At 39.0% G+C, this 67,391-nt stretch overlaps 1 long non-coding RNA gene and 1 pseudogene across 2 annotated transcripts; one reads left to right on the top strand and one right to left on the bottom strand.

The window, feature by feature from the left end:
* Positions 1–29,184: 29,184 nt before the first annotated feature.
* LOC105311344 lies at positions 29,185–30,658 on the bottom strand (annotated as a pseudogene).
* Positions 30,659–50,029: 19,371 nt separating this feature from the next.
* Positions 50,030–65,839, top strand: LOC111735559. Of its 2 annotated transcripts, none has more exons than XR_002778841.1 (3): positions 50,030–50,256; positions 60,275–60,362; positions 63,311–64,255. It is a non-coding gene; the product is annotated as an uncharacterized LOC111735559 (long non-coding RNA). The 2 variants fall into 2 exon arrangements; XR_002778840.1 differs by lacking the exon at positions 63,311–64,255 and adding an exon at positions 65,637–65,839 and having other exon boundaries at positions 50,032–50,256.
* The last annotated feature ends 1,552 nt before the right edge of the window (positions 65,840–67,391 follow it).

Below are 67,391 nucleotides of genomic sequence, written 5' to 3'. Positions count from 1 at the left end.
TGGGGTAAGTGGAGGTCATGAGTGTTTTTTTGAGAGTGGGTGGGATGGAGTTTATTTAGACCATTCCAGACGTAAGTCTGATACACTCGAGGTGTTAGGATTATGTATTTGTAATTTAGAATATTGGGAATGTGTGTTTGTGTGTGCACACGTGTTTTCTGAATGTTGGAAATTTGTGTGTCTAGTGGTGGGTTTGGAAGGTTTAGTTGCATGTGTATATTGGCATGTTGGAAAAAGTGCCTATATTATTTTCGAAGTAAGGCCATTTTTTGGCACATTTTTGAAATCAAAGGGATCCTGTATACGTGTTTTGGGTGTGCAGTGTGATTGCGTCTGTTTTTGGTGATTTTCAGGAATTGTGAGTATATACTTGTGTGTGTGAAGGCAGGTCTGTGACTATTTTATGGGATAGTGCTATATCAAAATGTGCAGTTGATTGGTGGTGTGTGGTTTACATGAATCTGTATTCTGGATGATAGCGGGGCTTTTTAGTGTGAGTATTTGAGAGCATTGTATTTTGTAGATGCAGGTAGTTTGAAGTTTTACATGTATTTGAGGGTATGGAGTTTTATGTTTGCATACCTGTAGTGTGCTAGGTAATCGTGTTGCCAGAGCCACTAATGCCAGTTTCTTGGATCCCAATGTCATAGAAAGAACACTGTATGCGATAGGGAGTTCGGCAAGCTAAGCTTGAGAGCTAGCTAGTGCATCAGGGAACCAGCAGGAAGAAAGAAGCCGGGTGGCTCTCCAATAGGACTGTGTGACAGTTTTTTTTAGGGGATATTGGGAAGACAAGGTGGCCAGGGAGGGAAAGTTGGAGGACTGTGCCATGATTTTTATTGCTGTGGTCGGCAAACAATATCTCCATCTCATGGTCAGCAGATGCATGCTCAATGTTGTTTCATGGTGGGATTTTCTTTCAGGTTCTGTAAAAACAGACTGCAGAGGAATTTAATTGTAATTTTGATATGGTCATGAAAGGAGGCTAGCACACTGCTTACCTACTCCAACATCTTAATTGGAAAACCTTAGTTGTTTTAATTTTATTAAGAATTGTTTTGGAGGTTAACATATGTGGTCTATCTTGGAAATGTTTCATATACCCTTCAGAAAAAAACATGTAATTTGTTATTGTTTGATGGAGAGCTGTAGATATATATATAAAATCTCCTTTAGATCCATTTAATGTGTGTACTGTTGTTTAAGTCTTCTATCTCTTTATGGATCTTGTGTCTGGTTGTGCTCTTTATTCCTAAATAAGGAATAGCAGTCTCCAACTATTCTTCTTTCTTCTGTCAGTGTTTGCTTCATTTGTTGAGGAGCTCTGATACTTGGTGTGAATATATTTATAATTTTTATTTTTTCTTGGAGAATTGACCCTTTTCTCATATCAATTCCTTCTTTGTCTCTTGAGGGAGATTTAACTGAAAGTCTGCTTTGTCTGATGTTAGTATAGGCAACCCTGCTCTCTTTGGTTATTATTTTTATGGAATATTTTCCCATTCTCATTTAATCTATGTGTTTCCATAAGTCTAAACTGAGTCTCTTGTAGACAGCTTTATAGCTGGATTCTGTTTTTTATCCATTCCATCAATCTTTTGATTGGTGAGTTTAATCAATCATCTTTAAAGTAATTACTGATAGGGAAAGAATTCCTTTTGACATTTTGTATTTGCTTTCTATATGATTCATAAAAATTTTGTCCCTCATTTACGTTCTTATTGCCTGCCTTTCTGTTATTTGAATTTTTGTAGTGACACATTTGAATTCCCTTCTCACTTCCTTTTCTGTATATTTCATAAATATATATAGTTTTTGGTTATCACGGGGATTACATATAACATCCTAAAGTCATAATAATCTATTTTAAACTGATAACAACTTAACTTCAATAACATGCAAAATTTCTACTCATTCCTGCCTCTGCCCTTTGGTTATGTCATTGCTGTTAAAAAATACATCTATATATTGTGTACCCATTAACATAGATTTATAATTTTTTTCTTTAATCATATTGAATATAAAAAGTGGAGTTACAAACCCAAATGATTATATGCTCTTTTTTTTTCATATTTCTTTGTGTATTTACCTTAACCACTTCTTTTCCCTGCATTCTTTTGTGTATTTGCTTTATCCAAAGAACTTTACCTTTTCTTCTGGCTTAAAGTTACTGTCTAGTACTCTCATTTCAACTTGAAGGACTCCCTTTAGCCTTTTTGTTGGGAAGGTTAGTGGTAATGAACTCCCTCAAGTTCTGTTTATCCAAAATGCCTTAATTTCTCCTTTATTAGAAGTACAGTTTTGCTGTATATAGAATTCTCAATTTATAGGTTTTTCTTTTCTTTCAGCACCTTAAATATATCATCCCAGTGCCTTCTGGCCTGAAAGAGTTCTGCCGAGAACCCATTAATAATGTTATTTGGCATCATTCGTACATGACGAGTCACTTTTCTATTACTGCTTTCAAGATTTTTTGTTTTTTACTTTTGTCAGCTTGATTACAATGTGTCTCAATGTGGGTCTCTTTGATTTTGTCCTCCTTAGAGTTTGCTTAGCTTGTATTTTTATATCCATGTTTTCCAAAACATTTGGGAAGTATTTGTCCATTATTTCTTCAGATAAGCTCTCTGCCTCTGTCTCACCCTTTTTTTTTTTCTTGCTGGTCTCCCATCATGCATGTATTGGTCGGTTTCATGGATTCCCATAATTCCCTTAGACTCTATTCATGTTTGTTCATTCTTTTTCCTTTTGAGAACCGATCATTTCAATGACTTGTCTTCAATTGTGCTGATGCCTTATGCCTTTTTAAATCTGCTCTCAAACCCCTCTTATGAATTTTTCAATTTAGTTATATATAGTTTAGCTCCCGATTTCAAGTTTTTTATTTTAATAAATTCTCTCTGTTATATTCTCATTTTGTTCATGTATCATCTTCCTGATTTTCTTTAGTTAATTATTTGTGTCTTCTTTTTTCTTTATGAGCATATTTAAGACAGCTGTTTTGAAGTATTCATCTAGGAAGTCTGAAGCCTATGTTTCTTTAGTGTCAATTTCTGAAGATTCATGATGTTCCTTTGAGTGGGCCGTGTTTCTTTGTTTCTTTCTATGCTTTGTGGGCTTTTATCAAAAAATTCACATTTGGAAAAACAGCCACCTCATCTAGTTTTGCAGACTGGGTATGTTCCGAGGAAGACCAACACTGTTCAGTCCAGTATAAAGTTTTCTCAGGTCTTTTCTGATGCTGCATGTTCCCTGGGTCTGTGTGCCTCTACCTCCCGACTCCCCGCCCCATTCTCCCACATAGACAGCTGCTTTCTCCTACATAGACAGCTGCTTTAAATTTCTTAATTTCCATAAGAGTCTCTCCTCTGGATTCTTGAGCCTTAAATATTCTGTTGTGTTCCTCTGCTGAAATCTCTGATCTCCCGGTGCAGGTAAGTCTGCAATTGCCATAAAGTTTTTGTGTGCCATGGCATCCATCACTGCTTTCATAACCACCAGTCTGATATACAAAATATCCCTCCATTCCGATCTCAACTCTGAGTCATGTGAGACAGAAATCAGTCTCTCAGACTCAGGCAAGCCAAATACTACAATCAATTTACTTTTCTTGCAAGGAGAACCAGTAATTGGGTGGCTTTCACCCTACTGAGCCAAGATGGGTTAAGATAGAGTGAGTAAAAGTGACATGAAATGTCCTGCCATTTTGAATGTGGCTCTTTCTTTTATTGGACATTCTCTTAGTTGCTTCGGACCACCGACTGACTTCTAGAGCTCTCACGAAGATTTTTTTACTCTGTCCATTGTTCACTTGATGTTTTCATGGGGATACAAGGCCAGAAGCCTCCTACTCTGCCATTGTGCTTACGTCACTACTCTCCCTTCATTTTTGAAAGATGGTTTTGCCAGATATACAATTCTTGGTTACCAATTCTTTCAGCACTTGAAAATGGAACCCACTTGCCTTTTCTCTTGATTGTTTCAAGTTTCTCTGTTTTTAGTTTAGTTTTGATGCTTTTACTATGTTGTCTTTGTGTAGATCTCATAAAGCTTATCTTGTTGGGGTTCATTGAGTTGATTGGATATGTAGATACATGTATTTCACCATATTTGAGGAGTATGAGGCAATTATTTTTTCAAATAGTTCCCTCGACTCTCTATCTCCTCTTTTATTCTGAGATTCCTATTATGTGTATATATTCATGTGCCACATAATGATGTTTTCATCAGTGATTGACCACATACACAAAGGTTGCCCCATAAGATTATAATTGAGTAGAAAAATTCTTATCACCTATAATGCTCTTGCAACATGACAGCTATCCTGATACCCTAGCCATTGTAACGTCATAGTGCGACACGTTACTCATGTGTTTGTGATGATACTGGTGTAACACCTATTGCGCTGCCAATAGTATAAAAATATGGCATGCATGATTACAGTAGTAGGCTATACCACCTAGGTTTGTGTAAGTACACTCTATGATGTTCGCACAATAACAAAATCGCATACTGATGCATTTCTCAGAACGTATCACCGTCGTTAAGTGACACATGACTGTATTGGTATACTTGGTGGTGTCCTATAGGTCTCTTAGGTTCTACTGATTATTCCTCAGTATTTTCTTTTTCTGCCCCTCAGAGTGGATATTCTCTACCAGTTCTTCCACATCGCCAGTTCTTTATTATGCCTACTGAAATCTGCTGTTCAACCCTGCTAGTGATTTTGCACTAGTTATTTTATTTTTAAAGTCCAGAATACGTATTTCATTCATTTTTGTAATTTCTACCTGTTTATTGATATGCTTCATTCGGTGAGATACCATTCCCCTGATTTCCTTTAGTTCTTTGTCCAAAATTGCATTTCCTACTATGGGAATATATGAGAGTGATTTAAGGTGTTTGTAATGTCTGCGTTACCTCATAGGCAATATCTATATTTTTCCTCATGCACGGGTCATACTTTCTTGTTTATTTCCATGCCTCCTATCTTTTTGTTGAAAACTTTTGTTAAGTAATATAAAGTAGAAATTTTAGAAATCAGATTCTCCTTTCTAAGCAGGGTTTGCTATTGTAGCTCTTTGGTGTTGGCATTAGTGTTGGTCATGTTTGTGTCACTTTAGCTTAGGGAAGATGCAATGGTTTTTACAGTTGGACAGGACCTTTCCTGGTGTGATAAGCGTATACTCCTTTTGTGATTTTTATTTCAAGTTAATATAAAACAATGTTGCTTTTCTGGATGTATTCTTCTGTTCCAGGCTACTAACATTTAAGATTCAAACATTTGAGAAAGTAATGTTAAACATGGTCCCCTAGAACTTTGCTTTTTGTAAGTATACTGAAAGTATTCAGTGGTAATATTTTGAAAAATAGAGAGAGAGAAAGAGAGAGCCACATCATATCATGAACTGAAAAAAAACCATCTTTAGTGCCTTTGAACCCAATGGGATTAGAGAACCAATTATAGAAACTCCAGAACCGATTCAGATTGACCTTTTGTTAAGCTAAGGAATAAAATAAAGTTGAATGGTTGCTGCTTACTGTACTGGATAAAGTGAAGATAATAAAAGCATGAGCTCAAAGCTTCAAGTTCCCCACTAGAAATACACATAAATGACCTGAAAGAATGTATGTATGCTCTGAAAGGTAGCTTTTTCTCCTGTAGCCACAGAGTTAACATTTTTGAAAACAAAACCCAGAGACTCATTTTTAATTACAATGCAAGGTGAATTTCCAACTTTGCAGAGTATGTTCTGTTAAAAGTGAGGAAATTTATTGGGAAGGAATAGATTCTTGACAATTGAAATGAAAACACATGTAAAGGTTCTGATGAAGCTGAGAGCACTGATCTCCTAAATTCCACTGATTATTTCTTGCTTGTAGAAACAGCCATTCCATGGCCATCTGGGATTAACCCTGCTTTGCTTGAGTAAAATTACGCTATCTGCCTCTAGGGAAGTTGCCTTGCAAGACAATGCTGATTGTCCTCAAGACCCACCTTCACTACCACCCCTTCTTGTTTCTGGATGTATAACTAGACTTAAGTCTCAACAAGCCACAAAGAGTGAGTTAAAATTGTGACCCGGGAAGTGGGGCACTGCACTCCAAAAGAACTGCATGATTTTTCCAATTTCTATAGATATAAATCCAGGGAATATGTTTGGAAATTGACAATAAGGGTGTAGGGTAATGGTGGACAGAATATAAAGTTTTATCAGGCCTAATTTAGTGATACGAGCCCACTAAGCAGAGATTGTAGACTGAGTTTGGAAGCTTGGGTGGATAGACAGGGCTCTAACAATTTGGTTGTTTGGTTAGCAGTGACAGAATAAAAAGGTGGCCTATATTAAATTAGGTTGAAATGCCAGACTTTCTTGGTATATTATAAAGGAAGATATCCAAAGGCTTAGGGAGATTGGAATGTTAGTGGGTATTTACTATTGTTTCAGCACAGGAAGGACCAAAGGGCACAACTTTCACCATGACTGTAAGAAGTAAATTTATGAGCATAGCCTTAGAACCTTTAGAATGAATGCTATGGCCACTCTTCCACATAGTCAGGAATTACAGTGGGAACTGCTGCCACTGAATTGGGGTCCTTTAATTTTGGTGTAAAATGTGCTAAGATTATAAGATTACCCTCTTCATATATTTAAGATTACCCTCTTCATGTATTTTCAAGTGTATAGTACAGTAGTAACTAAAAGCACACTGTTTTACAGCACATCTCTAGAACTTTCTCATCTTGCATAAGTGAGATGTCATATGTTTTGATCAGCAACTCTGAGTGTTCCTCCTGTTCAGACACTAGCAAAGAACATTCTACTTTCTGCTTTCATAAGTTTCGCTATTTTATATACCTCACGTAAGTGGAATCACGAAGTATGTGTCCTTCTGTGACTGGCTTCCTTTATTTAGCGTAAAGTCCTCAAAGTTCATTCTTGTTTTTGCTTATAGCAGAATTTGCTTCTTTTTAAGGCTAAATAATATTACTTTGTATATTTTTTCTTTATCTATTCATCTGTCAATGGACATTTAAATTTTTGCCACAACAGGCTATTGTGAATAATGTTGCATTGGACATGGAAGTGCAAAATATCTCTTTGTAATCCTGATTTTAATTCTTTTGGATAAATACTCAAAAGTGAGGTTGCTGGATCATATGGTAATGTTTTATTTTTAATTATTTGAGGTGTCTCCATGTTTTCTTTAGTGGCAGAACCACTTTACATTTCTGTAGTGGCAGAACTGCTTTACCAACACAGACAGGGCACAAAAGTTCCAGTTGCTCCACGTTCTAGCCAAGAACTATTGTCTTTGGATATTTTTTTAATGGCTATTCTAATGTGGATGAAGTAATCTCATTGTGGTTTTGATTTGCATTTTCCTGTTGATTAGTGATGTCAGACACCTTTTCATACACCTGTTAGCCACTCTTCGGAGGATTATCTATTCAGTCCTTTGCCCATTTTTTTTTTATGATCACTTAGAGCATTTATGTATGTATGTGTGTATGTATGTATGTATGAATGATGATGAATTTGGTTAACCAAATCCAGTAAGTTTCAGGTGTACAATTCAACAGTAAGGCATATATTACATTGCATTGTGTGTTCATCACCCATAGTTAGATTTTTTTCTGTCATTACGTATTTGACCTCTTTTACCCCATTTACCTCCCCGCTCCACCCCACTTCTGGTAACCACTAGTCTATTGTCCATGTCCATGAGTCTTTACTTGTTTGTCCTGTTCATTTGTTCCTTTTAGGTTTATATCCCACATGCAAGCGATATCATGTGGTGGTCAACTTTTTCTGTCTGGCTTATTTCGCTTAGCATGATTATCTCAAGGTCCATCCATATTATCACAAATGGCAATATTTCATGTCTTCTTATGACAGAGTAATACCCCATTGTATATATATACCACAGCTTCTTTATCCAATCATCTATCGTAGGACACTTTGGTTGCTTCCATGTCCTGGCCACCGTGAATAATGCTGCTATGAATATTAGTGTGCAAATATCTTTTTGGATATGGGTTTTCAGTTCTTTAGGGTAAATACGCAATAGAGGGATTGCTGGATCATATGGTAGATCAAGTCTTAGTTTTTTGAGGAACCTTCATACTGTTTTCCATAGTGGCTGTACCAATTTGCTGTCCCACCAGCAGTGTATGAGGGTTCCTTTTTCTCCACATCCTCTCCAACAATTGTTATTGTCTTATTGATAGCAGCTACTCTAACAGGTGTGAGATGGTATCTCATTGTGGTTTTGATTTACATTTCCCCCATAGCTAGCGATGTTGAGCATCTTTTCATATGTTTGTTGGCCATTTGTATGTCTTCTTGGGAGAAGTGTCTGTTCTGGTCTTCTGCCCATTTTTTAGTTGGATCATTTGTTTTTTATTGTCATTGAGTTGTATGAGTTCTTTGTATCTTTTGCATATAGGCTCTTATGAGAGGCTTTGCTTGCAAATGTATTTTCACATTCGAATGGTTTCTCTTTACCTTGTTGCCAGTTTCTTTTGCTGTGCAGAAGCTTTTTACTTTGATATAGTCTCATTCATTTATTTTTGCTTTTACACTCTTGCCTTTGAGGTCAAATTCATAAAATCCTCTGTAAGTCCAAGGTCCATGAGTTTAATTCCTATATTTTCTTCTATGCATTTTATTGTTTCAGGTCTTATATTCAGGTCCTTAATCTATTTCGAGTTAATTTTGGTGTATGGTGATAGACAACAGTCTAGTTTCATTCTTTTGTAGGTGGCTTTCCCAGTTTTCCCAGCACCATTTGTCAAAGAGGCTTTCCTTTCTCCACTGTATGCTTTGGTTCTTTTGTCAAAAATTATTTGCCTATATGAACGTGGATTTACTTCTGGACTCTCGATTCTGTTCCACTAGTCTGTTTGTCTGTTTTGCTGCCAATACCATGCCGTTTTGATTATTGTCGCTTTGTAGAACAGTTTGAAGTCAGGCAGAGTGATGCCTCCAGCCTCGTTCTTTTTTCTCACGATGGCTTTGGCGATTCTGAGTCTTTTGTGCTTCCATACAAATCTGATGTTTTTTTGTTTTTATTTCTTTAAAAAAACGCCTATTTGAATTTAATGGAGATTGCATTAAATCTGTATAATGCTTTAGGTAATAAGGTCATTTTAACTATGTCAATTCTTCTAATCCAAGAACACGGAATATCTTTCCATTTCTTTGTATCTTCTTCGATTTCTTTTAATAGGGTCTTGTAGTTTTTACTATATAGGTCCTTCCCATGTTTCGTTAAATTAATTCCTCAGTATTTTATTCTTTATGATGCAATTGCAAAAGGAATTATTTTTCCATTTCTTTTTCTGACACTTCATTATTAGAGTATAGAAATGCTATGGATTTTTGAATGTTGATTTTGAATGTAAATACTTTACCGTATTTGCTTATTGTTTCTAGTAGTATTCTTGTGGAGTCTTTAGTGTTTTCTATATAGACAATTGTGTCATCCACAAATAGTGACAGTTTGACTTCTTCGTTTCCTATTTGGATGCCTTTTATATCTCTCTCTTGTCTGATTGCACTCACTAGGACCTCTAATGTTAAATTGAATAACAGTGGCGATATTGGACAGCCTTGCCTTGTTTTAGTCTTTCACCATTAAGTATAATGTTAGCTGAGGGTTTGTCATAGATGGCCTTTATTATGTTAAGGTACTTTCCTTCTATACTGATTTTGTTAAGTGTTTTGGTCATAAATGGATGCTATATCTTGTCAATGGCTTTTTCTGCATCTGTTGATATGATCATATGATTCTTATTCTTTAATTTGTTTATGTGGTGTATCACATTAATTGATTTCCGTATATTGAACCATCCCTGTGCGTCTGGGATGAAGCCCAATCAATCGTGGTGTATAATCTTTTTAATACGTTGCTGTATTCGGTTTGCTAGTATCTTATTTAGGATTTTTGCATCTGTGTTCAAGAGAGATATTGGTCTGTAATTTTCTTTTTTTGTGTTATACCAAGTTTTGGTATCAGAGTAATATTGGCCTCATAAAATGAGTTGGGAAGTATCACCTCTTTTTTGATTTTTTGAAAGAGTTTGAGGAGAATAGGTATTAAATCTTCTTTGAATGTTTGGTAGAATGCACTGGTGAAGCCATCTGGTCCTGGACTTTGACTTTTTGGTAGGTTTCTGATGACCGTTTCAATTTCTATACTGCTCATTGGTCTATTTAGATTTTCCAGTTCTTCTTGATTCAGTTAGGAAGGTTATATTTTTCTAAGTACTGGTCCATTTCTTCTAGGTTATTAAATTTGGTGTTATGTACTTTTTAGTATTCTTGTATGATACTTTGTATTTCTGCGACGTCAGTCATAATTTCCCCTCTTTCATCCCTGATTTTGCTTATTTGTGTCTTTTCTCTTTTTTCTTTAGTGAGTCTAGCCAGGGGTTGGTTAATTTTCAATTTTTAAAGAACCGGCATTTTGTTGCATTTATTTTTTCTACTGATTTTTTTTTTCAATTTCATTTATTTCTGCATGAATTTTGATTATTTTTTTTTCCATCTACTGACTTTAGGCTTCATTTGTTCTTCTTTTTCTAGTTTTTTAAGATGAAGCATTAGGTTGTTTATTTGGGCTCATTCCTGTTTTTGGAGATGGGCCTGTAATGATACGAACTTTCCTCTTATGACTGCTTTTGCTATGTCCCAAAAGTTTTGATATGTTGTACTATCATTATCATTCGTTTCTATGTATCTCTTAATCTCTCTTTTTATTTCTTCTCTGACCCAATCATTCTTCAGTAGCATGTTGTTTCATCTCCATGTATTTGTGGTATTTCCGGATTTCTTTTTACAGTTGATGTCTGGTTTCAAAGCATTATGATCAGAAAATATGGTTGGTATGATTTCAACCCTCTTATATTGTTGCAGGAAGCAACACTCAACAGAGGAAATTAGACACTCAGACAACTTTGTTAGAGGAAGGAGAATTTATTGCCAGCAGAGAGCATGGGGCATTCAACAGACCCAGAGCACGATCTCTCTCTCATTAGATTTCTTTCAGCTTATATACCCTTGCAGTGTCCATGCAAGGGATGTGTGATTCCTTTGTCTGAGATTTCACGTGCGCTTCATGACTCAGGATGGGAGAGGGAGCTTCGGGTGGGGGGCTACAAGCGGGGAGGATTTCCAGACCACTGATCTTACTGGTCGTTTGTTTTGTAGAATCCCCGACCTTGGCATTACCAACACCATTATAGGATTCTTGAACAGAGAGACGGAACCTGCTCAGCGGATTCCTATCCAAAGGCTGAGCTCTAATTGTAACATAACAAGCAATTTTACACAGTCTTGTTATTCCTACACAGCTACAGAGATAAGAACATTAGTTGGATAGCAAGCTATGAATCAACAGATGTGAGCTGGAGAGTCCTTGAGGTGGGGGAGGTAGCTATGGGAAAACATGTTAGCTGAAGAGCACTGGGCAGTAGGTGGGGAGAGAGCAGTTTTAACCGGTTAAGTCGGTTCTTCTGCAGGCCCTTTCCTTTGCATTTTTTCAGATGCCTCCTCTCCTCTCATTCCCCACTTTGAGACTCTAGACATTCTATTTTTGTTGGAGTCTCACATTTTCTATCTAAACTATCTTAATGGATTGGATCTCCTGATAGTGGCAGGTATAGTATATGTGGGCTGCAGTTCACTGCTGTACTGTGGCTTCTACCATGCTTTTTAAGCTTTTGATTAGCAGGGGCATCAGACACGACCCTATGAGGTAGATTCCTAAGAGTAGTAAAACTGCTTCTATTAAGGTTTTAAATCTACCAATGGCCAAAAACCATCCCCCCAAAAGGCTATTGGGGTTTCATTCATGCCATGCTTGCACGGGCACATGCGCCAGTTTTGTCATCTTCTTGGCAGGGTCTTCAACTGTTTGGCCCCGGTCATCTATTTTAGGCAACAGTTGGCAAGATTGAATTTCCACACATCTAATAAAGCCCGTGTAGGGCAATCCAGTTTTGGACCCTGCCTGAGTCCTGCCAGGCTCTAGTTAGCTCTGGGAATCTGGCTAATGGATTTCTCTCTATCCTGTTTCCCCACTACACGCTTTGTTTGGAAGTGGTATTATAATATCATTGGCCTAGGCAAATTAAGCTTCCGACTAACTCTGAGATTTCCTTTACCTCTAGCCAGGCAGTATTGTCCTATAATAGTATGTTTTAAAATCTATTGACTATCATCAGAGGTGCATGGGGCCATTATATTTGGCATTGTCTTGGTGGGAACTAGTTCTGTAGCTTTCCATGGCTACTTATCCCTGTGTCTATTAGAGTCCCCCACCCCTCAACAGACACATGTAAGCAGGAAGTGATATTTAGGGAGTGAGCTATTCCTTCAGTTAACCTTTCTTTGTTCTGTAGGTGTCCTCCTGGCCTGGCTGCAGGGCTGATTAGCACATTGTAGTCTCCGACTGTGGCTAGACTAACACCTCAATTTTCCTGCCTCTTCCCTACATTATTTCCCTTCAGAGATTTTTATCCCCTTAATCTTAAGCGGATGTTGAGGGAGGAAGGTCTGTCTTCTGTAACTTCTTCAAAGCTGAGATAGGGCTGTAGTCCCTGCCTATTGGGAATAAAAATCTCTGAAAGCCTATTTTAAGGACCCCGGAGGCAGACAACGTGAGGTCGTTCCATTATGTAGAAGTGGTAGGAAGCCTTGCAACCTAGAAGATATAAACAGCAAAAAGATAGAAGAAGCAAATCAAAATTAATAGTAGAGATAATTGACAATGAAGTTACTTTTTATGGCATTTTGTTAATTCAAGGTACCCAAAAGTTCCCCAATTCCCTGGGACATGTGGACTTATCTAGTTTCTGGAACAAAAGTGTAGGTCTTCCACAGGTTCACAGGAATAGGCTGCACTTTCCAGTTTATTTTCTGGAGGAAGCTGTGAGGACTCATAAGAAACTTGGTTAATTCAAGATAAATGTACCTAGTTGTTGATTCCTTTGACAGCAATTGGGAACTTAACAAAACTTGATAGGGCCCTTTCTGTTTGCCTTGAGGGCTGACTATTTATTCTTGTCATTGTGCAGTTAGCATTGGAGAGAGGTCCATGGGATGGGTCAGGACAGAGTAGGTAGCTCTAGTATCTAGTAAAAATTCAGTTTTTCCCTCTTGTCATGTCAAGGGTGACTTGAGGTTCCACTGTTTTGATCATGGTGGATTTTTCTAGGACTGGAGTTTGCAAGCGCTTGAGCCTCCGTTGTTGGAGGAGAGAGCAGTTCCTTCATGAGAGACTTGCTATGTAGGGCGAGGGCTTATGAGGTTTACCCCTCCCCAGCTTCCCAGGGCTGGATGAACATTTGCCCTTTTAGTGCCCTTCGTTCTGCAGTTTGCACATTGATTATGTCTCAGTCCCAACAGTGCCACTCATGGCCAACCAAGATTGAAGCCCTCCAGGCCTGCAAGGTTTTTATTGCCTAGGGTTACCTCGACATGGTCCCTGTATTATGGCAGCTAAAATTTGCACCCTTTTTGTACTTTGCTTCCTTCTCTTTCCAGTCCCAGTTATTGGACAACTTAAAGACCTCTGGCACCAAGACTGCCTGTGGAGTTGGGGTTTAGGCCCCAACTTTTGGAGCTTCTTTTGAATATTAGGCACAGACCAAGTTAAGAAATGTATAGCTAGCAGTGTCTGGCCCTCAGACTTTGGGCTAATGTTAGTATATTCTCTAAAAGCCTCAGAAAACTGGTTGAGGCAACATAAAACAGAGAAATTACTTTGATTAAACACGGAATCCTTGTTTTCTACTCAGAAAACTTTTCTGTAACATCAGTAGCAGACTAATAGTCTAAGAAACATTAAAATGCAACTTTAATTTTGCCTTAGCTTACTTTTGGCATTTAGATTTCCAACCTCATTTAGCTTTATCACATAAAATTTTCTGAGGATTTCTTTTTACAAACCTTCTACTACTTTCCTCATTCAGAAATAACCAACTTTAAGACAAACACCTTTTCTTTAATTTCCTTCAAAATAAATTTTTATACTTTATACCTTCTGTTACCAAAAACATACATTTTCCTTTCCATCATAATTACAATTCTTAATTCAACCATTATATTACATATAACACAGACAAAGATCAGAGGTCATGTACATATTCATATTTCCCCATCATCAGTATTTGTAACTTTCCTGGGGGTGCATATCTAGTTTCCTCAGGGAGTGATGAAATAAATGGGATCCCTAGAGAACTTGGACCCCTTCAGAGTCTGAGGGTGAAGGGAGAGGAGAAAACTCCTGATGATTTTGAGATCTCCGGGAAGGTGCTCTTATCATTGGGCCATCTAATAAGTCTGGGTCTTGATAAAGGAGCATAGAAGCTTGTATGTAGGAGACTTCCTCCTATTTTCCAGCTTCTTGCAAAAGAGATCTAATTGGAGGATAGTATTGTAGTTTAGTGAACCGTTTACAGGCTAAACTTTTGGATTCCCCTTCCTATTGTTAGTTTGGAAGGAGGAAGGTTCCCTCTGCGTCCCCTCTGTGAGGAATTGCTGCTGCAGTATTTCATGCACAGTCAGGCTGTGGGGCTGTGGTTTTTACCTTCCCTCCAAGGCACAAGCTGGGAAGTGTTTGTGCCACTGGTGAGGAAGGAGGAAAAATATTTTTTTCACTCACCGTAAGTTGAACCTGGACTGCCTGGGCAAAAGAATTGAACTTTAACCCCTAAGATACCAAGAAACACAATCCTTGCTGTCTGAATCTGAAAGCATGTAATTCACCTGGAGAGGATTGTGTATGCATCCTGTGGTGTAGTGCTGGTGCCACCTGGAAATGCAGAAGGGGAATGGGAGACAGCAGCATGGATCTGGGAGTTCTAGTCCAGGGGCGTTAGCGAGTGCCCGTTTGATTTTTTTTTTTCCTTTTCTTTTCAAGGCCATCTGTTGTGTAGATTCCTAGAGTAGGGGCTCCTGTTCTCTCCCCTTTGCGGCTTCATAGAGGGGTTTGGTCACGTGTGTCAAAGGTAATTTGAGCCTGTAGTTTTCCTGGGGTCAGCTTGACCCCATAATCCTTTGAGAAGCCTTTCTTAAAATTTTTCAACATACAATTTAAGACAGTTGGCTTAGAGGAACCTCCCCACATATTTGCCTTAGGGAGCTTCTTAATGGAGGGGAAAATAGACCTTAAAGTTTCAAGAAAATAATTTGACAGAGGGCCCCATATCAAAAGGGCCATTTGGAGGTAGACAGTTCTTAAGCCGAATTAGTAATTAATTGCCCTCCCCACCCCCATGTATCTCACCTTGTGTTGGTGATGCAAAGACAAGGGTGGGTACCTCCTCAAAGAGGAGACCACTCAGGTGCTCATCTGGCCGTGTCCCGAAGGAGCTTGGGTGATGCTTGGCTGTAGTTGACTCAGCTTTATGACCTACGATCAGACACTAGTCCAGTGCTGCCATAGACCGTATGCCATACATCATGGAGCTGCAGATGAGCCCACTCGAACTCTGTGGACTCTAGGGGACTTTAAGAATGCCTAGGCATGGAGCTACAAATTTGTACCTGACCAAGTCAAGCCGACTGGGCCACTCATTCATTCACTCATTCACACACCAGGTTAAAACATTGCCTCCTTCCCTTTTGGAAGGCCCTGACCTTTGTCTTTCCCCCCTCGGAAGGCCGTGACCTGTGGAGAGTAAGCAGTCGCTCCTCTTAACCTGTGGAGGGTGCTTGGTTACTCTCTGGAGGGGCACTGGGCTTTCCTTTTGCCCAGTGTTAACCTATCACATTCTACCCTCCACCCTGTGAAGTCATGGTTTCCCCTAACAAATGTAGAGTACTCGGGTGACCTCAGGAGGTGATCAGGCTTCCCTTCTCAGGGGCAGGACCTGAGCTAGCTACCCTGTGCTTGTTTTTTCCTTATCATGGCCCTGACGTGTCTTAGTTTTCTTGATCCTCCATTGCCTGATCCTTGCAGGGACCAGCAGTTAGGGCTTCTCTTTCCGTATTGTGAGGTGTCCACACAGGGTAATCCCCAGTGCGCACTCAGTGGGTGTGTCTACAGGGCGGGTTGGGGTCCCCCAATGGGGTACCCGAAGTCCGCCAAATGCAGGCGCTGTTTCTCCTTGCTTCCCGACCAATGCACCAGAAATCTGTTGTAGGAAATGACATCCGACAGAGGAAATCAGATGCTCAGACAACTTTGTTAGAGGAAGGAGAATTTATTGCCGGCAGAGAGCATGGGGCATTCAACAGACCCAAAGCACGATCTCTCTTTGGTTAGATTTCTAACAGTTTATATGCCCTTGCAGTCTCCATGCAAGGGACGCGTCATTCCTTTGTCTGAGGTTTCACGTGCGCTTCATGACTCAGGATGGGAGAGGGAGCTTCGGGTGGGGGGCTACAAGCGGGGAGGATTTCCAGACCACTGATCTTACAGGTCGTTTGTTTTGTAGAATCCCCGACCTTGGCATTACCAACACCATTATAGGATTCTTGAACAGAGAGACGGGACCTCCTCAGCAGATTCCTATCCAAAGGCTGAGCTCTAATTGTAACATAACAAGCAATTTTACACAGTCTTGTTATTCCTACACAGCTACAGAGATAAGAACATTAGTTGGATAGCAAGCTATGAATCAACAGATGTGAGCCGGAGAGTCCTTGAGGTGGGGAAGGTAGCTATGGGAAAACATGTTAGCTGAAGAGCACTGGGCAGTAGGTGGGGAGAGAGCAGTTTTAACCAGTTAAGTCGGTTACTTCCGCAGGCTCTTCCCTTTGCATTTTTTTCAGATGCCTCCTCTTCGCTTCTACTATTTCTGGAGGCTATCTCTGTGTCTCAGTATGTGGTCTATTCTTGAGAATGTTCCATGTGCACTAGAGAAGATGTATAAGCAGCTGTTTTGGGATGGAAGGCTCTGTAAATGTCAGTTATGTCTAGTTGGTCTACTGTGTCATTTAAGGATGTTATTTCCTTATTGATTTTCTCTTTGGATGATCTGTTCATATCCAACAGTGGGGTATTTAGGTCCTCTACTATGATAGTGTTTTGGTCTGTTTCTTCCTTTAGTTCTGTGAGTAATTGCTTTACATATTTTGGGGCTCCCTGATTGGGAACATAGATATTAATAAGTGGTATGTCTTCTTGGCGCATGATTCCCTTTGTCATTATGAAGTGTCCCTCAGTATCTTTCTTTGCCTTTTTATTTTGAAGTGTATTTCATCCGATATTAGTGCCACTACTCCCACTTTTCTCTGAATGCCATTTGCTCGAAATATCATTTTCACTTTGAGTCTGTATTTGCCTTTGGAACTGAGATGTGTCTCCTGGAGGCAGCATATGGTTGTTTTGTTTTTTGATCCATTCTGCAGCTCTGTGCCTTTTTATTGGTGAGTTCAGTCCATTACATTTAGGGTGGTTATTGAAACATGAGGTCTTCTTATAGCCATTTTATCTTTTGCTTTCTGGCAGCTCGGTGTTTCCATTGCTTCCTTGTCCTTGTGCTTCTGTTTTCTTTATTTTGGTTGGCTTTTGTGGTTTTTCCTCTGGTCCTTCTTGTTTTATGTTATATATAATGGTTCTGAATCTTTGGCATGTGGTTACCATTATGAATATGTAAAGGATAGATATATATATATATATATATAAAGGATAGTTATATATATATACATATATATATGTATATATATATATAGTCGATATATATATGTATATATATATAGTCGTCCATTTTTTTCTGTGCATGCTTTATCTCCATTCTCCTTTGCAAATTTGGATCTTTGAATTGTTATCTCAATTTGTTCCTATGTATGCTGAACAGTTATTACTATCTTGTTATAACAATTCTCTTCTTATTATTTAAGCTTATAATGCCCTGTTCTTAGTAAGGGTTGTACTCCTCTGCTTCTATTTGCCTGATAGTCACTTTACTCCTATTTATGTTTTTTTTTTCTTTTTGTCAATTTGTTTTAGATGAGCTGACACCTTTCAGTATTTCCTGTAGAGCAGGCCTCATAGTGGAGAATTCCCTCAATTTATATATGTCTGGAAAGGTCTTATTTTCTCCTTCATATCTAAAAGAGAGCTTTGCTGGATACATTATTCTAGGCTGGTAGTTCCTTTCACTTAATAATTTAAATATTTGATTCCATTCCTTTCTGGCTTGTAAAGTTTGCGCTGAGAAGTCCGAGGAGAATCTGATGGGTTTACCTGTATATATTACCGTCTTCTTTCCCCTGGCTGTCCTGAGAATTCTGTCTTTGTCGTTAATTTTTGATAATTTTAATACAATGTGTCTTGGTGAAGGCCTTTTTGGGTTGAGATAATTGGGTGTTCTCTTGACTTTTTGAATTCCAAGCTCCAGCTCATTCCTTAGATTTGAGAAATTCTCGTCAACTATTTGTCTGAAAATGCTTTCTAGTCCCTGCTCCTTTTCCTCTCCTTCGAGAATGCCCATTATTTTTATGTTTCCTCTCCTGATGGTATCAATTAGTTCTTGAATTTCTCTTTCAACATTTTTCATTCTTTGGTTTCTCTCTTCTTCCTTCTGATTCATTTCTAGATTTCTGTCTTTGATATCACTGTTCCTTTCCTCCATTTGGTCGACTCTATTTCTCAAGCTTGTTATTTCATCTTTCAACTCTTGCAGTGTGTTCTTTATCTCCAGAAGTTCGATTTAGTTCTTTTCGAGGGTTTCAGTCTCCTTGCTCTGTTCATCTAGTTGTTTTTTCAATTCCTGAAATTGTTGACATGAGTTATTTTGGATCTCGTTGAGTTTTTTCAGAAGTACCATCCTGAATTCTGTCACTTAAGTTGCATATGTCTGTAAGCTTATTTTCTGGAGATTTTTCTCTTTCTTTCTGAGATGCCTTGTTACCTTGGTTGTTCATGGTGTTTAATAGACTATTTCTCTGCCTGGGCATTCATGGAAGCGTATTCTACTATTTTTCCAGAAAGAAGATTTATTATATAAAGGTCTCTGTTTAGCCTGTTGCAAAGAAGGCGCTTTTCTTTTGGTTTCCAGTAGGTGACGATTAAGCCTCTTCGATCCCTGCTTTATATAAAGTCTTAACGGTTTTTAAATTTTCTTGTAGATATTTAATCATGCTTACTACCCTGTTTCAGTCCCTGTCAGTGTCGACAGTCTCAGCAGCATTTGCTCGGATTCTCCTGGGGCTCTCCGGTGATCGGTCTCAGAGGGTATGGGGCAAGGGGCCCTCTGGGTTGGGGGTTAGTGGCTACGGCTTAGCATCGGTCTTGCAACCACGGCCAGCAAAAATCAGCTGTTGTTCCTCTGCGGTCCCATCGCACTTCTCTGCTTTCTTCCCTGATGACTGGGCCCTGCAGCTTTCCCAGGCAGGCTGTTCGGGGAACTCGCCACAGGAACTCAGTGTTCTTTCTCCCCTCCCCCTCCTCCTGCAGGGATCTCCGGTGGCTGTGAGAGGCAGCTTCTTTATTTCTCCGGTCCACTGCCCGACACCAAGGTAGCCCTTATGCACAGATCCCATGCTCAGACATGCTGGTGTGCAGTTTGGGTGTTTTTTGTTGAGTTTTAGATGTACAGCTTATTGTCGTTTCAAGGAGAGAGATCTGGGGATGTCTCTCACTCCTCCATTTTTCCAAAGATCAAGTATCTCTTTCTTTCTGAGATGCCTTGTCACCTTGGTTGTTCATGGTGTTTAATGGACTATTTCTCCGCCCAGGCATTAATAGAAGTGTATTCTGCTTTTTTTTTTTTTCCCCCAGAAAGAAGATTTATTATATAAAGATCTCTCTAGGTTGTTGCAAAGAAGGTGATTTTCTCTTGGTTCCAGTAGGTGATGTCTAAGCCTCTTGGATCCTTGCTTTATATAAAGCCCTAATAGTGCCTTTTTTTTTCTTATAGATGTTTAATCACGCTCGCTACCGTCCGTTGCAGTCCCTGTCAGTGTCAGAGACAGTTTTGGTAGCGTTCACTTAGATTCCCCTGGGGCTCCGCAGTGTTCGGTCTTGGATGATATGGGGGGAGGGGCCCGCTAGGTTGGAGAATGGGGGCTGTGGCTCAGCCTTGGTTTTGCAACCGCGGCTAGTAAAAATCAACTGTTGTTTCTCTGCCATCCCTGCTTCTCTGCCATCTTGACTTCTCTGCTTTCTGCCCTGATCCCTCGACAGTGCCGGTGCGTGGATCTCACAGCTCTCCCAGGCAGGGTAGTTGAGGGAACCCGCCACTCCTACTCCCCTCCCCCTCCTCCTACAGGGAGCTCTGGCCGCGAGAAGCGGCTTCTTTGTTTCTCCCAGTCTGCCTCCCGACTGCAGGGTTTCTGACCTGTGGTAGCTCTTACGTGCAGATCCCACACTCAGACATGCTAATGTGCAGTTTGGGTGTTTTTTGTTGAGTTTTAGATGTTCAGTTTATTGTTGTGTCAAGGGGAGAGATCTGGGGATGTCTTTCACTCCACTGACATCTAGTTCTTTATATTCTTGACAACACATAATTTTAACCATTTCAGCAGGTGTGTGATGATATCCCATTGTGGTTTTCATTTGCATTTCCCTAATGACTAATGCTGTACTTTTGTCCATTTTTTAAAAATGAGTTGTTTGAGTTCTTGTTACTAAGTTTTGAGCACTTTTTCTACATTTGGAGACAAGTCCTTTATCAGATATTTGATTTGCAAAGATTTTTTCCCAGCTAGTGGTTTGTCTTTTTCATTCTCCTAACGATGTCTTTTGAAGATCAGAAGTTTTCAGTTTTTATGAAGACCTATTTATTAATTGGTTCTTTTGTGGATTTTGTTTTCAATGCTTTATCTAAGAAATCTTTGCTTAACCAAAGGTCATACAGAATTTATCTGTGTTTTATTCTATGTTTTTTGCTGTTTTGTAAGCTTTTAATTTTGAGATTATTGTAGATTTACATACAGCCATAAGACATAACACAGAGGAATCACATATACCCTTCACCCATTTTCCCCAACAGTAACATCTTGCGTAATTGTAGTACAATATCACAATTAGAAAATTGACATTGGTACAATCCACCAGCAAGCTTACTTAGATTTTACAAGTTTTACATGCTCTTGTGTGCATGTGCGTGTGTAGTTTTATGTAAGTTTATCACATGTAAATTCAAATGGCCAACACCACAATCAAGATATAAAATAGTTCCATCACAGGGATCACTGATGCTAACCTTTTATAGTCACAGTTACCTTCTTTCCTCCCACATCCCTATTCCTTAGTAACTAGTGATATGATCTCCATTTCTATAATTTTAAAATTTCAAGAATATATAAATATAGAATCATATAGTACATAACTTTTTGAGATTGAATTTTTCCACTTGGCTCCATACAAGTTGTTGTGTTCCTTTACATGGCTGAGTAACATTCACCCATTGAGGGATAGTAGGTTGTCTCTGATTTTTAGCTATTAGGAATAAAGCTGCTATGAACAATTATGTACAGGTTTTTGTGTGCATATAAATTTTTGGTTTTCTGTGATAAATGCTATAGAATACAATTGCTTGGCCATAGAATAGGCTTAAATTTAGTTTTGTAAGGAACTGCCATATCCTTTCCCAGAGTAACTGTATCATTTTACATTCCCATAAAATCCAGTTACTTTACATCCTCACCAGCATTTTGTGTTACTACTACTATTATTTTGCTGATTCTGTAAAGTGTTCAGTGCTTTTAATTTGTATTTTCCTAATGGCTAATGATGTGCTATTTGCCATCTGTATATACTTTTTATATCCTCTTTAGTGAAATGTCTGTTCATGATTTTTGACCTTTCAAAAAGTTGATTTATTTATTTTTACTTTCGAGTATTCACAGTTCATTATATATTCTAGATGCAAGTCCTTTGTTGAATACGTGATTTGAAATTATTTTCTCCCAGCTTGTAACTTGTCTTTTCATTCTCTTTACAGGGTCTTTTACAAAGTAAAAGTTTAAATTTTTGATTTATGTTTAATTTATCAATTTTTCCATTTATAAATCATGCCTTTTGTGTCAAGATTAAGAATTCTGTGCTTAAGTCCTGCCTCATCTTAGGTCCTGAAGGCTTTCTCCTGATTTTTTGTTTTGTTTTGTTTTTGTTTTTGTCTTTGCAAAAGTTTTATGTATTACATTTAAGTCTATGATCCATTTTGAGTTAATTTCTATATAAATGTAATACTGTTTAGGTTAAGGTTGATTCCTCCCCCCACCCCCGCCCCCATGGATGTCTAATTGCTTCGGCACCATTTGCCAAAAAAGGCTGTCCTTCTTCAGTTACAGTGCTTTTGCACCTTTGTCAAAAATCAGTTCTGTATATTTGGGATCTATCTGGGTTCTCTATTCTGTTCTGTTGATGTATGTATCTGTTCCTCTATCAACACTGCACTGTCTTGATTACTGTAACTATATAGTAAGGTCTCACTTCTTTTTATTGAAATTGTTTTAGCTATTCTAGATCTTATGCCTTTCCATTTAAACTTTAGAATAAATTTACAAAACCTTGCTAGGATTTTAAATACTAAAATATAGTTGTCATATGTTGCTGAGATTTTGATAGGAATTACATTAAACCTACAGATCAATTTCAGTGTAATTGAAATCTTTAAAATATTATGCTGAGTTTTTCAGTCCATAGTCATGGTATGTCTATTTATTTAGGTATTCTTTGATTCTTTTTGTCAGCCTTTTGTCATTTTCATCATACAGATTCTGTTCTGTTAGATTTATATGGAATTTTTTCTTTGGAAGAATTGTAAAGGTATTGTGTTTTTAATTTTAAAAAGTTTTGTTAGTATGTAGAAATGCAATTGATTTTATGTTTGATCTTGTTTCCTATGACTGCTGAATTTCTACTCTAAGTTTTATAGTTTTAGGTTTTTCAATTAGGTCTATTATATATTTTGTGTTAATTTTTAATATGATGTAAGGCATGGATTGATCTTTTTATTTGCATATGGGTATATAATTATTATAGCACTATTTGCTGAAAAGATCATCCTTTATCCACTAAATTGCCTTTGCATCCTTGTCAAAATTCAGTTTTCTCTCTGTGTGTGTACCTCTTTCTATACTCTGAATTCTAGTCTGTTAACTAATTGTCTCTCTTGATGTCAACATCACATTGTCTTGTTATAGCCTTATAGTAAGTCTTGAAATTAGATTGCCTTAGACTTACAACTTTGTTCTATTTTTAAAAAGCTGTGTAGACTCCTAAATTTCTGCATTTCCATATGGATTTTAGACTCAGCTTGTCAGTTTCTACAAAAATGCCTTTCAGTATTTTGATTGGACTTTTATTGAATCTGTAGGTCATTTTGGGGAGAATTGACATCTTAAAACTTTGAGTCTTTCTATGCATGAACAAGGTCTTTTTTAATCCCTCTCAGTGATGTTTTGTAATTTTCAAGTCTTCAAATATCTTTTGTTGTATTTATCCCTCAGAATTGTATACTTTTGACGATATTGTAAATATTATTGTCTTTCAAATTTCAGTTTCTGGATTTCTTTATAAAAATGTTCTTTATTTAAAATAGGATTTTTTTTCTTGTTTCCTGCAAGTTGCTAAATTTATTCATTTCATCAGAATTAATCATTGGATTTTCTACATAGATGATTGCATCGTTTGTGAATAAAGATGTTTTTACTTTCCATTCTTTATGCTTTTTATTAATCTTTTTACATTTAGTCTACTGGGCTCCAATTTAATTTTGAATCAAAATGGTAAAAGTGGACATCTTTGTCTTGTTTCTGGTGTTTGAGGGAAAGCTTTCATTCAGTGTGATATCAACTGTAGGTATCACAAGTCGAGGAGTTTCCTTCTATTTATAGTTTGAAGAGAATTTTTACAAATCAGGAATGAATTGGATTTTGTCACATGCTTTTCTGCGTCTATTGAAATGATCTTTTTTTCTCTTCTAGCTTGTTAATATGAGGTTTATATTGATTTTCAAGTGTTAAATGAATTTTGCATTTCTGGGATAGACCCACTTGGTTATGATGTATTGTTCATTTTTTAAAAAAATGATTTTCTTGACACTTTTTACTCGGTGTGTTTCTATTTGAGTATTTTCTACTGATATGTTTTAAGTTTATTCTTTCCTCTCTGTCTTACTGGGAAGTCCATCAAAAGAATTATTCTTATTTGATGTGTTTTTTTATTTCTAGTAATTCCTTTTAGCTCTTTTTGAAAAAAAAATTATCTGTATGGTAAAATTCCCCACTGTTCATATTATCCTTCCTTTTCACTATTTTTCTTAAAATACTCATCATAGTTATTTAAGTTTCTGTCTCGTAATCCTCACACTGAGGCCATGTCTGGATCAAGAATCTTTCCTTTCTTGGTGATTACTGTCATAGACTGCCATTGCCTTGGGCTGTTTGTAGGACCCAAAGTGTCTTAAGAGTTTGCTCAGTTCTCCCACTCTGCCCCAACTTCAGCATACACTGCCCTCCCATACTTCAGCCAGTTCTTTCTTAGCTCCCCTATTAATTCTTACGATTGTAGAACACAGTTGCCTCATATTCTGTATAAGGCTCAGAATTCCTGTGGGGTCTCTTCGTTTTCCTTTATTGTGCCAATTTTTTTTTTTTCAGTATTCTCTTCAGGCTACTGAAGATTTTAAACTCTCAAACCAGCCCATATTTGGCCTTCAAAATTTCATATTCATGTCTATGTTATCCTTTTATTCTTGCTGCCCTTTCAAAGATAAAATAACTTAGGTACCTTTTCTTTCAAGAGGAGTCTGTCACTTTTTATATTTTAGCTTAGTAGATTTCTTGGTGACCTCAGCTTTCTGATGAGTTAAACCATCATTTTTTTTTAAAAACTACGATTTTGTAGGTTATCTGGCTTTGTTGTTGTTTTTGTTGTTAGGGTTGGAGAGATATTTCCCTGTGACTTTCTATGTTCTAAGCAAGAGTGGAAATTCCTAATGTCTTTTGAGTCCTGGTCCCAATTGTCTCTGATATTATGAAGCATTCCTGCCCCATCATCCTTCCATTGAATTCCTCCTTTTGCTTAAGCTGAGTTGAGTCTGGTTCACCTCATTACAACCACAGTGTCCTGACTCATACAGCAATGGGAAAAGCACTGGGAAAATGTAATGTAGGAAATGGCACTGCCCCCTATTAGAAATGCCTTCATTTTTTTACCTGCAAAACGGGTGAAATTCCTGGCCCTGTCTGCTCACGTGTCTCTTGGGAGATTCTTCTGGAATAAAGGATGTGAATGAGCTCTGTGAAAATGCACAATCAACATGTATACGTTATTACTAATGATAAAGTCTTTTTTTCCCCACTGCTTCAGTATTTATGGAACCCAGGTGTTCTCTCCATTGGTACTTCCACTTTCTGGTTTAAGTCCATCATTTCTCAACAGGAGCTTACTATTTGAGATACCCAGCCTGAGCACTTTAGGTATCTGTGCTATCCTTATTATAGATATGGCCTGTGGATTCCTGACTCCAGCTCCTACTGTATGATGTTAGAGAAATAGTATAACATCCCAAAGCCTCAGTTTGTTTATAAACCAGTGATAAAGACAGCATATAATCTCAAAGAGTTGTAAAATTAAATGCCATCTTTGTGGTCTGTATCTGGAATGCTGAAAGTGATTTGCCCAAGGCCATGCAATAAGTTTGCATCAGGGCTAGGCTGAAGCCCAAGTCTGTGATGCAAAAAGCATCATTTGGAATCACTGAGTTCTGTGGTCTCTGAATAGCTTCCCTGGGCTCCTCCTCACCTTTGTTACATATTCTAAAAAACCACCCTTTTAAAGTCTCTCCCTTGCCCCCAAAGCTTTGTTTGTTCCTGAATGTCAGGAACTCTCTCCACATCTTCAGCTAGCATTCAAGGCTCCTGACAGTCCTTGACAACACTTACCTGTCAAACATGCCTTATTGTTATGTTTCGCTATATGTGCCTTGGCTGTGCCTTGAATGATGAGTAAGCTGAGGACAGGCAAAAATGAGAGGGCCATTGTAGGTTGTGTGGGACATTTTCAGGGGGTGAAATGATGGAAGCAAAGACCAGGGGACAAGTAAGCAAGGTGGCATATACGGGAAGCAGTGAGCAAGCTGTTGGATACATGAAAGGTGTGCATTGTGAAAGGTGAGGCTGGAGTATCATTTGTAGCTGGATGATTCAGACCACGAGCACAGGTCTAAGATGCCTAGTTCTCGTTCAGTAGGTGAAAGGGAATCCACAAAATTGGTTTGAGAGGTAAAGACACGGCCATCTGCATACCCTGCAAGGCTTCTTCAGTCTGATTTCAATCTGTCTCAGAGGTCACTCGGTCTGGAGTACACTCTCAGGATCCCTGTCCCACATCATTCCCCTCGCGGTCTCTGGAAGGCCCAGCCTTACCCACTGTCAGAAAAGTACCGTCTTCAGCCTCACACTGCTGAAACACCACAGCCTGAAGCCCTGAAGAAGACGTAGAATATGACTGCAAGATTTCAACTTCTGCTTGTCCACACAGAAATCTGTGTGTCAGTTTGAACTGTAAATTGGGGGTAAAAGCATCTACTTTGGAGGGTTACCATGTGGATTAAATTAGATAAAGTAAGAAAAGTACACAGGCACAAGTCTGGCATTCTGAAGCCAGCCCTCAGTAAAGACTTCTGCCCTGACCTCCCCTTGGAATAGTCTTCCCTCTAGCACAGGGGACCCCAATCCCAGGCTGTGGACCGGTACTGGTCTGTTGCCTGTTGCCTGTTAGGAACTAGGCCGCACAGCAGGAGGTGATCAGTGGGCGAGTGGAGCAAAGCAAAGCTTCACTTGTATTTGTAGCCGCTCCCCAGCACTAGTAACACTGCCTTAGCTCCACCTCAGATCACTCTCATAGAAGCACTGGTCCCTGGTGCCAAAAAGATTGAAGACTGCTGCTCTAGCACATTCCATTCACAATGTGGTCTGAGGATGCAAACAAGCTGCTCTCCACTTGTCAAATGTGTGGGTATCACCTAAGAGGTAAGCCACTCAGTTTATGCCTTCAAGAAAGCACAGGCGACCCAAGAACAGAACAGAGGTGACTGCAGTCCAGATTTATAACACAGTAGGAAGCATGTGGAAGGATAGTTCCTTCCCCTCTTTGAGGCTTTGATGAGCTCACGAGGACAGCAGTGAGACACAGAAGAAGAAAGTATGCATCTAGTGACGTCTGGTTAGAGTTCTATGAGTCACCCACTGGAGAACTTGGGTAGGTCCCTCCACTTTTTCGATCCCATTTCTTTATTGAAATTGGGTTGCTGTGAGGGGTGATTGAGAGAATACAGGTGAAGTGTTGCATGTTGGCTAACACTGCCAGTGCCCAGTTGGGTCTGCCTTCTTCCACATGGATTCCCCATTTGACTTGACCCAAGGGGAGGAGCAGTCCCTTTGTTGTTCTCTGGGCTTTGACGTACATAGACCTCTGGGACTGGCGCTGCTGTGATGGTAAAGTAGTTCTATGACATTCACATGCCACAAGTGGGACAGAGGCAGGGGCATTATCTCCTTGGCTCTCTACCGATTCTGCTGGTAGGTGTTACAGAGGATCTAGCACAGCACTGTCCAATAGAAATATAATGTGAACCACATATGTAATTTTAAATTTTCTAGTAGGCACATTGAAAAGAGTAAAAACAGGTGAGAAAATTTACCTATCCCAATAAATCTAAATGTTTTTTGAACATGTAACTGACATAAAAACATTGTTAATGAAATACTTTGTGGTTTTTTTGTACTAAGACTTCAAATCCCATGTGTATTTTACATGTGAAACGATCTCAGTTGGGACTAGCCGCAGTTCAAGTACTCAATAGCCATTGTATGGCTCGTGGCTACAGTAGTAGACAGACCTAGTGTCTTAGACTTGGCCTCCAGGAAAGAGCTATGCTGCCATCTGGTGGTTATGTCGTCAAATAGCATCCGAAGCACCCACCCCCCGCCAGGCCATGTGTTGGCATCAAAGACACCTAAGTTCTATGTTTCCTGCCTTGGGGTGCCCTCCACCTAGTTAAAGGGAAAAGACCAGCACAAAGAACGAACCTTTAGAGGATGTGAAGTCCCAGAAGAAAAAGTTCTTACAATGTCCTGGGATTTGGAAACATCTGGGTTGATATTCAGCCAGAGCAGTGAGAAGGCTCTGGAACAAGGAGGCATTTCACAGATGTAGAGATGGAGAGGGAATCACATGCTTGGGGCCACATGATAAATAAGCAGCTAACTCGAGGTGCAGAGGACCTTGGCCAGCCCACCAGCATCTCTTACCTGGACCATGGAAATTGCTTTTAAAATTACTGTTTTGTTTTTATTAACAAATAATTCAGTGATTCAAAATCTAAAAAGTATGAAAGCAAAGAGTCTCCCACCCATCCCCACACCCTGAATACCTTGTTCCTCTTAAATGAAGTATCACAAGCAATGCCATGATAACCTTGTACATAACTGTTCTACTTGTGTGTGAGTATATCTATAGAATAAATTTCTTAAAATGTTATTATTGGGCCCAAGGATGTGTGCTTCTGTAATTTCGATAAGGAATGGCTTTTTTTTTAAATTAGCTTTATTTAGATATAATCTACATACAATAAATTTACTATTTTAATTGTATCATTTGATGACTTTTGAAAAACGTATACATTTGTATAATCACAACCAGTCGTGACATTGAACATTTCTATCACCCCATAGTTTTTTCGTGGCCCTTTGCACTAATCCCTTCACCAATGCCACCTGCCTCTGACAACCACTGATCTGTTTTCTGCCTTTATAAGATGGCCTTTTCCAGAATATCACATGAATGGAATAATATAGAATGTAGTCTTTTCTGTCTGGATTCTTTTACTTAGCATATGGATTATGCAATTCATCCATGTTCTTATATAAGCAGTACTTATTTTGATTGTTTAGTAGTATTTTATTCTATGTATCTATTACAATTTCTCCATTCACCAGTAGATGGTTATGAGTTGTTTTCAGCTTGGGGCTATTATGAATAAAGCTCTTTCTTTTTTCTTTCTTTCTTTCTTTTTTTTTTTAAGGGTTGACAGAGCCAGCTGAGACTTTATTTTGGAAGAAACACTTGACTTAGGTAAGAGGTGGTCCCCCAGGCAGTAGACTCCCCACCCAGGGTTGGGCTGAGGACTGAGGCTAAGCTTTAGGCAGGTCTCCTGTGCCAGAGGCTCCTCTGCACAGCTCCTTTCCCACAGGCTCGGAGGCCAGGAGAGACCATGGTAGCCATTTACTTGGGCAGGACGTCAGATGACTCAGAAACCAGCTTCGCAGCATGAGTCTCAATCTTCTTTGCAACCACGGTCTTGGTGGAGCTGGTGCTGGTGCGGCTGAAGGAGCCAGAGTGCCCCGCCTCCCCCAGAGCCGAAGTTGGACTGGAAGCTCAGACAGTAGTTGAGGCCAGGGCTTGTGAGGTTCCCATAGGCCAAGCTCAGCCCACCTGAGTAGCCACTGGTAGTGTTGGTATGGATACTCATGTTTTGCATCCCAGGCTCCAGCTGGCTCTCCTTGCCCTCCAGAAGTTTGCAGTAGATGACAGTCTCCACATCCAGGGCCATGAGCTCCTGATATTCACGCAGCTGCTAGGCTATGTCTTGCTTGGAGTTTCTCAGAGCAGCCTCCAGCTCAGCTACCTTGGCCTGAGCATCATTAAGGGCCAGCTCCCCACGCTGCTCAGCATCAGCCTTGGCGGCCTCCAGGGAAGCCTTTTGGCCTTTGAAGGCCTCAATCTCAGCCTGGAGTCGGCTGATGTTCCAGTTCATCTCAGAAATCTCTGTCTTCATGTGACACAGGTCATCCCCATGCTTCCCAGCCAATAACTGCAGTTCCTCATATTTGATCTAGTACATGGTCTCAGCCTCAGCCCGGCTGCAGTTGGCAATCTCTTCATACTTGCCCTTGACCTTGACAGTGATGCCATCCAGGTCCAGGGAGCGGTTGTTGTCCATGAACAGCACCACGAACATGTTGGAGATCTGGGCCTGCATCTTACAGATCTCCTCTTCATACAGCTGCCTGTAGAAGTTGATCTCATCGGTTAGCCCGTCCAGGCAGGACTCCCGCTGTACCTTGTTCATGTAAACTTCCTCCGTATCCTTCCTAATGAGGACAAATTCATTTTCCATCTTTGTGTGCTTGTTGATTTCATCCTTGTACTTCAAGTCCTCCACCAGCCCCTGCATGTTGCCAAACTCTGCCTTCGGCCTCAGTTTCTCCTGGGCCAGTGTGTCCAGCTGCCACCGAAAGTTGTTGATGTAGCTCTCAAACATGATGTCCATGTTGCTGCGAGTTGTCTTCTGCTGCTGCAGAAGGTTCCACTTAGTCTCCAGAATCTTGTTCTGCGGCTCCAGGCTCCATACCTTGTTGATGAAGGAAGTGAACTTGTTGTTGAGGGTCTTGATCTGTTCTTTCTCCTAGGTATGCATGGCCTGGATGTTGAGGTCCACCTCCAGCTTCAGGGGGCTCAGCAAGCTCTGGTTCACTTGGACAGCTGTGATGCTCCCCATATCTCCAGCCCCGCCGTAACCCACGGCCAGGTTCATGTTGATGCCTAGGCCAGCCCAGTAGCTGCCCACCCGGGAAAAGGCCAAGGAGCTGATACGGGTGCTGGGAGCACTCAAATATGAGTGGCTGCTGAAGGCCCGGGGACCAGAGGTGGATGCCTTATAAGTTACCCTCATGGACATGGTGGAGGCTAGAGTGAAGGGGAGGAGCCAAAACTAAAACTGACAGACACTGCAGAAGGAGCCAAAAAGCTGCTTCTGAATAAAGCTCTTTATGAACATTCAAGTATGGTCTTTAAAGCTTTCATTTCTCCTGGGTAAATATTTAGGAATGGAATTGCTGAGTCATATGGTAAGTGAATATTTAACTTTGTGAGAAACTGCCATACTGTTTTCCAAAGGAACTGTACCATTTTGCTTTGCCACTAGCAATGACAGTTCCACACCCTCACCAACACTTGGTACAGATGGCCTTTTAAATTTTAGCTATTCTAGTAGGTGTGAAGAGATATCTCATTGGCTTGAATTTTATTTGACTGATGCTGCATGTTGTCCATGTTCTCTTTTGCTATTTTTATATTCTTTGGTTAAGTGCCTGTTTTGATCTTTTGTCCATTTTTTAATTGAGCTTCTTATCTTATTATCAAGTTATATAGCTTTATATATTCTAGAGACAGATATATGTTTGTCAGATGTATGTTTTGCAGTTATTTTCTGTCTCGGCCTATTCATTATCTTATCAGTGTCTTAATGAACAAATGTTTTCGATTTTGATAAAGTGCTCCAATTTTCCCATGTGTTTGTCCTTGGGCTGCTCCTGTTCTTGGCTTCATCACCGCGGGGAAAGAAAACCTTTTTTCTGGTGCTCACTGTCTAAAGCAGAATTCTCCTGCATTGTCCAGCCTATGGCTATTGTCTAAGGTCATGTCTTCCATTAACTGCTTCTCATGCTCTTCCCCCTTTTCAAGGAATTGTCATCTTTTTCAGTTTATTAAGAGAGTAATATTATTTTTGTTTCAGGTTTAAATTTATGATTTAAAAAAATTGACAATGCCATTGCCCAAAGACCATCAGGAATACACCTGTAGTTAAAGACAGATTTTTTACTCTGCAGTCAAGGAGAACATACATTGTATGTAAGGAAGTGTGTGAGGCATCTCAGAATGGAGCTAGAGGGTTGTTAGGGTATGTTTGGGGGCTGGAGTTAGTCATAGGATGGTATTGGCATGGATTATTCAGAATTTATAAACTACAGACTTAATGTAACAGTGGTCTTATTTCAGAATATACATATTTGTTTGTTACTCTTGGGCTAGTTTGTGTTCTTGGAACACATGGGTCTGTTAGAACAAACTAATGTTAAAAGAGTTTTAATTTAGGGAGTTCGTGATAAATGTCATAGTTTTGGTTTGGTAGAATTTATCTGTTTTGTGAGTCGGTATATTTTGGAAGTTGTGGTTTTTCTTTCATTTTTATCTATCATATCACTCCTGTGGATTCTGAATGACTAAAGTACAGCCTTCAGTAATGTAAGATTAAAACTGTTTGCCAAATAAGTGGCGAAGACCAAGAGTTCAGTAAAGGCTATTGGGCTAGTGGATATCTATATAGAAAATTCATACCTCTGGGACCTATATTTATGATTCACATTATATAAAATAGTTTATAAATAAAGTGTCTCAATATATTAGAAGACTATATGGGAGGATATTTTTATAATGTCAGTGTGAGGGAGGTATGTCTAATAAAGATACAAAAGCCAGAACATACAAGAGGAAACATTTATAAAAGAAAAGACTAATAATTGTTTTATATATACAGAAAAGCTACAATCCAGGAAAAAAAGGCAATCTGTGGAGTATGATTAACTAATGGCATTCAGCTGCTGACTCCTTCAGGTTCACTAAAACTTTGAACCTGAGGGTCACACTGTTCTTGGAGTAGATCCCACCAATGGCTGAGCAACACTGGCATGAGGGCCTACCAACCTCTGCCCAATGTAGGATGCTTTGACTGGCAATCTGCATTGTATACCAATGGCTCCCTTGCCCAATCCTGCTTCCTCCCTTTTCCTTTCACATGAAAAGTACTTCCTAAGAAACTCTTTACACTCCTAACTCTATCTCAGCATCTGCTTCCTGGAGGACCCAACAGACACATGATTTAAAAGAAAAATAGGAAAATTTATAAACAGAATTCACAGAAGGATAAACATGAAAAGATGCACACCACCACCAGTGATGAAATATAATTAGTGAAAATAAAATTTCGGGTAGAATAAGACAGAAATTTTTGTCTGTCACATTGGCAAAAGTTTAAAGAATAATATCTGTGTTGGCTAGTGTAGAGGAAAGACTATTTCATGATGTGACTGTCTCCTGAATGCTGCCAGACCTATCAGATCTGGGGCAGAACAGAAATTACTTCACAAAAATCCCCTCAGAGACTGTCTGTCTGACCCGTCCCGAATGCCTGGTTCCTGGACAGGCTGTTGCCTCATGGCAGAAAGCATGATAGACATTTTCTCCTTTTCTATGGCAGATTATACCCCAGTACTGCTATCCATCCTGCCCTGTCCTATATAACCCTGAGGAGGATATCTATGAAACGATCCCCCTGATTATCTTTCCTCTGGCTCTGCACATAGCCATTACATTACTGCTGACTGCATTCCCTATGCTGTGCTCTCCATCCCTGTGACCATTTATCAATACTAATTTGTACTTTTTAAACCCTTTCTCCAAGCCCCCCACCACCCTCCCCTGTGGCCATCACCAGATCGTTCTTTATATTTGTGAGTCTGTTTTCGATTAGTTTGTTCTTTTTGTTCCTTAGATTCCGCATATAAATGAAATCATATGGTATTTATCTTTCTCTGTCTGACTTATTTCACTCATCATAATGACCTCTAGGTCCACCAATGTCGATGCAGATAGTAGGATTTCATTTTTTTCATGGCTGAGTGATATTCTATTGTATATATGAACAATAACTTCTTTGTCCAATCATCTGTTGATGGGCATTTAGGTTGCTTCCATATTTTGGCTATTGTAAATAGTGCTACCATGAACATAGGGATGTGTAGATTTTTACAAATTATTGTTTTGGTTTTCTTTGGAATAATACCCAGAAGTGCAATTGCTGGATCAAAAGGTAGATCTATTTTTAATTTTTTGAGGAACCTCCAGACTATTTTCCATCGTGGCTGAACCAATTTGCAATCCCACCAACAGTGTATGGGGGTTACCTTTCCTCCACATCCTTGTCAACACTTGTTATTTTTTGATTTATTGATGATAGCCATTCTGACAGATGTGAGGTGATATCTCATTGTGGTTTTAATTTACATTTCTCTGATAATTAGTGACCTCAAGCATCTTTTCATGTCTATTGGCCATGTGTATTTCCACTTTGAAGAAATATCTATTCAGGGCTTCTGCCCATTTTTAAAATTAGATTGTTTGTTTTCTTTTGTTGTTGTTGAGTTGTATGAGTTCTTTATATATTTTGGATATTAATCCCTTATCAGATGTATCATAAGCGAAAATCTCCCATTCAGTAGGTTGTCTTTTTGTTTTGTTGATGGTTTCCTTTTGCTGTGCAAAATCTTTTTGGTTTGATGTAGTCCCATTTGCTTATTTTTTCTTTTGTTTCCCTTGCCTGAAGAGAGATAAATGAAAAAAAAATTAATAGTAGCAATATCAAAGATATTGCTGCCTATGTTTTTCTAGAAATTTTATGGTTTGGGTCTTACATTGAAGTCTTTGACTCATTTTGAGTCTATTCTAGTATGATGTAATAAGGTGGTCTAATTTCATTTTTTTGCATGTCTCTGTTCAATTTTCCCAACACCATTTATTGAAGACTGTCTTTACCCCATTGTATTTTCTTGCATCATTTGTCATATATTAAGTGAGCATATAGACGTGAATTTATTTCTAGGCTCCCTTTTCTGTTCCATTGATCAATATATCTGTTTTTATGCCAGTACCATGCTGTTTTGATTACTGTAGACTTGTAGCATAGTTTGATATCAGGTAGTGTGATACCTCTAACTTTATTCTTCTTTCTCAAGATTGCTGTGTCTATTTGGAATCTTTTATGGTTCCATATAAATTTTAGAATTATTTGTTCTAGCTCTCTGAAAAATGCCTTTGGTATTTTGATAGGGATTGCATTGAATCTATAGATTGCTTTGGGTAGTATGGCCGTTTTAATGATGTTGATTCTTCCTATCCATGAGCACAGTATATGCTTCCATTTATTTGTATCTTCTTCAATTTCTTTTTTCAATGACTTACAATTTTCTGAGAACTGTTCTTTTACCTCCTTGGTAAATTTGATTCCTAGGTATTTTATTGGTTTTGATGCATTTGTAATTGTTTTCTTAATTTCTTTCTGAAAGTTCATCATTGGTGTGTAAAAATGCCACTGACTTCTGAATATTTATTTTGTAGCCTGCTACTTTGCTGAATTCATTGATCAGTTCTAACAGTTTTTTGGTGGAAATTTTGGAGTTCTCTCTATATAGTATCATGTCAACAACAAATAATGAGACTTTTACTTCTTCCTTTCCAATTTGGATGTCTTTTATTTCTCTTTCTTGTCTTATTGCTGTGGCTAAGACTTCCAATACAGTGTTGAAAAGAAGTGGTGAAAGTGGGCATCCTTGTCTTGTTCTCAATCTTAAGGAAAATGCTTTTAGCCTTTCCCCATTGTGTATGATGTTAACCGTACGTTCATCATCTATGGCCCTTAATATGTCGAGATATGTTCCCTCTATTCCCACTTTGCTAAGAGTTTTTATCATAAATGGATCCTGGATTTTGTCTAATGCTTTTTCTGCATCTATTGATATGATCATATGGTTTTTATATTTTGATTTGTTAATGTAGTGTATCACATTAATTGATTTGCGGATATCGAACCAACCTTGCATCCCAGGAATAAATGCAACTTGATTATGGTGTTATTATATTTTTAATGTATTGCTGAATTCAGTTTGCTAATGTTTTGTTGAAGATTTTTGCACCTATGTTCATAAGAGATATCAGCCTATAGTCTTCTTTTTCTTTTGTAATGTCTTTGCCTGGTTTTGGAATCAAGATAATGGTGGCCTCATAAAAGGAGTTAGGGAGCCTTCCCTCTTCTTGAATTTTTTGGAATAGTTTGAGAAGAATAGGTGATAATTCTTCTTTGAATGTTTGGTAAAATTCACTTATGAAGCCATCTGGTCCAAGACTTGTTTTTGGAGAGGTTTTTGATTACTGATTTGATTTCATTGGTGGTAATTGGTCAGTTCAGATTTTCTGTTTCTTCTTGACTCAGTCTTGGGAGATTTATGTTTCTAGGAATGTATCCATTTCTTCCAGATTGTCCAATTTGTTGGCATAATATTGCTTGGAGTATTTTCTTATAATCCTCTGTATTTCTGTAGAGTCTGCAGTTACTTCTCCTCTTTCATTTCTGATTTTATTTGGGTCCTTTCTCTCTCTCTCTTTTTTTTTTTTTTTTTGATGAATCCAGTTAAAGGTTTATCAATTTTCTTTATCCTTTCAAAGAACTTGCTCTTGGTTTCATTAATCTTTTATATTGTTTTTCTAGACTCTATTTCATTTTTTTCTGCTCTGATCTTTATTATTTCCTTCCTTCTATTCCCTTTGGGCTTTGTATCCTGTTATTTTTCTAGTTCTTTTAAGTATAAGATTAGATTGTTTATTTGAGCTTTTTCTTGTTTCTTAAAGTAGGCCTGTATTGCTATGAATTTCCCTCTTAAGACTGCTTTCATCGTGTCCCATAAATTTTGAGTTGTTTTGTTTTCACTTTCATTTGTCACCAGGTATCTTTTGATTTCTTCTTTGATCTCATTAATAACCCATTCATTGTTTAGTAGTTATTTAGCCTCCATGTATTTGTGTATTTTCTAGTTTTTTTCTTGTAGTTGATATCTAGTTTCATACCATTGTAATCAGAGAAGATGGTTGATATGATTTCAATCTTCTTAAATTTACTGAGACTTGTTTTGTATCCGAACATGTAGTCTATCCTTGAAAATGTTCCATGTGCACTTGAGAAGAATGTATATTTTGCTGCTTTGGGGTAAAATGCTCTGAAAATATCTATTAAGTCCATTTGTTCTAGTGTGTCTTTTAGGCCCATTGTTTCCTTGTTGATTCTTTGCCTAGAAGATCTGTCTATTGGTGTCAATATGGTGTTAAAGTCTCCTACTATGAATGTATTACTATTGATCTCTCCTTTTATGCCAGTTAATAATTGCTTTATGTATGTAGGTGCTTCTATGTTGGGTACATGTATGTTTACTAGGGTTATGTCCTCTTGATTTATCAATCCCTTTATCATTATGTAATGCCCTTTTTTTGTCTCTTACTATATAGACTTTGTCTTAAAGTTTATTTTATCTGATATAAGTATTGCTACCCCAGCTTTTTCTTTTCCATTTCCATTGCGTGAAATATCTTTTTCCATCCCTTTACTTTCAGTCTGTGAGTGTCGTTTGATCTGAAGTAGGTTTCTCGTAGACAGCATATGCATGCTTCTTGTTTTCTTATCCATTCAGTTATCCTATGTCTTTTGGTTAGAGCATTTAATCTACTTACATTTAAAGTGATTACATTGTTACTGCCATTTTATTATTCATATTTGTTATTTCTAATTTTTTTACCCCTCCTCTTTTTACAAAAGACCCTTTAACATTTCTTGTAATACTGGCTTGTTGGTGATGAATTCCTTAAGATTTTCCTGTCTGGGAAGCTCTTTATCTCACCTTCCATTTTAATCGAAAGCCTTGCTGGATAGAATATTTGTGGTTGTAGATTCTTGTTTTTCATAACTTTGAATATTTCTTGCCATTCCCTTCTGGCCGCAAACTCTCCATTGAAAAGTTAGCAGACATTCTTATTGGGGTACATTTGTAAGTAACTAGCTTCCTTTCTCTTGCTGCTTTTAAGATTGTCTTTGACCTTTGGCATTTTAATTATGATGTGTCTTGGTGTAGGTCTGTTTGAATTCCTCATTTGAGACTCTTTGTGCTTCCTGAACTTGTATATCTAATTCCTTTGCCAGGTTAGGGAAGTTTTCTGTCATTATTTCTTTAAATAGATTCTCAACCCCTTGCTCTCTCTTCTTCTTCAGGTACTCCTATGACCTGGATATTTTTACGCTTCATGTTGTCCCAGAGTTCTCTTAAACTCTCATTTTTTTAAATTCTTTTTTCTTTTTGTTGTTCTGATTGGGTGTATTCTGCTATCTTGTCTTCCAAATCACCGATTCGATCTTCTGCTTCATCCAATCTACCGTTGAATCCTTCTAGTGTATTCTTCATTTCAGTTATTGTATTCTTCATTTCTGTCTGGTTCTTTTTTATAGTTTCTCATTGTGCTCATCCATCCTTCCCATAAGTTCATTGAGCATTCTTATAACCATTATTTTGAACTCTGTCTCTGGTCGGTTGCTTGCTTCCATTTCATTTAGCTTATTTTCTGGAATTTTCTCCTGTTCTTTCATTTGTGGCATGTTTCATCGTTTTCTCATTTTATTAGCCTCTGTGTTTGTGTCTATATGTCAGGAATATTTGTTTCATCTCTCAGCCTTGGCATGATGGCCTGAATGTGGAAGGTGTCTTGTGTGGCCCAGTGGCACACTCTCCCTGATCCCTTATGCTGGGAGCTCTGGATGTGATCTTTGTGTGGGTTGTGTGTGATCTTTTGTTGTCGCCAAGCCTTTATTGTTGTTAGTAGATCAGTGGATGAGATTAACGCTCAAGCTGACTAATTGTGGGAGTTGGCTCTACCCACAGGTAAGAGTTGTGTTGGGGCTGGCCCTGTTACCGGAGAGCGGAGATCCTCTCCCGGCGTGTTGTCCAGGTTCTTGATGTCTCGAACAAAGAATTGAGCAAGACACTGAAATACAGTAAAATTTTATTAGAAGGAAAAGGAGTGGAAGCAGAAGAAGCATGGCTCAGAAGGCTTGGTAACAAAATCTTTGGGGATTTTAGCCCTATTTGCCGTGGGTGGTTTTCTTAGAGAGGTGGGCATCCATGATTGACAACTAAGATTGACAGGACTCAGTGATTCATCATTTTGCTTTCTGCGCATGTTTTTTTTCCAGAATTCAGTCTGTTATAATGATATTAATGAACTTCTGGGCATATGCATCATATTATAATGATGATATAATGAGACTCAGGTGAGTTGAAGGTTGTTGGGGTCTTCATTGCACAGGTATGAGTGACTGGCTTAAACTGTCTTGTTTCTTTGTAAGAGTTAAAAAATGCTTTTGGCTTGCCTAATTGTGGGTGGATTAGGGCAGCCCCTATCTAGGGTAGGATGACCTCAGAGTCTTTCCAGGCAGACTCGAAACCCCCTAACTTTCCTGCCTAACTCCTTTTTAAGAGTCATGAACCCCCTTATTATTAGTATGGATGTTGAGGGACAGGAGGTCTCTTCTTCCTTATCTGCTTCCTGCTGAGAATGGCTGTAGTCCCCGCCTACAGGGGTTTCATGGAGCTCTTTCCCTTTCTGCCTCAGTCAGGGTGGGGTCTTGGGTTTCCTGCTAAAGTGCCACCTCAGTCCCTAGACAAGGAAAAGAAGATACAAACTTATTATTTAAATCATATATCTATTAATTTATATTATTGATTTGCCAGTTGAGCAAAGGGAAACAGTCTTGGTTAATATATTTCTTAAAGAGTTAAAAAAAAAACCTTTAGCCTAAATCCCCTCCCCTCTCAGCCTCTAAAGGCCCTGTCTTGCTTAACACCATTTCTGCTAACAATGGACTGATGACCCTTGTCGATACCCAGAGGATCTGAGTCACCAGTTTCAGGGGAATTATCAGGATTTGAGGGAGAGGGCCTTTTTCCCAAAGAAAGGAAGAAAACTAGGTTTACTAAAAAGATTAAGAACTCTGAAAGAGATGTCTCATTTCATTTCACACTGAAAGATGAAGATTTTTACAAGTGATGTCCCATTTTAACCCCACTGAGTGGGATTTGCCCTAGCAGGCTTGTGTACTTGTTGCAACCACCCTTTATGTGTATCACTAAGGGGACTGGTCAGGAATTGCTCTGTTGTGGTCTGGTTCCAGCCTCCAGATGCATTATTTTGTGGCCCCTTGGGAGGGGCTCCCCCATAGGACAAGGTCAGCCGCTGCTTTTGATTGTTCAGGAGTACCTGGTAAGAACTACAAAGCAATCTGCTGATGGTTGTTGCCTATGCTGGATCTATAGGTAAGTGGAAGAGACAATGCTGTAGGCAGCTGTTGGTTATCCCCCGCCCCTGACCTATGGCAGTTTAACAGAGGGACCAGTGCTCCTCAAGGCCTGATACTGCCTGTCAGTTGCCTGTAAGTCTCTGAAACTGGATGAGCCTCTGGGTGGTATGCGTGTTGGGTGGCACAGGGACCCTGGGAGTCTCCAGGGTCTATTTGAGTAAATTTCCCTCTGCCACTGCAGTGTCGGTTTACATGCCAACACTGTCTCTGTGGCTCCCTGTACAAGTTTGCACTTGTAGCAAGGTCAACTGCTATCCACCCTGGGTCTAAATGTACTACCCCAGAGCGGGGGCAGCTGCCTATCAACATGCAACGGGCACCTTGTGTATTGGATGGGGCAGGAGCTCAGGGAGTCAAGGACCCATCAGGCCACTACAGACCCCTGCAATCCCCTCAGGAGATATTGCAGCTCGTACGGGCGGCAGTGGTTTGTCCACAACTGTTTTCCTTGAAATGCGCTCACTGTGCTACCCTAGGTCTATTGCCTGCACTGACTGCACAGTCTCAGAACCAAGCAGGGCACAAGAGGCTGCTTGTCAATGGGCTACAGGCACTTTGTGGCTTGGGTAAAACAGGATCTCAGGGAGACAAGGTCCATTCGGCCAATACAGCCTCAGTTTTGCTGCAACTTCTGTGCCTGGCCGTTCCCGCTATAGACACAGATCGCAGTGAGACCAGATGCTGTCTGGGGTGGTCCCACAGACCCCTGTGCTCACTGGACACAATATTGCAACTCTTGCAGGCAGCAAAGTTCTGCCTGCCGTTGATTTCCGTGCGTTGCCCACCCTGTGCCAGCCCAAGTTTGTTGCCTGTGTGGATTAGATCACGGGAGGGGAGGGGCAGGGCTATGGCAGTTCACTGTCAATGGGCCACCTGGGGCAAATTGTGGATAGGTTGGGGCGGGGTCTCAGAGAGACAATGGCAGTAAGATCAATACAGCCTCAGTCTTGCTGCAACTTTGGTAACTCGTGAGCTCCCACATAAGACCCAGATCACAGCAAGACCAGCTCCTGCCTGGGACTGGCTCATAGGACCCTGATATCCACCCAAGTTCATGTTGGCAACAGTGATCTGCCTGATACTATCTCGGAAATGGGGCTCACAGCACTGGTCACCCAATGGGAATGCACGGCCCTGAATCAGAGCAGGGCTTGGTAGCCATCCAGCAACAAATGCTCCAAGCAATCTGCAGGTTGGGTGGGACAGGCTGATCCCCTCTGACCCCTGTCTGCACAGTCAAACTAACATAGTCTATAGATTACCCTGTGGGGAGGCTGGACTAAGGCACAACGGTGGCTGCCCTTCTAGCACTCACCCTAGAGCCAGGCAATGCAGACTTTCTCAGAATGAATCCCAAGCAAGCCTCTGACCCACCACAGGTGTCCCAGGTGAGAGTCCGCAGGTCAGAAAGACTGCACAGGTCCTTCAAAAGGACGTCTAGGGTTTCGGTCTCCTTCTATCTCACCCAGACGGCCAGAATCCCCTCTGGTTTCTACAGAGTTATTGGAATCACCTTTTCCCTGAGCTGGGGAGCCCCCAGAAGAGACCAGGAACCCCCTTTCCTTCAGGAGAGCCTCTGCAGCCTCGCTCTCTCCTGATGATCCTCCGCCACCCGCAGGTGCAGGTCCAGCCCAATTTGTGACCCTGCCCCTCCTGCCGGCTTTGATGTGGCTCTTTTATATTATCAATGTAGTTGTTATGATCAACTGGACTTCAGGTGATTCTCCACGCTGATTACTTTATAATTTGGTCACAATTTCAGTGCAGACCTGGGAGGAGACAAACCCTGCTTTTACTTAGTCTGTCATCTTCCAAAGTTACCCATCTATGCCATTTTTTTATAGCCTTTGTTTTAAAGTCCATTTTATATGATATAAGTATCACTACCCTAGCTTTTTTTTTTTCATTTCCATTTGCATGAAATATCTTTTTCCATTCCTTTACTTTCAGTCTGTGTGTGTCATTTGATCTGAGGTGGGTCTCTTATTGACAGCATATGTATGGGTCTTGTTTTCTTATCCCTCAGCTAACCTGTGTCTTTTGATTGGAGCATTTAATCCATTTACATTTAAAGTGATTATTGATAGGTACATAGTTATTACCATTTTATAATTCATATTTATGGTGTTTCCCCTCTTCTTTTTACAAAAGTCCCCTTAACATTTCTTATAATCCTAGCTTGTTGGTGATGAATACCTTTAGCTTTTTCCTGTCTGGAAAACTCTTTATCTCACCTTCAGTTTTAATTGATAGCCTTGCTGGGTAGAGTTGTCTTGGTTGTAGGTTCTTGTTTTTCATCACTTTGAATATTTCATGCCAATCCTTTCTGGCCTGCAAAGTTTCTGTTGAAGGTCAGCTGTCTTTCTCTTGCTGCTTTTAGGATTCTTTCTTAGTGTTCAACCTTTGGCACTTTAACAATGGTGTATCTTGATGTGAATCTGTTTGGGTTCCTCTTGTTTGGGACTCTTTGCGCTTCCTGGACTTGTATGTCTATGTCCTTCGCCAGGTCAGGGAAGTTTTCTGTCATTATTTCTTCAAATAGGTTCTCAATCCCTTCTCTCTCTTCTCTTTCTGGCACTCCCATGATGCAGATGTTGGTACATTTGATGTTGTTCTAGAAGTCTCTTAAAACTATCCTCATTTTTAAATTTTTTCTATTTGTTTTTCCAACTTGCTGATCTGGTTCTCTGTTTCATCTAATCCACTGTCGATTCTTTCTAGTATATTCTTCATTTCAGTTATTGTATTCTTCATTTATAACTGCTTGTCTTTTATGGTTTCTATGTCCTTTTGTTACTTACTCTCCGTTGAAGTCCTCACTGAGATCATCTATTCTCCCCCTGTTCATTCAGCATCCTTATAACCAGTGTTTTGAACTCTGTCTCTGGTAGGTTGCTTGCCTCCATTTCGTTCATTTTTTTTTTCCCTAGGGTTTTCTCTTGTTCTTTCATTTGCAGCATGTTACTTTGTTTTCTCATTTTAGTTGCCTCTCTGTGTTCATTTCTATGTATTGGGAAGATTTGTTGTCTCCTAGACTTGGCCAGGTAGCTTTATGTAGTAGGTGCCCTGTGTAGTCCAGTGGTGCAGTCTCCCTGATCACCTGCATCGGGGGCTCTGAGTGTTTTCCTTTTCTTGGTGTGTGTGTTCTCCTGTGGTAGCTATGCCTTGATTGCTGGTAGCTCGTCAGTGGATATGATTGATTCTTGGGCTGACTAGCTGTGGGGATTGGCCATGCCCTCAGGATATGAGCTGCCGTGTAGGGGTTGACCCCATGGAATTGGATTCACCCTAGCAGTCTCATACCTGTAGAGACCACCCTTAGGGTATGCTGCTTATGGGGCTAGTCAGCTTGTACTCTGTTGTGGTCTGACACCAGCTTTCAGATGTGTTGGTTCTGTAGCCTTTTGGGAGGGTCTCCATGTAGGCCAAGGTCAGCTACTGCCTTTGATTCCTCAGGGCTACCTGGTAGGAGCTACAGTGATTTGAGGATATCATATAAAATGGACTTTAAAACAAAGGCTATGCTGGAACTGGAGTCAAGTGGGAGAGACCATGCTGCAAGCTGTTTGACCCCAGTACCAGGCCTCGGGTGGCTTAGCAAAAGGACCAGTGCATCTCAAGGCTTGGGGCTGCCTGCCAACTGCCTATATGACTCTGCAGCTGGAAGAGCCTTTGAGTGGTATGCAAGTTAGGTGGGCTGGGGACCCAGGTAGTCACAGGGGTAAAGCAAACGAATTTCACCAAGCCAATGCAGAGTTAGGTTTCATGCCAGTGCTGAATCTGCAGCTTTCTGTAAAAGTCTCAGACCACAGCAAAGTCTGCCACTGTCCTCAGGCCCTCAGACCCCCGTGACCCACTCAAGAGATAGTGCAGCTCGGACTGGCACCAGTGGCTCTCCACCAAGTCTATTCCCAAAATGTATGGGCTGTGCATGGGCCACATGAGCTAAGGATTGCTGCCTCCTAATAAATATGTGGCCCAGGGAAGCTGCAGGGGTGAGGCTGGAGGCTCCATAAAAGGCTGCACAGACAACTTGTGGACTGGGTAGGGCAGGACCCCAAGGAGACACAGGGTGGAGCGGGCCAATCTCACCAGCCAAAGCAGCTTCAGAATTGGCTGCGTGGAGGGGAGGGTTAGGCACAAGCAAGATGGCACCCACCTATAGACTGCCCCAAAGGGGTGCTTGACGAAAGAGCAATAGCAGCTTTTCCTCCAGCCCTTGCCCCAGTGCCACGCATCTGTCTTTCCCTATATGTCTCTTGTGCCTCCCGAGCTGCTGACCCTGCACTGGAGCCCAGGGCATGTCTATAAGCAAGTCTGTGTGCAGGCCCTTTAAAGAGACATCTGAGTTTTCAGGTTTTTTCCATCTCGCCCAGACAGCCAGAGTCCTCACTAGTTTTCACAGTCAGATTTTGGAACTCCTCTTCCTAGGACTGGAACCCTGGGCTGGGGATCTCGTGTGCGGCTAGGCCCCCTTGTTCCTTCAGGAAGGACTTCTGCAGCCACACTCTCCGCTAGGCATGGGTGTGGGACCAGCCTGCTTTATGTCTCAGCTCCTCCTACTAGACTCAATGTTGTCCCTTTTTATATCCTCAGATGTATGTGTTACGATCAGCTAGACTGCAGGTGGTTCTCCAAGCTGTTTTTATTTATAATTTGGTTATAATTTTAACACGGTCATGGAAGGAGGGGAACCCTGCTTTTACCTGGCCCGCCATCTTGACTGGAATTCAATCATTCTTCTTTTTTTTATTATTGTTTTTTATAGTGACATTGGTTAACGAAATACAGTAAGTTTCAGGCGTGCAATTCAACAGTAAGGCATATATATACATTGCATTGTGTGTTCACCGCCCATAGATTTCTGTCACCACATATTTGACCCCTTTTACTCTATCTACCTCCCCTCTTCCCTCTCCCCTCTGGTAACCACTAGTCTATTGTCTATGTCCATGAGTCTCTGTTTGTTTGTCCTGTTTATTTGTTGCTTTTAGGTTTATATCCCACATATAAGTGATATCATGTAGTTTTCAACATTTTCCTGTCTGGTTTATTTCACTTAGCATAATTATCTGAAGGTCCATCCATGCTGTCGCAAATGGCAGTATTTCATCTCTTCTTATGGCTGAGTAATATTCCATTGTATATATGTACCACAGCTTCTTTATCCAATCATCTATTGTAGGACACTTGGTTGCTTCCATGTCCTGGCCACCATGAATAGTACAATCATTCTTCTTTTTAAAGTAGGCATTTACAGCTATGAATTTCCCTCTGCATCTTAATGCAGATGTAAATGTAGGTATTTAAAGCTATGCATTTCCCATAAATTTGGCATATTGTATTTTTGTTTATATTCATCTTTAGATTTTTGAGTTTCCTTTGTGATTTATTCTTTTACCCATTGGTTGTTAAGAGTGTGTTGTTTAATTTGCACATATTGTGAATTTTCCGGTTTTCCTTATGATATTGATTTCTAACTTCATCCTGCTGTGATGAGAGTACATACTTTATATGACATCCATTTTTAAAATCTATTGAGACTTGTAGCCTCACATATAATCTAACCTGAAGAATGTCCAGGTGTACTTTAGAAGAATTTGTATTCTGGTTGTTTTTTTTGGGGGGGGGGCGGTGTTCTGTATACGTATTAGGTCTAGTTGGTTTATTGCATGGTTCAGGTCATCTATTTCCTTATTTATCTTCTGTCTGGTTGTTTTATTCTTGAGAGTGGGGTACTGAAGTCTCCAACTATTGTAGAAGCCTATTTTGCTTCATATATTTTGAGGGTCTGTTATTAGGTATATAAATGTTTATAATTTGATATCTTGCTCTATTGAAACAATATACAATGTCGCCTTTTGTAACCTTTTTAAAATTTTTAAGTCTACCTCGTCTGATATTAGCATAGCAAGCCCAACTCTCTTTTAGTTACTATTTGCATGGAATATTTTTTACTATCGTTTCACTTTCAACCTATTTGTGCCTTTGGATCTAAAGTGAGTCTTATAGAAAATATAGAGTTGGATCATGCTTTCTTTAACCTATTTCCTGTTTAGAAAAAAAAAAGTGCAGCTCACTGCCAGTGTTAATTTTACATAAACCCGTTCTTTGAAGCTGAAGCAAATCTGACTGGTTTTCGATGTGAAAATAAAATATAAAAACTGTTCTTGGAGTTATTTCTAAACAGAACTTGTCTCTAATCCTAATGTAAGAAACGTATGCATAAATCAGATTTATCAAATGCATCTTAGGCTAATAACTGTTTGAGAATGATGTTAACATAATGTGTAGGAATCCTACGTTTTCTAGGATTTAACATTTTCTGTGATCAGGAATTACTGTATTTTGTAAATGAAAATACCACTACTGAAAACAAAATTCTATACATAGAATGATATCATTTGTTTCCAAAGACTATCGATATACTACAGCAATGCAAAAATAATAAATGCAAGATATTTCATGGCAAAATTTGGAGGTAAGGTTAGGACTGTAATCCATGAGTTATCTTGGGGTAAATGCTGTAGCCACAAGCATCACCAGCAAGTATTCTTGGGGCAAACAGGAAATGGGTTAAATCCATTCTGCCAATCTCTCTTTTAATTGAAGAGTTTAATCATTTAAATATAAAGTAATTACTGATAGTGATTTAATTCTTCCATTTTGCTATTTGTTTTCTACATGCCTTATAGACTTGACTCTTCCTTATTACAGCTTTCTCTGTTAATTTTTGTAGCGAAATGTTTTTATTACCTTATAATTTCCTTTTGTGTGTATTCCTTAGATATTTTCTTTGTGGTTACCACGGGGATTACATTTAACATGTAAAGTCATAAAAATCTAATTTGAATTGATAACAACTTAACTTTTATAGCATACAAAAACTGTTCCTATACAGTTTTACCTCTTTTGTTAGTTGCCACATCTGTTTTAATAAATCGTATGCCCAGCAACACAGAATAATTGCTTTTTATGCATGTCTCTTAAATCATGTAGAAAATAAAAAATGGAGTTACAAACCAAAATTACAATTATACTAGCTTTTATAATTGCACATGTATTTACTTTTACCTAATGTTTGTATTTCTTCATACAGATTCAAATTACTGTCTAGTATCTTTTCATTTCCAACTGAAGGACTCCCTTTAGCATTTCTTGTCACATCCAGAAGTAATAAACTCTCTCAGCCTTTCCCAAATGGACTTATGGCCTTTACCAGGGTGACAGTACATTAGGAAAAAGGGAATAATCAGAACTTTTGGGGATTACTGGACACTGGTTCCAAACTGATGTCAATTATAGGCGACTCAAAATGTCACTGTAGTCCACCAGTCAGAGTAGTGGATTATGGAGGTCACATGATGAAGTTTTAGATCAAGTCTATCTCACAATGAGCCTAGTGGTCCCCAAACCCATCCTGAGGTCATTTATGCACTCCTAGAATGTATAATTGCAATAGATATACTCAGTTACTGAAGGCATTCCTACATCAATTTTCTGACCTATGGAATAAGGGCTACCATGGTGGAAAAAGCCAAGTGGAACCACTAGAACTGTTATTACCTAGGAAAAAAGTACAAATAGTACTGCATTCCTGGAGGAATTTAAGAAGTTAGTGCCACCATAGCTAGTAGTCATTTTTCAAACTTTCTTCTGCCGTTTCAAAGATTAAACCACCAATAAAGAGTTTACAAAGATGTCCCTTTTCTCACTTGATAGCACTCAGTCACTTCAGTTGGATTTCAGCCCAGAGAGTTGAGAGAGAGCTATCTTCTGATGAGCATGAGCACACCTGTCCTTGCACTGTTGTCTTGAGTCATTTTCTTGATGCTCTCTGCTGTGGTATGATACATGCAAAGGCCTTCCATACTACAAAATATTTTCAAAATCATTTATATTTCATCATACTACATCTCTGATTTCTCTTTTTATATTTATTTTGTGAACTAGCATAATGTCCCCCAAATAACTATTTTCTCGAGCATTCCAAACTGATTTGAAATCATCTTTCTCACTTTCCTTACTTTTCTTTCTCCCCCACTTTCTCCCTCCTACTTACTTTGACTTTCCCTTTGGTTCTGTTTAGCTGACTTTTATCATTGTCACATTGATTATTATAGTTTTATTTTAAAATGCTAGTAATAAAGCAAATTGAGCTTTATTATTTATCACCATTTTCTTGATTAATATCACCAATATAGTCATCCAGATAAGTAATAGAATTACTTTGTGGTACTGAAAATATGCAAATGCTGTTTTTAATTGTGTTATATTAAATTCACAGCTAATTTTATGGGAGACCTTCAATTTAGGTTTAAAATTTTATTTATATAAGAATATGTATAATTCTGCACATGCAATTCGTGTAAAAATGAAAGTAACTTTTAAGATTTCTGAAACAAATTTGACATATTTCTTTCCCAATTTTAATATAAAAATTATCTCAATCAAGCTTTGGTCCTAATTTTGTTCCACTATTAAGGCAAAACCCTTTTGAGTATAGTAAGTCTTCACTTAACGTCGTGGATATATTCTTGGAAACTGCAACTTTAAGCAAAATGACACATAATGAAACCAATTTTACTATAGACTAATATAAACAAGAGTTAAGTTCCTACGACATATTTCTGGTCACAAAAACATCAAGTTTCTAAATAAAGACCTAAAACACTTCTAATATTAAACATTGTAATAAATGTGAGCAATACATCTATTTAAGAACGATTAATAAACACAAGTAAGAAAATTATTTTCCACCCCACTTATTCCAGTTCAGGGCCGAGGGCAGCTGGAGCCTATCCTGGCAGCTCAGAGTGCAAGGCAGGAAACAACCCTGGACAGGATGCCCTTCCATTGCAGGGTATGCTTACACACACTCAAACTGTGACAAATTAGACACACCAATGAACCAAACATGCACATCTTTGGTATGTGGGAGGAAACTGGAATACTTGGAAAAAACCCACACAGACATGGGGAGAACGTGCAAACCACACAGTTGCCTGTGACTGATAATCAATTTTTTTCTCAACAGCATTAAAATGAAACGATGTTGAATGAAACATTATTTGAGGACCTGGTGTACTTTACTCCACACTGTGAAATATGAAGATTGCCACTCTGGTGGGAACAAGCACTAACCCTGGCCCTATGTGAACTCACAGTGTTTCCCTCTAATCCTTTTTAGTGTTTCTGTCCTGGGGGTTGCACATGCACTTGTTGGTTGGTATTCAACTGATACTTAAGGAGGACCCTTCTCTTGGGTTCCCTTTTTTGTCCTGGGACCTGAAATTTCTCTCCATGGGGCAGTTCAAAGGCTCACCTGGTTCCTTACCCATCACTCTGGGTTCACTGCTCTTCACTGGCTTCTGTCCAATGGCTTCAAACCTGTTCTTTCACATATCTTTTCCTTTTTAAATTATTTTTAGAGAAGAGGCTAAATCTGGTTCCTGTTACTTCATTTTAGGCAGAAGCAAATAGGAAGTAATTTGAAAACTTCTGTCAAATTCCTAGAAGTGTGTCTTTTTATAATGATTTTGATATATCAGTTTCTGAACTTTCTATTCTGTTTCATCTAATCGATGATTGTTATATTAATGTCATTTTGTAGCTTTAAATGTCTTCACGTTTAGTTTTTCCTAATTTTTTCTTATATTAAAAAAAAGCTTCAGAATCTTCTCTTTAACAAAGAAAAATTCCAGTACCTTTTGCATTTTTTGCTGTTATTTAATAACATGCTGTTATTTAAATGTAAAAACACGAGGATGAATTTGCAGGATAGAGGACAAATACACATCCAGGTAACTAACATCTCTTCATTTAAAAAAAAAATAAAAATTACAAGGACTCTATATTAAGTTCAATAAGAACGATTTTAGTGCTCACCTGAACCACCATGTAACCCCAGGGCAGTTTGATTTTACTTGCTTGATTTTCCACAATTTCTCCCAGAGCCCAAGTGACTAATTCTGACACGTGAGCGCGGGCTCCAATGGAATCGAGGGGTTGATTTACAGACGCCCTCACTGAACGACCAAGTCCAGTAGGGCTCTCTGGGAAGGCGACATGCGCCCTGGAGCGTTATGGGAGTATAGTCCATCTCGCTGCAGTCTGGGTAGTGTGCGCCGGCTCTCGGGGACATTGTGGTTATTGCAGACCCCACTCCAGGAACACTGTGTGTAGCGTAATCCCGGACTACAGGGTAATGTGCCTAACTTAATCTCGTGCCCTCGGAGCATTTTGAGTAGCGCGGGACCGCGCCACGGGGCATCGCGGGCATTGTAGTCCCGCCCCGGGGCGTTGTGGGTAGTGTGACACCCCCGCTCCGCGCCAGCTCCGCCTCATAGTGGGAATGGGAACTCTGTTGGTAGAGTAGTCTGCGCTCCGGGGCATTGTGGGCATTGTAGTTCCTCCCAGAGGCACTGTGGGTAGCGCTCTACCACGCCCCGGGGGGTAGGTTGGCGTGTGGTAACGGTCCTTCCGCACTTGTGGTGAGCGAGTCTGCGTTGGCAGCCGGCGCCCAGGAAAGGAGGGTCGGGAAAACCGGGATAGAGAGGGCTGGAGAAGTCTCGCTTTGACCGCGGGTTCCTTGAGTTTGATTTTCCGGGCGCGGTCGGGGGCTGGGTGCCCAACGTCCTGGCCTGGAGAGGCCGGGAATAGTTAGGGTGATTTGGGGGACACCGGCACCCCTGGCTCAGAGCAGACATCCCCACAGCTGTGGGCGTGCGGCTTACGTCCTGAGGGTTCATGGGGGCGCGAGGCTGGATAATGCCCACCGTGGTGGTTGGAGGCGCTCCTTGGCCCCGAGGATTCGGGTTTTGGGGGAAGCATTGTTCTGCGGCAGACACCTAGACTTATTTGGGTGAAGGAGGTGGAGGATGACTGGGGCCGAGCGACCCGGGTCAGCGAACTTCGAGCCCCTGGCAAGTTCGAAAGGCTGACGGAGTCTGCCATCCTGGGTTGCTTGGGACATCCTTGTGGCCAGACAGCTCCCTCCGGCGTCGGGACTTTCTTGAGCATGGGGTGAAGTGAAGTGGAGCTCACGGGGCAGAGAACTTTCCCCAGCCCCATGGGGCTGCTAGTTGACCCCCTGAATTACTGGGGATTGGGGGGGGCGTGTAAGACATCCACACTTAAGTTCTTATTTTTAACTTTTCATTATGAAAACATTACAATCATACCCAGAAGTAGCCATGAGGTTCCATGGATTCATCACTCAGATTCACCATTTAGCAATGAGAACCTGTCATTTTCGCCCAAATCAGCAATCCCAAGTGTGCTTCTCTTTGAGCACTGTCTCTCCCCAGGGGCCTATGCCGGGCCTGAAGTCAGAGTTCAAACACAGGTCTAACCCTTTCTCATGAAGTTGTCTTCAGTGTGGAAAGAGGTAAAACTTGTTTGGCGCATGCTAAGTGCTCAGTAACGTTAATTTGTGTTTTTACTAAACGCATAGGCACATGAAAGATGATGTCATGCTGGCTTGATCTAAAACCCTGACTCTGCCCCTCTGGCCGTCTTTCCCTTCCTGGTTCTAATACTTTGGTGAAGAGGACCCCAGCTACGGGATTGGGGGTTTCCACCCTACCAGCTGGGCTGGAAGAGAATCCTGAGACCAGAGCTGCTTTTTATGCCCAGGTCTTCCTTGGAGCATCCCGTGCACCCCCCGGATCCAGAGGGGCTGCCTGTTAGGGAAGGGAGAACTCCTAAGGGCCTGGCAGCCCTATCTCAGGTGGGCAGCACTTCCCTATATTCCTGTGGTGTCTTTGCTCATAATGGAGAGGGTACATTGCTTTTCTTGGCCTTGATATCTTGGGTGTAATATGCTCTCTGGGCTCAGAGCTGCAGGTGGTTTACCCTGAAGCCAGGCCTGTTCTTGAAGAGTCACAGCCTTCCGACCTCATTCAGAGGCTTCCCAACATCTACAGGGAACTCCCTCTCAGACATTCACCCAACAGTATTCTCAGGTCCTTGGAGTGCTGGCAAAACAAAGGTGAGGAGAAGTGTTTTGAGAGCTGTAGTCCTATGTTGCTGGCTGTATGCTTTCTGTTCACTGCCATAGTTTATTTCCTCAGCTATCTTGTACATTAAGTAGTAAAATTCTCATTTTATAGAGAGGGAAATGATGTAGTACCTTTTGTCTTGGAGCTAGTTGTTCTTTAGCTTTCAAAGTTTGAATGGAAATTCAAAAGGAGGTGCTCTATTTTTCAAGTTCATGTCATATACTTAATGCTAATAAAAATAAAACATTTGTTCACTTTCTCCTGATCCTTGGTCTCATTCTCTAATGACATTAACTTCTGTTGATGACATTAATGACACCAATAGAAGGCAGGAATCAGACCACCTAGTCTTTGCAGTTTTTTCCTCACTTCCTTAAGATTTTTTCTTTTTTCCTTATTTTGGGGTGTGAAGGGAGATAAGTCATTAAGTTTAAAATTATGAAAATTTTACAAATACAGCCAAAAGTAGTGAGAATACTGTAAGAGCTCCTAGGTGCCCCTCACTTAGTTTCAGCAGTTGTCAACATTCTGCTCTTTTAGTTGTCGCTGCTGAAGTATTTTGCAGCAAATCCCAGATAACATCTTACCTATAAATACTTGTTTGCATCTCTTTTGAATAAGGACTTTAAAGAAAACAACTTTTAAATCACATGTTACACCCAACAAAATTAACTAAAATTCCTTAATGTCATCTAAATGCCTTGCTACAGTTCCCAATTTATAAGGATTGACATACATAATTTGTGCTTTGATCTGAGTGGAATTAAATAAGAAATCAGTAACAATAAGTTATCTAGAAAAATCTCAAATATCTGGAAATGAAATTGAGACTGAGTAAAGAAATACTGGATTTATCGAATGCAGACAACTCTCTTGATGATTTTCATTATAAAGGGGAGCAGAGAGATGAGATAATAACTGAAGAAAGAAATCATGACCCTCCTCTGGTCAAATTCTCAAATTCTCTAAATGCTTTGCTACAGTTCAAATCTAGCTCTCAACAACCCAACTAAGGGGTGTGTGCAGGACCATAGTGGAAATCTGCCTTCTCTATCCCCATTCGCTTTTCTACTCACCCGGTCTGGCCCTGCTGATCTTTTTTAATGGCAGGATTCTGCCTCTTGGCACAGTCTGCATGATCTCAGAGTTCTTCTGGCCTCCTTGTGTTTTCCAGATTGTCCACTAATGTTATGAATTGTTAAGTCTTGTCAATTCTTCCTCCTCTTTTCCTTTCTCCTCACCTTTATGTTTGCTCAGCTTATTGTCTTTCCCCTGTTCTAGTTCATCTTTCTGTTTTAAAAGGGTCCTCTATTGCGGATTTTGAAGTCGGACTCCGAGGCTCTGTTGGTATGACTCTATCCTTGGGCATTTGCCTTCAATCTGTGTCCCTCCTCTTTTCTCATCTGTAAAACAAGGCTAATAGCAGTGTTAGGGTTGTGAGGTGGAAACGTGATCCTACTTTGGAAGTGGTGAGGGTGCTTGGCACATAGTGCTCAGGAAGAGTGTATCTATTCTGAACTGCCCCCCACCCCAACCAGGCTTTCCAGAATCATCCTTCACCCTTCAGCTGGACTCTTGTTTATAGCCACATGGGACTCTATTCCAGTCCATGCAGTTTTATTCCCTCGTGCTTTTATGCCTCACACATTCACCTTTGTTAACCAACTAGCTCAGATATTTCACCAGGGCAAAGATTTCTGAGTATTCTCTGGCAGAATTACTCCCACTGTCCCTTTCAGTCCTAGAGGATGTATACATGAGGACTCTAAGGCTCTCATGGTGCATCCAACCGTCAAGCTGCCTTGCTGGTGTTGAGATGGTTCTTTCAGGGACCTCGTCTGGCTCTTGACTCCTCCTGGGTAATTGCTTGGCACCCAGCTGCGAAGATAGGAGAGGTTATCCTTTCTGCCTGGAAAGAGATGTTTGTTGGGGGAGTGATGGGAACTCGAGTGGGCAAGGGGGTTGGACTGTTACTGGGGAGGGCCATGAGTGCCAAGATAATAGGTGTGGATCTCGTTCTGTGGTCAGTGAGACCCGCTGCAGGGTTTTGACCAGAAGAGAGTCATGATTTCTTCCTTCAGTTATCTCATCTCTCTGCTCCCCTTTATAATGAAAATCATCAAGAGAGTTGTCTACATTCGATAAATCCAGTATTTCTTCACCCAGTCTCAATTACATTTCCAGATATTTGGGATTTTTCTAGATAACTTATTTTTACTGATTTAATTCCACTCAGATCGAAGAACAAATTATGTATAATGTCAATCCTTGTAAGTTGGGAGTTATTTCACAGCATATATAGTGTCTTGGTAAATCAGATGTTGCTTAAAGCTGATGAGATCAGATATCCTTTCCTTGTTCCTGATTTCAGGGAATTCATTTACTATTTTATCATTAAGTATGGCATTAGCTCTAGGTGTTTTTCTGCAGATGCTTATGGATTAAGTTGAGGACATTTCTATTAGTTTGCTGAGATTTTTTAATCATGCATAACCTTTGAATTTTGTCATATGTTTTTTTCTGCAACTGTTGAGGTGATATTTTTCCTTTATTCTGTTAATGAAAATAATTACATTGATTGTTTTCCAATTGTTAAACTAACATTGCATTTTTTAGATAAATTTCACATGTTCATGATGTGTTATCCTTATATTGCTCGTTTCGACTTGCTGATGTTTTTAAAGGATTTTTTCATGAAGATATTGGTCTGTGATTTTACTTCTTGTAATATCTTTTTCAGATTTTGATATTTGGGTTATGCTGGCTTCATAAAGTGAATTGGGAAGTATTCCCTTCTCTTCCTACTTAAATATTTTATGAATTAATCAGTGATCCTGGACTTTTCTGATAAAGTTTTAAATTATGATTTTTATATCTTTAGCAGACGTAGAGATATTCCAAATTTCTATTTTAGTTTTGATAACAAGGAATTTGTCCATTTCATCTAACTTTTTAGAACTTTGAGCCAATGGTTTTATTTTTTTTAATAGGCATCCCTTTTAATGCCTGCATAATTTGTAATGTTTCCTATTTCAATCCTGATACTGATCATTTGACTTTTATTTAATCACTCTTTCTATGGATTTAGCAATTTTTATTATAGATTGATCCTCTTTTACTATTTTTTGTGGGAAATATAACATATTTACCCTCTTAACAATTTTTATATGTACAGTACAGTATTGTTAATTGTATCCACATTGTTGTACAACACATCTCTAGAACATTTTCATCTTGCATGAGTGAAACTTTACCCATTGATCAAGAACTTTTTTCCTCTTCCTTCCAGCCCCTGGTAACCACCATTCTACTTCCTTTTCTATTAACTTAGATCCCTCATATAAGTGGAATAATGCCATGTTTCTTTTTGTGATTGGCATATTTCACTTAGCATAATGTCCTCAAGGTTCATCCATATTGTAGCAAAAGACAGGATTTTCTTTTTAAAGGCTGAATAATATTCCTTTTTCTTGTATTTACCACTTTTTCTTTATCCGTTCATCTGTCAATAGATAGATTGCTTTCACATCTTGGCTGATATGGTTCTGCAAATGTATCTTCAAGATAGTGTTTTCAATTCCTTTGGAGATACATCCAGAAGTGGAATTGATGGATCATCTGATAGTTCATATGATAATTCTATTGTTAATTTTTCGAGGAACCTTCCTACTGTTTTCCATAGTGGCTGCACCATTTTACAATCCTGGCAATAGTACATTAGAGTTTCAGTGTCTCCACATCCTTGCCAAAACTTGATATTTTTTGCTTTTTCAATAATGGCCATTCTAACAGGTGGAAGTGGTATCTCATTGTATTTTGATTTGCATTTCCCTGATAATTTGTGATGTTTAGCATCTTCATGTGCTATCGACTATTTGTATCTCTTTGGAGAAATAGTTATTCAAGTCCTTTGCCTATTTTTAATCAGGGTTTTTTGTTGTTGTTGTTAATGAGTTGTAGGAATTCTTTATATGTTCTGGATATTAACCCCTTGTCTGGTATATGGTTTGCATCTATTTTCTCTCATTCTGTAGGTTGCTTTTACACTCTGTTGATTGATTGTTTCTTTTGCTGCACAGAAGTTTTTAATGTAGCCTCATTTGTCTATTTTTGCTTTTGTTGCTCGTGTTTTTGGTGTTATTGCCCATTCCAATGTCATGAAGATTTTCCTCTGATTCTTTTTTACAATTTCAAGCCTGGGACTTAGCAATTTTAATATTTGCAAATAATCAACCTTTGCTTAATTTCTTTATAGTTTTTTTTCCTCTTTATTTTCTAGCTTCTTAAGGTGCTAGGTGATTTTATAAATTAATTTTGTAAACTAAAACTTTTCTTTTTTTGGTGCATTGAAAGCTATAATTTTCCCTTAAAGAAAAACTAGAACTGTGGTATTGGTTTGCTAGAACTGCCATAACAAAGCACCGTAGACTGGTGGCTTAAATAGCAGTTTATTTTCTTACAATTCTGGAGGCTGTAAAAGATCAAGGTGTTGGTAGTTTTGTCTTCTTCTGAGGTTTTTCTTTGGCTTGTAGATGGCCTTCTCCCTGTGTTTACGTGGTCTCTCTGGAACTGTCTGTATTCAAATTTTTTATAAGGATATCAGTTATATTGGATTAAGGCCCACTCTAATAATGTCATTTTAATTTAATTACTTCTTTAAAGAACCTGTCTCCAAATGAAGTCACAGTCTAAGGTACTGGGGGTTAGGACTTTAGCATATGAATTTGATAGGAAACATAGTACAGCCCATAACAGATCCGTATCGCAAATTTGGTTAGTCGTGATATGTTTTTTAATTAAGTTTATTGGGGTAGCATTGGTTAATACAATTATATAATTTTCAAGTGTACATTATAATTTGACATTTGTATATTCTATTGTGTGTTTATCACCCAAAGTCCAGTTTCCTTCAGCTACCATATATTTGATCCCCTTTACCCACTTCCCCCTCCCCCTAATCCCCCTTCATTTGACCTCCTTTACTGCATCTACCTCCGCGCTCCTCCCCACTCCCCACCCTCTGATAATCACTAGTCTGCAGTCCATGTCCATGAGTCTCTGTTTGTTTGTCCTGTTTATTTGTTGCTTTTAGGTTTATATCCCACATATAAGTGATATCATGCGATTTTCAACTTTTTCTGTCTGGCTTATTTCGCTTAGCATGATTATCTCGAGGTCCATCCATGTTGTCACAAATGGCAGTATTTCGTCTCTTCTTATGGCTGAGTAATATTCCATTGTATACATGTACCACAGCTTCTTTATCCAATTATCTATCGTAGGACACTTCAGTTGCTTCCATGTCCTGGCCACTGTGAATAATGCTAGAGAACATACAAATGGCCAACAGATATTTGAAAAGATGCTCAATATCGCTAGCTATTAGGGAAATGCAAATCAAAACCACAATGAGATACCATCTCACGCCTGTTAGAATAGCTTTAATCAACAAAACAAGTAATAACAAATGTCGGAGAGGATACGAAGGAAAAGGAACCCTCATACACTGCTGGCGGGACTGCAAATGGGTACAGCCACTATAGGAAACAGTATAGAGGTTCCTCAGAAAACCAAGAATCAATCTACCATATGATCCAGCAATCCCTCTACTGGATATTTACCCCCCAAACTTGAAAACCCATATCCTAAAAGATATTTGCATTATTCACTGTGATATGTTTTGATATGTTGATTTTATTAGAATCATTTTATTATAATCATTAAGTTCGAAACACTTCTTTATGTCCTTTGGAATATTTGCTTTCATCCGTATCCCTTTTAGACTAGTGTTGCTTAATTTCTAAATATGGAGGTCTTTGTAGATATCTTACTGTTATTTATTTTTACTTCAGTTCCATCTTGGGAAAAGAACATACTCTTTTTAAATTTTAGTCCTTTGAAATTGATGATTGGTTTTACATACCTCAGAATTTCATTTACCTTGGTAAACATTCTGTGTGCACCTTCTGCATTTGGCTTTAAAGTTGTATAAATGTAGATTGGATCAATACTGCCTGATAGTGTTTTCAAATCTGTTTTCTTACTGATTTACTGTCAACTTATTTTTTTACTTACTGAGAGGCATAGTAAGTTTTCTTACCTATGATTATGATTCTGTTTCTCTTTTTCACTTACTTTTTTTCTATGTATTTATACCTATGTATTTTTTCCCAGTCTATGGCTTGACTTATTTTCTTACCAGCATCTTTTGCAGAACAGTTTTTAGCTTAACAGAATCTAGCTTAACCAATTTTTTTCTTTCATGGATTGTGTTTTTGGTGTTACATCTGAGAAGACATTGCCAAGCCCAAGGTTACCTATATCTTCTCTCATGTTACCTTCTAGGAATTTTATAGTTTCACATTTTGCCTTTGGTTCTATGATCCATTTGATAATTTTTGTGAAAGGTGTAAGATCTATGTCCAGATTTTTTTTTGTTTTGCATGTGGATGTCCAGTTGTTTCAGTATTACCATTCATTGAAAAGATAATCCTTTCTCCGTTGAATTTCCTTTGCTCCTTTGTCAAAGATCAGTTGACTCTATTTGTGTGGGTCTGTTGCTGTGCTCTCTGTTTGTTTGGGTTTTTTTTGCCAATACCACACTCTTAATTACCGTGGCCTTATAGTCAGTTGTGGAATCCAGTTGTGTCAGTCTTCGACTGTTTGTCTTTAGTATTGTGTTGGCCTTTCCATATAAACTTTAGAACCATTTGAGGATATCTTCAAAGTAACTTGCTGAGATTTTGATGGAGATTGCGTTGAGTGTATAGATCAAGTTGGGAAGAACTGATATCTTAATACTGAGTCTCCATATCCATCAAATGGACTATCTCTCCATTTACTTAGATCTTTGGTTTCTTTCAGCAGAGTTTTATACTTTTCCTCATATAGATCTGATTCAAATTTTTAAAAGGTTTATACCTAAGTATTTCACTTTCCTGGGAGCTCATATGACTATTGTAATGGTTTTAATTTCAAATTCTGTTTGTTCATGGCTGGTATGTAAGAAAGCAATTTATTTTTGTATATGAACCTTGTATCCTGCAGCCTCGATATAATGACTTGTTAGTTCCAGAAATTTCTTGTTGATTCTTTGGGATTTTCTACATAGGCAATCAAGTCATATGCAGACAAAGACAGTTTTATCTCTTCTTTCCCTATCCATATGCCTTTTATTTCCTTTGTTTTCTTACAGTAGCTAGCAATTCTAGTATGATATGGAATAGGAGTGGTGAAAGGGGACAGCCTTGCCTGTTTTTGATCTTAGGAGGACAGCATCTAGTTTCTCACCATTAAATATGATGTTAATTGTAGACTTTGCATTTTTTATTTAAGCATAGCCAAAATTATTTGCAGAGAGTGTCGCCATAGCCCATTCTTAACCTAAGCCTAATAAAATTAGTATTATTCTTTAATGCTATCTAATTTCTAGTCAGTGTTCAGATTTCTCTGATTGCCTCAAAAATATCTAAACAAGGTCCACACATTGCATTTAATGGATATCTCTTTGTCTCCTTTTATTCCACAAGAGTGTACGTATGTGTGCTCTCTTTCTCTCCCTCTCTTCCACCTCCTCCTCCCCCTCCTCCTTCCCCTTCTCCTTCCTCTTTCTCTCTCTCTCCCCTCTTCTTTATGCTTTTAACTTGTTGAAAAATTTTAAGAAAATTACAAATATGTCAGTTCGACTCTCAGTACTTCGATTACTTAATAATGACTTGTTTTTCTCTACATTCAGAATATCATGATCACATCTAACAATATTCACAATAATTCTCTAATATCATTTAATACCCAGTTCATATTGAATTCTCCTTTATAGTCCCCCAAATGTTCATCTGTGCAAACAAGGCCTATAGATGACATTCGAAGAATGGTTTATTTCTTAAGTAGCTTTGAATTAAGGAAAATTTCCCCTCTTGAAGTTTTTTGTTTTTGTTTTTTTTAATAAAATTGATTTGTTGAGCACCTGGTTCATTGGCTGATTGCCCATTCTTAAATTTCAAGTCACATTTCACATCTTGGGAATCAAATTTTGGATATATAAGTAGAAGGGATCATGGAACCAAGTTATATAAGGCTTCCAACGTGCTTCAGGTCTCCCTCAAAATCTACATTCTGTGTAGTGCTTTCCATTTTGAATTTCCCGGGTCTTATCCTTTGGCCTCAGGGCAGATGTAGATAGGGAGCTTCTGTTTTCACTGTGATAGGTCACTTTATTTCTCAGTGTGAGTGCTCACCTCTGGCCACTCTGAGGTCCTTTTCCTTTTAATAGTGTCCACACAGTGACAATCTCACCCCACTGCTGGGGGCTTCATTTCCCAACCCGACATTGAGGCCGAGCCTGCGGCTGGCCCAGCTCTGAGGTTCTTCTTTATAGGACACTGGTTAAAAATAAGCTTCTCTGTGCTCTCTGCAACCTGCCTTTCATAGCTCCCCTTACTCCTCCTGAACTAGGAGGCTGGATGGAAGGGTACTCCTCCCAAGCACACCCTCACTTCTCTTTCCCCAGCTCTGCCTCTGCAACTTGACTGTTCTCTAGAAAGAGCACTCAGCAGACCAGGAATATGACCCCAGGGCTCCTGACAACCAGGGACCAGGTAAGTCCTGAAATTTCTTTCTAGTTCTTGCAGGATGGACCCATCATGTTTTTCTTGCTGGTACTAAGCCATATCTAGCTCTTATCTTGGAGGTGTGGCCCATCTTACCTGGAGCCTTTTCTCAGACACCTCTGCTTCACTCATGACTTAAGCATTTACCAAGCAGTAAATTGTGATCAGCATAGTCAAAATATAAATTTAGCACATTCCTGCATATGTGCCCAGCAATTCCCAGGGCCTAACAAATTGAAGGAAGGCTTTTGAGGAAGGAGTTGACCAAGCTGCCCCTGGTGGATTTAGCAAGTTGAAGAGCTAAGGGAAGGCATTCCTGTGGGAATGGGACAGGAAACTTAGTGCATCTCAGAGACTGAGTGACTGGCAGGCTGTCCTTCACCATATGGGAAATTTGGAGCAGCCAGTGGCCTTTGGTCACATCAGTTTTCTCTTTGTAGAGGTGAGGGTGTTACTTGCTATTGCTTGTGACTCATGGATGGATTAATTGGGCCGGCCCCATGCTTTTATTTCAATGAGTTTTCCACACTTAAAAATTGGAAGATTACATCTAAAGGTCTGGATTGCCAACTTCTCTGAGAATAGATTATTCCCCACTGTCCTTAATCCACACTGTTGGCGGATGACAAGTAGCTGGAGCCAACTAGTGTCTCCACAGTCTAGTCATATTCCTTGCTCCTCTTCACCCCAAGTCCAAGGCACCTGCTTCATTCACTCATTACTTGCCTGGCCCATGAAGGCTTTGCCTTCACCCGCTTTGAGCCTGGTTGGAGACAGTTCAGCCTGACTCCTGAAAGCCAGGCGGAGGAGTGTGGACTTGAACTTGGAGCAAGCTGAGCTTTGAAGTATTTTGAAAAGGAATTTGCCATATTGAAATCAAGGATTTGGAAGTAATAGTAATTGAGTGAATATATGTCCTAAAGGAATGATTTTCTAATCCCTAAGACTAGGCAGTATGGGAATTTTCATAATCGAATGGAGTTAACATTTACTGACCACCTAAACAGATACTGGATGGACCACTTTTGTGCTGACTATGTTAATTATGCAAAATAGTGTCAATTGTGCTAATTCAGTTTTGTATTGCCTATCCTAGAAGTATGTCAAATGTAGATTTGTTTTGTAAGGAGATCTGAACTTGATCTTAATACTGTATTCATGTGGTGGATATTTGCCTGTTTCTGTATTAATTAAAAATGATTGGTTTTGATGTTATCAGCCATCGTTGAGAGCTGTGTGTTCCTCAAACCTTTTATACCTTTGCGAGAAAACAGTGCATGTAATTCAGAATATTTCCTAAGGTAACAGGGAAAGCTTTTCTTTTGTATGTTTCACTTTATCGTTTATGATGTTAATAGAGAAGCCAAAATGGAACACCAAACCAGTTTACTTTTCCTATTCCACCATTTCCTGTGGGATCCCCACACATCCTGAACTTCATCCTATGACCAATGTCTCTCATATACATGTTTTTTTTCCCTTTGATTCATTTCCTCATGAAAAATTGATGCCAGGGCATGAGATTCTGAGTGGCTGTTTTTTTAAGATGAAATTTCTACACCTGGATGACTGTGAGGCACTCATAACACACTTATTTCATAAAGAGACCACAATCTTAACTTATTTTCAAAGAATAAAAGAACAAATAGATCTGTTTTGTTGTTTGTTAATTGAGGCATAAAAATAACATATTTTAGGGTTATTTAAATTGCATTTCCAGATATTGTGTTATGTATCATATCTGAATTATATAAACTATTCTGACCTATACATACAATATGACACTTAGGCATTTCTACTAAGGGCTTTTGCCTGGAGGAAAAATTAGAATACTGTATTCGTACCAGTAGTCCTTTCATGTCAATCTCAAGTTTTTCTAGCATGCACCTCCACACTCTTCTGGCCTCTACCCACTACACAGTTCCAAAGCCACTTCTACAGTTTTAGATATTTGTTACAGTAGCACTTCACTCTTAGTACCAAAATCTGTATTAGTCTGCTAGGACTGTCATAACAAAATACCAGACTAGTAGCTTAAACAACAGAAATTTATTTTTCATAGTTCTAGAGACTGGAAATCTAAGCTCAAGGTGCCAGTTGATTTCCTGGTGAGGGCTCTTTTCCTGGCTTGCAGATGATTGTCTTCTCACTGTATGTTCAAAGGAGACATGGCAGAGACAGAGTGAGTGAGCCCTGGTCTCTTCCTCTTCTTATAAGGTACCAGACTATTGTATTAGGGCCCCACCTTTATGACCTCCTTTAAGCTTACTTCTTTGGAGGCCATATCTCCAGATACAGACACAGTGTGGGTTAAGGCTTTGACATGAATTTTGGGAGTACATGATTCAGCCCATAGAACCCCACAAATGTCATGAATTTGGAAAAGTCTATAGTCGAAATTCACAACTTAACAAGCATCAGAGTATCTACAAGTGAAAATTCATAAGGGTACAGAGAATCCTATAAATACGATGAATGTGAAACTCTTGATTTGTTTCATGTCAGAGAATTGATAAAGGGAAAAGGTCATAGATAGAGTGAAATACAGGAAGTTTCCATGTACTAAGCCCACATGGAGCCTGACTCTACATCAGAGTATTGACACCAGGAAGTATAAGGAACATGGGGGAGATTCTGATGATACTTAGTGAATGTATGGAGGATGGCGAGAGCCCTGAGAATAGTCTGTTTCTAATCTGTTGAAAGTGTTATTTTTGGTCATCTACTAGGATATGGAAAGTGCCCTTAAAAACACATCTTGAAAGTGACTTAAAAACTTTTTGTCGATGTGAGATTTACATAATATAAAATTAACCATTTTACAACGTACAATTCAGTTGCATTTTGTATGTTCACAATGTTGTACAATTATCGCCTCTGTCTAGTTCAAGCATTTTTTAATTAAACAATCACTCCCCATTTGCTCCCCTCCCCAGATACTGACAGCCACTATCCTGCTTTGTGTCTCTCTGGATATTTCATATTAGTGGGATCATACAATTAAAAAAAAATAATTCTGCAACATCAAAAATGGCAGAGTAAGGGAAATTCATGGCTCTGTACCCTTCCACAAGCAGTTAATGAGCTGCCAAAAACTGTCAAAATTAATTTTTGTAGAACTTTGGAATCTAGTCAAAACTGGAAGATTTGGTGAAGAAAGAAGCTCCTACTTTGTGACAGGAGTGTACGGTGGCATTTTAAACTGCCTACCTACCAACTGTCTATGAGGAAGCCCAAGCGCAAAGACTTTAAATCAACTATCTTAAATATGCACAAAGAGCTAAAGGAAACCATGGACATGGAATTAAAAGAGCTAGGTCAACAATGTTTGAAGCAGTAGAGACTAACAAACAATAAAGAGAAATTATAAAAAGGAACCATATAGAAATCCTGGAGCTGCAGAGTACAGTAACTGAAGTGAAATGTGTTATAGGAGTTCAACAGCATATTTAAGCAGGCAAAATAAAGAGCCAGTGAATTTAAAAATACTTCAGTTGAGATTATCCATTCTGAAGAACAAAATGAAAAAATAATAACAAAAATGAAGAGTTTAAGAGACCTGTGAGACACCACCAAGTGTACTTACATACACATAATGGGAATTGCAGAGGGAAAGGAGAGGAAGAAAATTTCTGAAAACAATATCCAGAAACTCCCCAAATTTGATAAAAGACATAAATCTATATATCCAAGACACTCAATAAACTCCAAGTAGAATGAATTTAAAAAGATTTACACCAAGACATATTATTGTGAAATTGTCAAAACCTAAAGACAGAATTTTGAAAGCAGCACATGAGAAGTTATTTGTTACCTACAAGGAATCCTCAATAAGATTAATTAGCTGATTTCTCATCAGAAATCATAGAGGCCACCAGTCCGTGGAATGACATATTTAAGTCTCAGAAGAAAAATGACAACAAAATTTCATATCTGGCAAATTATCCTTCAAGAATGAAGGAGAAATTAAGATGCTCCCAGATAAATAAAACTTGACAGAGCTCATGAACAGTAGATCTGCTCTACAAAAAATGCTTGAGGCCAAAATGAAAAGACTCTAGACAGTAACTCTAAACTATAAGAAAGAAAACTGTAGAAAGTAAAGGTAAATTTGTAGGAAAATATTAAAGCAAGTATTATTGTATTTTTGTATGGTTCATAACTTTTGCTTTTTCTATATGGTTTAAGACAAACAAAAAATTATAAATCTGTGTTAATAGGCATACATGTATAAGGATGTAATCTGTGACAATTACAAAATAAGGGGAGAGGGATAGAAAAGTATAGGAGCAGAGTGTTTGTAACTAAATTGGTAGATTTTTACAAATTTAATGTTAATCGTAATCTGCAAAGTAACCACTAAGAAAATACTAAAAAATATACGGAAAAGGAAAGAAGGGAACAGAAATGTTACACTAAAGACTGAAAATGAAGAAAACATCTTGAGAGCAGCTCCCCCCGCCCCCCCAAAAAAAATCAAACACATTTCTTAAAGGGGAAAACTATTAAAATGGTGGTGGATTTCTCATCAGAAACTACAGAGGTTAGATGGAAGGAGTGCGATGTTTTTCAGGGGCTGAAAGAAAAAAATTGTTAACCCTGAATCTTTTACCAAATGAAAATATCTTTCAAGAATGAAGGGGAAATCAGGACATTCTCAGATGAAGAAAAACTGAGAATTTCTTTCCAGGAGAATGAGTAAAGGCAATTTTATAAACAAAAAGGAAACAATAAAAGAAGGAATCTTGGAACATCTATGCAGTAAAGAGTTAACATTGCAAACTTAAGACTGCTATCCTTAGAGTCCTACTTGCTAGATTATCCTTTGGCCGTCACCAGAATCTTGCATTTCAGAAGGTTGGCACCATTACCAGAACTGATATTAATGGCTCACTGTGCCTAAAACTACGTAGACTGTGGTTTATTTTGTCCGCCTGCTTTCCTTCTAGGATCTTGAATTTTGGTATGTGCTAGACAAAAAGTGCCTGTGTAACCAGCCCCCAATTCAAAAAGTGGGGTACTGAGCCTCTTATGAGCCTCAATGTTAGAAAACATTTAACACATGTTGTCACAAGTCATTGCTGGAGGAATTAAGTGGGTCATATGTGACTCCACTGGGAGAGGATTATTATAAGCTTATTCTTGGTTTCCTCCAGACTTTGCTTCTCATACCATTTCCTTTTATTGGTTTTGCCTTGAATCCTTTTGTTGTAATTATAGCCATGCATACAAGTATATGATGAGTCTTATGATTCCTCCTAGTGAATATCAAACCTGAGGGTGGTCTTGGGGACTTGTGACATGAACAGGATGAAAACAAAGTAAGGAAAAGTATGGGTAATTACAATAGGCACTCTTCCTACACATGAATTTTCTAAACTAATTTTGATGGTTGAAGCAAAAATTATTACATGGTCTGATATAATTCTAGAGGAAGTACTTAAGAAAATTCTATTTTCAACAAGAAGGGCAAGATGTATTGAGGCAAGATTTCTATACTTCATTCAAATTGGTAAAATGACAACACCACTAGACTGATAAGTTATGTATACATAACGTAGCACCTAGAACATCCACTTAAAAAGTTATACAAAGACATTCATTAAAAAACACTACAGATAAATCAAAATAGAATTCTAAAAAAAAAAAAGTTCAAGTAACCCACAAGAAGTCAATAATAAGAAAACTGAGAAAAAGAATAACTGATATTAGAATAGTCTAAATACACCAACTAAAAGACTGGCATAGTGAATTTTTAAAAACCCTATATATCATCTAAATGAAACTTTGGATACAGTCAGAGTAGGCAGATTAAAAGGCTAAAAAACAAAAAGATGCATCATGCAAACATTAATCAAATTAAAGCAAGAGTGGCTATATTAATATCAGGTTAGGCAGACTTCAAAGCAAAGAGAGTTACCAGACAGGATGATAAATGGGTCAGTTCACCTGGAAGACATGGTGATCTTCAATATGTATAGCATCAAATGACAGCTTCAAAATATGAGAACAGAAAATTTAAAGAAATAGACACATCAACAATTGGAGACTTGAACACCCTTCTCTCAATGATAGAATAGACCTAAAATCAGTAAGAACTCATCAACGCCAACAACCAACAGAATCTAATCAACATATGTGTAATCTAAGATTCTGCCTCAAGAATCTAGAAAAACAAGAGCAAAATAAACTCAGAAGAAACAAATGGAAGGAAATAATAGTGATAAAGGCAGAAATCAATGAAATTAAAAGTAAAAATAGAGAAAGTGAAATAAAGAGCTTCTTTGAAAACAATAAAACCAACGAACCACTAGCAAGACTAAGAGTAAACACAAATTACCAGTATCAGGAATGAAACAAGGAATGTTCCTACATACTCTGTATCCATCAAAAGAATATCTACCCATAAATTTGAAAACTCAGATAAAATGCACCTATTTCTTGAAAAACACCAACTACCTTAACTCGCCCAATATAGAATGGATACTTTGAACAGCCCTATAACTATTAAAGAAGTCCAATTTGTAATTTTTAAACTCCCACAGAAGAAATCTATAGGCCCAGGTGATTTTACTAAGGAATTCTGCCAAATGCTTAAAGAAGGCAACACCAGTACTACATGATTTCTTCCATAAAAGAGAGAGTTGGGGCACATTTTCTAGTTCACTTTATGGAGCAGGTATTATACTGAAAACAAAACCAGACAAGGACAATAGAAAAATCTAAAACTAGAGATCAACATCTCTCACGAATGTAGACCAAAAAAAAATTTAATTAATAGCAAATTGAATTGAACAATATATAAAAATAACTATACACCATTACCAAGTACCATTTACTCCAGGGGTGCAAGACTGGTTCCATATTTGAAACTCAATTAATGTAATCCACCATATTAACAGCCTAAAGAAAAAAAACCACATCATTATATCAGTTGCAGTAAATGCATTTGACAGAATTCAGCAACCATTTGTGGGGGAAAAAATTAGGACAGTAGGAACAGAGGACAACTCTACA

This window comes from Pteropus vampyrus, unplaced genomic scaffold (genome assembly GCF_000151845.1).
Source record: "Pteropus vampyrus isolate Shadow unplaced genomic scaffold, Pvam_2.0 Scaffold1000003289, whole genome shotgun sequence".
In the NCBI taxonomy this organism is placed as follows: domain Eukaryota; kingdom Metazoa; phylum Chordata; class Mammalia; order Chiroptera; family Pteropodidae; genus Pteropus; species Pteropus vampyrus.
The sequence above is the reverse complement of the archived record's forward strand: the minus strand, read 5'-3'. Positions and strand labels throughout refer to the sequence as shown.